The 60948-nt window shown below is 41.5% G+C and overlaps 1 protein-coding gene and 1 pseudogene across 1 annotated transcript in view; both read right to left on the reverse strand.

The window, feature by feature from the left end:
* The window catches only part of LOC110260589 (antigen WC1.1-like), a 13687-nt gene extending 5059 nt beyond the window's left edge, over positions 1–8628 (reverse strand). Inside the window, exons 1-2 of the mRNA XM_021091245.1 lie at positions 8609–8628; positions 8380–8522 (exon numbers count right to left, since the gene is read on the reverse strand). Coding sequence (XP_020946904.1) covers positions 8380–8522; positions 8609–8628 — 163 coding nt within the window. The remainder of the gene's footprint in view (positions 1–8379; positions 8523–8608) is intronic.
* On the reverse strand, positions 20946–60730 carry LOC110255226 (annotated as a pseudogene).

Below are 60948 nucleotides of genomic sequence, written 5' to 3' on the forward strand. Positions count from 1 at the left end.
TTTAGTGTTTCCTTTTCTGTGCAGAAACTTTTAAATTTAATTACGTCCCATTTGTTTATTTTTGTTTTTATTGTCATTACTCTAGAGGTAGATCTGAGAAAATATTGCTGTGTTTATGTGGAGAGCTTTTTGCCTACTTTTCCACTAAGCGTTTTATATTTAGGTCTTGAATCCATTTTGAGTTCATTTTTGTGCATGGTGTTAGGAAGGGTTCTAACTTCATCTTTTTCCATGTGGCTGTCCAGTCTTCCAAGCACCACTTATTGAAGGGACTGTCTTTCTCTCATTGGATGTTCCTGCCTCCTTTTTCATAGATTAGTTGACTGTAGTGCGTGGGTTTAATTCTGGGCTTTCTATCCTGTTCCACTGATCTACATTTCTGTCTTTGTGCCTGTACCACATGGTTTTGATGACTGTAGCTTTGTAGTATAATCTGAAGTCAGGGAGCCTGATTCCTCCAGCTCCAGTTTTCTTTCTCAGGTGGCTTTGGCTGTTCTGGGTCCTTCGTGCTTCCAAACAAACTTTAAGATATGTTGTCCTAGTTCTGTGAAATATGTCCTTGGTACTTTGATAGGGATTGCATTGAATCTGTAGATGGCCTTGGGTAGTAGAGTCATTTTGATAATTTGACTCTTCCAATCCAAGAGCATGGTATAGCTTTCTATCTGTTTGTGTCATCTTTGATTGACTTCATCAGTATCTTACTAACTTCGGCGTACAGGTCTTTTGTCTCTTTAGGTGGGTTTATTCCTAAGCATTTTATTCTTGTTGATGTGATGGTAAATGGGTTGTTTCCCTAATTTCTCATTCTGATCTTTTGTTGTTAGTATGTAGAAATACAGCCGTTTTCTCTGTATTAATTTTGTTTCCTGTGACTTTGCCAGTTCATGGAAGAGCTCTAACAGTTTTCTGGTAGAGTCTTTAGGATTCTTTAGGTATGTATCATGTCATCTGCAAATAGTGATAGTTTTACTTCTTCCTTTCCAATTTGGATTCCTTTTGTCTCTTTTTCTTCTCTGATTGCTGTGGCTGGGGCTGCCAAAACTATGTTGAATAATAGTGGCAAGAGCAGACATCCTTGCCTTGTTCCCATCTCAACAGGAATTCTTTCAGCTTTTCACCATTGAGGAGTTGTTAGCTCTGGGTTTGTCATATATGTTTATTATGTCGAGGTAGCTTCCATCTATGCCCACATGCTGAAGGCGTTCTATCAGAAATGGGTGTTGGATTTTGTCAAAGGCTTTTTCTGCATTATTGAGAGGATCATATGGTTTTTATTCTTCAGTTTGTTATTGTGGGAATCACACTGATTGATTGGCTGATATTGAAGAATCCTTCATCCCTGGGATAAACCCACTTATCATAAGGTACAATCCTTTTAATGTATTGTTGGATTTGGTTTGCTGGATTTTGTTGAGGATTTTTGCATCTATGTTCCTCAGGGACATTGGCCTGTAATTTTCGTTTTTTGTGGTATCTTTGTCTGGTTTTGGTAGCAGGGTGATAGTGACCTCATGGAATGATTTGGGAGTGTTCCTTCCTCAATAGTTCCAAATATTGTTTGAATGTTTCAGAAGGAGAGGTGTTAGGTCTTCTCTAAATGTTTGATAGAATTCGCCTGTGAAGCCATCTGGTCCTGGACTTTTATTTGTTGGTAGTTTTTTCATCACCGTTTCAATTTCAGTACTTGTGATTTGTCCATTCATCTTTTCTATTTCATCTTGGTTTAGTCCTGGAAGATGGTACTTTTCTAGGAATTTGTCCTTTTCTTCTATTTCGTCCATTTTATTGGCATATACTTGCATATAGTAGTCTCTTTTGATCCTTTGCATTTCTGTGGTGTCTGTTGTACCTTCCCTTTTTCATTTCTAATTTTATTGATTTGAGTCCTTCTCTTGTTTTCTTCTTAAGTCTGGCTAAGGTTTTTTTTTTATCAATTTTGTTGATCTTTTCAAGAACCAGCTTTTGTTTCACTGATCCTTTCTACGGTTTTTTTGTTTCTGTTTCATTGATTTCTGCTCTGATCTATATGATTTCTTTCCTTCTGCTAACTTTCAGTCTTCTCTGTTCTTCTCTCTCTAGGTGCTTTAGATGAAAGTTAGGTGGTTTATTTGAGCTTTTTCTTGTTTCCTGAGGAGGTTTGAATTGCTGTACACTTCCCTCTTAGAACTGCTTTTGCCGCATCCCATAGGTGTTGGAGTGTTTTGTCTTTCTTGTCATTTGCTTCTAGGTATTTTTTAATTTCCCCTTTGATTTCTTCAGTGATCATTGGTTGTTTAGTAGCATGTTGTTCAGTCTCCACGTGTTTGTGTTTTTTGCAGTTTTTTTCTTTTTGTTGATTTCCAGTCATATAGCATTGTGGTCAGAAAAGATGCTTGATATGATTTCAATTTTCTTAAAGTTACCGAGGTGGGATCGATGTGATCAATCCTAGAGAATGTTCCGTGTGCATTTGAGAAGACTGTGTATTCTGTTGCTTTTGGATAGACTGTCCTATAAATATCTATTAAGTCCATCTGGTCAATGCTTCATTTAGGGCCCTTTTTCCTTGTTGATTTTCTGTCTGGATGATCTGTCTATTACTGTAAGTGGGGTGTAAAGATCCCCACTATGACTGTGTTATTGTCATTTCTCCTTTTAAGGTTGTTTGCTGTTGCCTATATTATTAAGGTGATCCTATGTTGAGTGCATATAGATTTACAATTGGTGCATATTCTTCCTGGATGATCCTTTGATCATTATGTACTGTTCTTCTTTGTCTCTTATAATATTCTTTATTTTAAGGTCTATTTAGTCTGATATAAATATTGCTACTCCAGCTTTTTTAAAATATATATCTGTTTGCATGGAATATTTTCTCCGGCCTCTCACGTTCCTATTTGTATGTGTCCCTAGAAGTGAAGTGGGTCACCTGAAGACAGCATATACATGGGCCTGTTTTTGTATCCATTCAGCCAGTCTATGTCTTTGGTTAGGGCATTTAGTCTATTTGCATTTAAGGTAATTATTGATATGTATGTTCTTATTGCCTGTTTATTAACTGTTTTGGATTTGTTTTGCTTGCTCTTTTTTCTTCCCTTTCTTTCTGTTCTCTCCTCTTGTGGTTTGATAACTATCTTTAGCGTTGTATTTGAGTTGATTTTTCTCATTTGTGTGTATCAGTTGTAGATTTTTGGTTTGCAGTTCCCTCAAGTTTTGATATAGGAGCTATATGTACATACGAGATTGTTTTAAGTTGTTGGTCTCTTAAGTGCAAGTGCATCCCCAGTGTCCTGCATTGTACCCTCCTTTCCTCATGATTTCTGGTTTTGGTCGCATATTTTTGCTGGGTGATTTCCTACATTTCCTGTGCATATGCCTTTACTGGTGATCCTTGTCATTTGAGGTGTTTTTGTTTCTGGTTGTAGCCTTTTCTTTTCTGCCAGAGACGTTCCTTTAGTATTTGTTGTAAAGCTGGTTTAGGGTTTCTGATTCTCTATCTTTGCTTGTCTGTAAAGCTTTTGACTTCTCCTTCAAATCTGAATGAAAGCCTGGCTGGGAAAGTAATCTGGGTTGGAGGTTTTTTCTTTCATCACTTTAAGTATATCATGCCACTCCCTCTGGCCTACAGAGATTCGGCTGAAAAATCTGCTGAAAACTTATTGGGGTTTCCTTTGTGTTATTTGTTTTCTTTTCCCTAGCTGCTTTTGGTTTTTTCCCTTTGTCTGTAATCTTTTTTTTTTTTTTTTTTCAATTTTTTTTTCCCACTGACAGCAAGGTGGTCAGGTTATCCTTAGATGTATACATTCAATTAGTTTTTCCCCCCTTTCTTCTGTGCAACATGAGTACTAGACATAGTTCTCAATGCTATTCAGCAGGATCTCCTTGTAAATCTATTCTAGGTTGTGTCTGATAGCCAAGCTCCGATCCTCCCACTCCTCCCCTCCTTTGATCTTGGTCAGTTTGATTAAGATCTCTCTCAGGGCGTTCCTCTTGGGTTTATTTTACATGGTACTTGTTGCTTCCTGGATTTCAGCAAGTGCTTCCTTTCCCATGTTAAGGACATTTTTGGCTATTGTCTCTTCAAATATTTTTTCTGTCCTTTTCGCTCTCTCTTCTCCTTCTGGCACCCCTATAGTACAGTTATTGGTGCATTTAACATCGTCCCAGATTTCCCGTAGATGTCTTCAGTTCTTTTCAGTCTTTTTCTCTTTTCTGTTCTGCATCAGTAGTTTCCACTAGGCTGTCCTCCCCCTCACTTATTTGTTCTACTGCCACCTGTAGTCTGCTGTTGCTTGCTTCTAATGAATTTTTCATTTCCGTTATTTTATGTTGCATCTCTGCTTGCTTACGTTTTCAATCTCCTATTTCTCTGCTCACCATTTGCTGTAAATTATCAATCTTCGCCTCCAGTCTATTTCCAATGTCCTGCATCATCTTCACTATTATCGTTCTAAAGGCTTTTCTGGAGGCTGATACTCTCCAGATCACTTAGCTGTCTTTCTGTTTTGTTTTCGTTTTCCTTGCTCCCTTACCTGAGTTATAGCTTTCTGCATTTTCATTTTTTAGGTTTTTGGTGTGATCTCCTTTTTGCAGACAATAGAGTTGTAGCCTCTCTTCCTTTGATGTCTGCCCCGATTGTGGCTAAAGTTGGTAAGGGTGGCTTGCTCTAGTCTTCCTGTGGGAAGGTGGATCTGATTCTTATCCCTCTGGTGGGTGGGCCTTTGGCTCCTGGTGAGATTAGAGGCAGCCTGATTACTGATGGGTGGGGCTGTGATCCCACCTGGATGATCCTTTGGCCTGGGCCTTCTCAGCACGGATGGGTCAAGCCAGATTTTCCCAAAATGTCCACTCTAGAGGAACACACACTGATGAAATATTCCAGAAACATCTCCTCCCATCTTCTTCCCCACAGCAAGCCACAGACACCCCCCATTTTCCCAGGAGATCTCCAAGCACTGCAGTGAGGTCCAACCCAGATTCCTATGGAGTCCCTGGGACCCAGGGCACATGAAAAACCGTGTGCCTCTTTCAAGAATGAGGTCTCTGTTTCCCCCAGTCCCATGGAGCTCCTGCGCACACGCCCCACTGGCCTTCAACGCCAGATTCTCCAGGGGCTCTTGCTCCCAATGCCAGATCCCAGGCATGGGGACCTGATATGGGGCTCAGTACTCTCACTCCTGTAGGTGAGTCTCCGTGATACGGTACTTTCCTGTCCGTGGACTGCCCACCCGGTGGGCATGGGGTTGCTTATGTGATTTCTATTTTTTCCTAGAGTTCATTGGTGTTATCTTTGTCAGACATGATCAAACCCAAGTTTGCCATTTCCAGAATCCCCAACCATGATTTGCAATTGCTGTTCCTTTAGATCAACTTGCTCTCTCAAAGCTACAGCAGTAAACAAGTAAAGGCATTAGCATTCAATAAAGTCTGGAGTTTCCGAGCTTCTTATACCCTGAATTTACATAAATGTGGCAAGATGTGCCTCCTTTAGCTTCACAAAAACTCAATTCATCCTTCTAAATACTTAAGAAAATTCATGCAAAACGGAGATTCTCAAATATGGACACAAAAAGAGAGCAATTAAATCAAAAACCTCTACTGAATAACCATTTATGTTGCTGCAAAGAGAACACTAAGACCCACCAGAATCATTGAAGAGTTGGATAAAGACTATGATTAGAGTTCCCGTCATGGCGCAGTGATTAACGAATCCGACTAGGAACCATGAGGTTGTGGGTTCAATCCCTGGCCTTGCTCAGGGGATAAGGATCCAGCGTTGCCGTGACCTGTGGTATAGGTTGCAGACTCGTGGGTCCCACGTTGCTGTGGCTCTGGTGTAGGCCGGTGGCTACAGCTCCGATTGACCCCTAGCCTGGGAACCTCCATATGCCACTGGAGCGGCCCTATAAATGGCAAAAGACAAAAAAAAAAAAAAGAAAAGAAAACTATGATTAACAGCAACACATCAGCTGTATGAATGTCTATATCAATAGCATGGCTCTTCTTCTAAGACAATTTGAAATACAAGTTTATGTTTTCTGATCAAAGACCATCCTTAGTTAATTCAATAACTTCCATTCTCCATATAAGACAGGGGCCTTATGTACCAGATAGACTATCCTTAGTCCAAATTCAAACACCACTCTCACCTTTCATTAACAACTCAGAAACTACGAGTATTACAGCTATAGATCAGGGATCAAGAATATTTGGTGAACAATCAATAACAAATCCCAGAAGGACAGCTGTGAATGATATTATAGTAGGACCTAGCCAGATTTTTAAAGAAGATCAAATTGTAGAACATACGTGTGAGCAGCATTTTCCTGCCTTCAACTTGCAGTGAAGAGATAGAGGAGCTGATATAATCCACTTGGAAGGCTATATAATTGGACAACAAATAACAGTGTCTCAAAGAACAGGAAGAAGTGATGGAGAAGAAAGACTGTATATAAAGATTTGATAACCAACTAGACATGAGAGAAGAGTGACGAGGAGTCTGTATGGCCACAAGGAATAAACAGAAAAAGTAACCTGAGGACGTAGAGACGGAAAAGGAATAGGCAGGTGTGTAGAATTGATGTTTTATTTGATGTTTTATTTTTAATTTTATTCCATTTTTTATGTATTTCTTAGGCAGGAAAAGGAAAGCCGTATCCATTCTCTCCCATGCGCCAACCTCCAACCTTCAGCTTTGAAAATCACACGCTAGTTTGGTGCCTCTCAAGAAAGAGGCTCAGACTAGTTCAGATGAATCTTCAGGGTTACTTACGTCTTTCTCCATGAGCCCATCTTGTCAGGAATGAGGGTGTGAGTTTGGACCAAGTTTAGAGTCTCTTGTCTAAGTAAGAGTGACCTGGAGCATCTGTGAGCCTGGGCACAGACATGACTTGAACAGCATTTGGGGGAGATGAGAAAACAGGGCAGTTCACTCACCTTGCCTTTCCTTTGAGAGAACATAGTAATTTGGGATCAATTCACTGAATGCATTTGACATGATCATTAAATTACCACAAAGGGAAAAGTACTTTACTCAGAACATTTTACTTTGAGCAGTTTCATTCTAATACAATTATACATCAGCAAAACACTGTTGAAATACAAGCCATTGAGTATCTGAGTCTTCCTCATATCATTACAACATCATGGGAAAGCCACCGTGGAGGGCCAGGGGGACTTAGTTCAACGTCATCATACTCAGGGTCCCCCTTTTCCCTCTGGAGAAGCAAGGGCTATCTTCTCCTTTCCCAGGATCAGCCGTCTCTCTAGGGAAGTTCAGAGAAAAGCCTGAAATAGTCCAGAGAAGTTTGCTTAGAACCGACACTCAGGGACAGGACAGTGTCCTGTGGTGGAAGCAAGTCTAGCAGGTGGTGATGCAAAGCATCCTTGGGGACCCAGTAATGCTAGAGAGGCTCAGACTAATCGTATGAGTTACAGGACGGATGCATCGGGGCTGTCCTATGGGGATCCAACTCATCTGGGTCTCTGGGCCTCAGTTTACTGTGAAACTTGGCACCACAGGACAGGACATCTGTGCCCAGGAGCTCTGTGAAGACCTGTTTCCTGGCTTAGACAATCAGCAAGGAGATGGCCCATGAAGGGAAAAATCTCTAGAAGGACTTGAAAACTTTGCTACAATTGACAGGTCTACCCTGACAAGACAGGAAGACAGGAAACCACATCTAGAGAAATCTCAGCTCCTCACTGACGATCCAACTCTGCCCTTGGTGGTCTTGACTTGTGTTCCCAGCTGCCCACCAAAACAACCACAGGCTGCTTTCATAGCTGCCCCTTCCCCGGGAATTGTATGGACCTCAGAAGGAGAAATACCCTTCTCTAGAGAAGGAGTGGATTCACTTGGACATTACAGTTTCCGGAGCAAAATAGCCTAACCCGCCAACAAATCTGAGTCTAAAATCCACCACCAAGGGCTTTATTTTCTAAGGACACAATACAGCATAGACTTTATACCTACTTGGGCTGACATGTGGTCACAGTGCATCTTAAAGTATAAAAATGCTTCACAAATTTCAATATTAAAAGATCTTCTTAAACCTCTAACTGCATTTCATTCATGAGACAACCCCCCAAAAAAAAATGTTACCTGAACATGTGTTCCATGTTTGGATTTGGTAAACATAGTCAATTAATCTATAAGTCTTAATGCAAGAACATCGAGGATAAAGCTATGAAGACATTGATGCCCAGTATACAAAGTGATTCCTCCCTCCCAACAAGTCTGACAGCATTACACAAAGGAATGTGGTGGAGGTGATGCTTCAAGCAGAGGAGGTCATCCAAATTTTGATTCTCCAGGATGGATTGGTATTGAGGAGCTCACATTCATCCTTACAGACAGAGACCAAAGATGACAGGAGATCAGTCAACCCCACTCACCTGTCTGAGAGGCCCGCATCCCACTCTCCTCTTCTGGAGGCACTTCCCTGGTGCCCTCGGAGAGGCAGCAGGAGCCCAGGCACGGGTACCTCTTCAGCATCATATAACCCTCACTGGGGGCATCAACCCCTGGGCTGAGGGTTCTAAGGGCAGACAGGGGTCAGTGAGAGCACAGTAGTGGGTTTGCCTGGGAAATACTGAAAGTCCATTCTGACCTAGCGTCTCTGACCTGATAAATACAAGCACCATCCACTCATTCACTTCTTCTTTTTATTTCTATTTTTCCTTTTTTTTTCTTTTAGGGCCACACCTGTGGCATATGGAAGTTCCCAGGCTGGGGTTGAATAGGAGTGGCAGCTGCTGGCCTACACCACAGCCAGCAACACCCCTTCCTTAACCCACCAAGTGAGGCCAGGGATCAAACCTGCATCCTCATGATACTAGTAGGGTTCATTATCTGATGTATTCCAATGGAAACACCCACCATTCACTTCTTCTTTCAACAGGTTTCTTTTCAAGGCCATAACTTTTATTGTAATGTGCCCATAAAGCAGAAAATCTGTTGGATTTTTTTCTTGATTAAAACCGCCTGTTTCAAAGTAGCTAGTACATGAATGAGCTCTACTAAAATGTTTTGTCAAATTATGTTTTCCTGATGTTGCTATGTAAGATAATGGCTGCCTGGGAGTTCTCCTGTAGCACAGCAGGTTAAGATCCAGCATCGTTGCTGCAGTGGCTTGGGTCACTCCCGTGGTGCAAGTTTGATCCAGAGACTTCCACAGGTCAAGGACACAGCCAAAGCAAACAATGTGTGCTTGTTGTGACTGAATGAGGACGGTTTTGGACACAGAGAGCTCAGCCCCACAGGAGACTTCACAAAACAGCCAGAGAAGGGGAGGCTGGACCCCATCTGAGACAAGAGGTCCCCTAATCCCAGTCAAAGGAGGACTGTTCCCCTTGGGGCCCATCTTCAGGCGGAATCCCTGCCCCAACACCCAGCCCAGGCACAGCCTCCCTACCATCTGGAGAGATTTGGAGTCTCTGTTCTCTTCACCTTCCCCGTGTAATACGGCAGTTTCGTCACTGAGTCATCTGACAGGAACCCTAAGGTGGAAAAATCATCATAAAGGAACAGAACAGACCTTCCCACTCCATAGGAGCCTCAAGGCTGAGAGGAAATGCTGGGACAGGCTTTGGTTCCTGGAATGTGAAGGGAGCTAAGAACACACAGGTGCTCTGGAGAGCCCCATCTTGCTGCCTTTGAGGCACAGGGCCGCCTCCGTGAGCCTGGGGCAGATGTGGGGTCGCGGTTGATGAGAAGACTAGGCTGACCACCAGAGGTCCCAGGAGGGCAAGGCAGAGACACACACCTGTGCTTCCCAGCAGATCTTCCTTTGGTATTCCAAGGTTATCAATCTCCTCATACACGGCCTCATCGACAGCACCTTTGTAATCAGATAAGACTGAGAACATTACCAGGAGATCAGACATTACTACTCTTGACACCCTCAACCAGCAGGCTACCTCTCCATCTCCCCGATGCTCACACATGGAAACACCTTAGGGCTGTTGTGAATTCTGTATAGTTCACACCTCAGGAAACATGTCGGCACCTCTGCCCTTGCCTGACCCTAAATCCACATCTCAGTCCTGACTCTCTCTTCTCTCACACAAGAGACATGACTTATGTGTGCTCACGCCCCAATCCTAGGAACCTCTGTCTATTCAGCCCTTAGAGTTTAGCATGGAGCAGATGGAGTTTTGCAGACTAATGGGGTAAAAACAGAGAACTCACCGATTTTTCCCCTCTTCACACTCAGCCCCATTTACCGCCTCCACATACTCTCCCTGTTACCCAGTTCTCTCAACAGCCCACCTCTGTGCTTTGCCATGCCTGTAGTTATCCACTACTAGAACTCTTCCTCACAAGGAACCTGAGAAAAGAGAATGTCCCCACCTGGATCTTCTCCAGAGTAAAGATGGGTAACTCATGGAGATTAGATTCAACCAAGGACCAGAAGGGTTTGAAACCCAGGCATCCAGAAATTGGGACTGTGGGATATCCTGTCTCTGAGTGACTGATGTCCAGGCTTCCTCTTCCTACCAGCCCTGTTGACTCCCAAAGCTTCAGAAGGCACAGGGACCCCTCATTCTCTTGGTCCAGATTCATCCTCCCCAGTCACTGATGTACACATAAAATATGTGACAACTCTGTGTCATATGCTTGAAAATAGTACCTGAAACTCATGGCACAATAGCTTTTGTTGATGCTTTACAGTGTGAGATGCCATGTTAGAAAACTGCGATTGGCCATGATATATTGAAATATTTTGAAGATTTAAATGATTTCTGAGAACATGGAGATCAAATACATGCCTTTGGCACAACCCTGGAATATGGTGGCTATATTTATCATCTATTAGAGTCTCTGCATCAGAAGGGGCTTAGGACACCCTTAGTCCAGCCCATACTTTACTCCACCTAAGTCCTTCTCTGTCTTTAGAGCCTCGGGGAGAGCATGTCAATGCCACAGGAAATGGTTACGATGATGTTGAAGAGTTACCTGTTCCTGAAATTCCTTTCTCTCCTGGGAGAATTATTTTTCCACAGGAGGATGGAGGTGGTGACAGGTATTCCCAGACAGGTGAGTGGACAGCTCGGTAGGCTGACTTCCTTATCATGGAGGAGATTACTTTTGGCTCATCAATAGTCTGTTTTTACTTACTGTCAGGTCTCAGTACACACCTATCCCCAGATAAGATCAGCTCTGCCTCACCCTTGACATTTAGCCATCATCTTCTGAGAAGTTTTCTTGTGTCTGTGTCACCATCAGTTGGATGTGGACAGGTCTTATGGTTGCAGAGCTTCCTCTATTTCATACCCAAACTGATGAATGTTCTGACAGCAATTTCGGTTCTTTCGTATTGTGAGAATACTCTGGAAAGTTCTTTTTTTGATGGTAATTTTTTTAATTAAGTATACTTTCTCTGGAAAGTTTTTAAATAAGTGTAAGTAAAATTTAAGATCTGTAAAAATTTGTTTTGGAAACATTAAACCCAATGTTTAATGATGATATTTCTCACTCTTTGAGCAGAATTTGGCAATGAAAGAGACATAAAATCTCAGCCCTCCAGGGAAACCAAGACACAATTTTCTCTCACTCTTTCAATTGACAAATGAAGACCCTCATCCCCCAGGACAAGGCTTTCTGCTTCTGGGTGAAACATGTGTCCTTGGGGAGCAGGGGTTTTGGAATTTGGTTGAGCTGTCCCCCTTTGGCATCTGACACAGGAAGCAAGTTGCTTCTCATCCAATACTTACAGGTCAGGCTTGATCTTTTATCAAGGTGCTGAGCAGGGGGCATCTGAGGCACTCTAGTGGTCATCTCCTGCCTCCATTCCTTATGAAATCAGAGCAGGACTGGTGTGGAAACAGGCATGCCTGTCTCCTTTCCAAACTGGCAAGGTCAAGACAAGACTTTGCATGAGTAGCTGAGAGTGTATGAAGTAGCTTCATCTAGCTTTCAGAAAAGTGCTTGTTTCCACAGATATTCTGTAGTCAGTTTGACTAGTCTCCTTCCACCATAGGACTACATCCAGCTTCTTGTCACCACTCAAACTGGGATTCTCCTTATTGTTTCAGGCATCTCTCTGCAGTCTCCTGGAGAAGCTGTCAACTCTAGCATTGGAAGAGAAAGAATCCTCATTGGTCCTGAGACGAGGAAGATCCTGGGGTTATGACGATGTGATCTTAGCATCATGTGTGCCACTTTTTGAAGCAAGAGACACTTTGAAGAAACGTCCACAATATTGTTTCCCAAATAAATGAGAGTTTTGTTTTCGTCCTGACTCTAGAGTTTTTACATGCGGCACTGATTAAAGAAATATCTGTTCGTTAATGAAACACTTCTTGAGCTTCACAGACAAAAGTTGTTCTCTTAAGAATCTTGGGGTATTCACCACCGCTGACCTTGGAAAATCATCTTCAAATATACCCCTTTCTCCAAGTGAAACCTCACTTGAGAATCAGTGTTATTCACCTCCCCCACAGACTCCAGTCTTGCCTTCCCTTAGGTACAGAGAAATTCGTGCTTTCTGAAGTAACATTAAACTCTGAAATCTGGTCCTGAACTAGGTGTTGACTCTTAGAGCAAGAAACTCAAAAAAACCTAACAATATTTCAAAATATCACACCTATCTCCACTGAAACCTAGGAGTGAGGTTCAAAGTGAATTGGGTTGATCAGATAGAGGGGAAATGGTCATTGCCCTTCTAATTTTATCAAATTTTTGTATAATAATAATAACACCAAAAACCTGCTGCTACCTAACAATACCTTTTACCTTAACTGCCCTCTGTCTTTTCTAGCTTTTTTGACAATATCCTAAATCTCTGCCCTTTCTATCAATTGCACCTTCTATTCTTTTGTAACTTCTGTCATTTCCCATCCTTTTCCATTAGTATGTATTTTCCATTCCCTTCTCTGGCTCTATTTTGTGGAGCTACTCAGCACCTCTAAACCCCCATTCGTGTAAAAATTTTAAGTGGTTGTGTTTACTTTGAACTCTTCCCACCCCAAACTATCCTCACATATTTCCTAGAGTTGTATCAAGACTGAGAGATAGCTGGGGAGCAGGGACGAATAAGCCAAACAATGCTATCTCCTTCCCCAAACCATTCTCAGACTCAAGTTTACCAAAATCAACCATTTATAACAATTATCTGAATCAAGAGACATAACTAGTCAATCACCTGGAAAGAACTCCAAGAGTGTAATGGCCACACTATAAGGTAAGTACGTTTTGTTTTGAAGGAACCGTCTCTTTTCCAGAGTGGCTCTATTCCCACCAGCAATATAGGAGAGATCTAGTTTCTCTGCATCTTCATCAGGATTTGGTATGACCACTACCGTTTAGTAAAGCAGCTCTAATGGGTGCATTGACTCAGTCTATGCCTTTTAATTAGAGGGTTTGGTCCACTTACACCTGATGTAATGATAATATAAGTGGATTGAGTTCTACCATTTTACACTTTCCCTCCTGTTTCTTTTGGTCCTCTTGTTCTACTTTCTTTTAAGTAATTGAATACATGCAACATTCTGCTTTAATTCCTCTGTTAGCCTTTTAGATGCATTCCCTAGCATTTTTTTAGCAGTTATTCTAGGCATTGTAACATGCACCATTATGTCCTGAGTCTCCTCTAGCTTCTACCTAAATTAAGTTCCTGTGAAGTATCTTCAAATTGTTGTGATTTACTTTTTAATTACTCAATGAATTTTATTACATTTATAGTTGTACAATGATCATCACACCCTGATTTTATAGCATTTCCATCCCAAAACCCCCAGCGCATCCCCCCACTCCCCCCAACCGGTCTCCCTTGGAAACCATAAGTTTTTCAGAGTCTGTGAGTCAGCGTCTGTTCTGCAAAGAGGTTCATTGTGTCCTTTTTTGAAGAGTCCACATGTAAGTGATAGCATTTGATGGTGCTGTCTCATTGTCTGACTGACTTCACTTAGCATGATAATTTCTAGGTCCCTCCATGTTGCTGCAAATGCTGTTATTTCTCTCCTTTTACCGGCTGAGTAATATCCCATTGTGTATATGTACCATGTCTTCTTTATCCACTCCTCTGTCAATGGACATTTAGGTTGTTTCCATGTCTTGGCTGTTGTATATAGTGCTGCAATGAACATTGCAGCTCATGTACCTTTTCAAGTCATGGTTTTCTCTGGATCAAAGGGTAATTCTATTTTTAGTTTTCTGAGGAATCTTCTTACTGTTTTCCACAGTGGTTACACCAGTTTACATTCCCACCAACAGTGTAATAGCGTTTCCTTTCCGCCACACCCTCTGCAGCATTTATTGTTTGTAGACTTTTTGATGATGGCCATTCTGGCCGGTGGTACCTCATAGAGGGTTGGATTTGCATTTCTCTAATTATGGGTGATGTTGAACATCTTTTCATGTGTTTTTTGGCCATCTATATGTCTTCTTTGGAAAATTGTCTGTTTAGATCTTCTGCCCATTTTTTGATGGGGTTGCGGTTGTTTTGTTGTTGTTGTTATTGAGCTTCAGAAGGTGTTTCAAATTTTGGAGTTTAATCCCTTGTCAGTTGCTTCATTTGCAAAGATTTTCTCCCATTCTGTGAGTTGTCTTTTTGTTTTGTTTAGTGTTTCCTTTTCTGTGCAGAAACTTTTAAATTTAATTACGTCCCATTTGTTTATTTTGTTTTTATTGTCATTACTCTAGGAGGTAGATCTGAGAAAATATTGCTGTGTTTATGTCAGAGAGCATTTTGCCTACGTTTTCCACTAAGCGTTTTATATTTAGGTCTTGAATCCATTTTGAGTTCATTTTTGTGCATGGTGTTAGGAAGGGTTCTAACTTCATTCTTTTCCATGTGGCTGTCCAGTCTTCCAAGCACCACTTATTGAAGGGACTGTCTTTTCTCCATTGGATGTTCCTGCCTCCTTTTTCATAGATTAGTTGACTGTAGGTGCGTGGGTTTAATTCTGGGCTTTCTATCCTGTTCCACTGATCTACATTTCTGTCTTTGTGCCTGTACCACATGGTTTTGATGACTGTAGCTTTGTAGTATAATCTGAAGTCAGGGAGCCTGATTCCTCCAGCTCCAGTTTTCTTTCTCAGGATGGCTTTGGCTATTCTGGGTCCTTCGTGCTTCCAAACAAACTTTAAGATATGTTGTCCTAGTTCTGTGAAATATGTCCTTGGTACTTTGATAGGGATTGCATTGAATCTGTAGATGGCCTTGGGTAGTAGAGTCATTTTGATAATATTGACTCTTCCAATCCAAGAGCATGGTATAGCTTTCTATCTGTTTGTGTCATCTTTGATTGACTTCATCAGTATCTTACTAACTTCGGCGTACAGGTCTTTTGTCTCTTTAGGTAGGTTTATTCCTAAGCATTTTATTCTTGTTGATGTGATGGTAAATGGGGTTGTTTCCATAATTTCTCATTCTGCTCTTTCGTTGTTAGTATGTAGAAATACAGCCGATTTCTCTGTATTAATTTTGTTTCCTGTGACTTTGCCAAGTTCATGGAGGAGCTCTAACAGTTTTCTGGTAGAGTTTTTAGGATTCTCTAGGTATGCTATCATGTCATCTGCAAATAGTGATAGTTTTACTTCTTCCTTTCCAATTTGGATTCCAATTGTCTCTTTTTCTTCTCTGATTGCTGTGGCTGGGGCTGCCAAAACTATGTTGAATAGTAGCAGCAAGAGCGGACATCCTTGTCTTGTTCCCTATCTCAACAGGAATTCTTTCAGCTTTTCACCATTGAGGATGTTGTTAGCTCTGGGTTTGTCATATATGCCTTTATTATGTCGAGGTAGCTTCCATCTATGCCCACATGCTGAAGGCGTTCTATCAGAAATGGGTGTTGGATTTTGTCAAAGGCTTTTTCTGCATCTATTGAGAGGATCATATGGTTTTTATTCTTCAGTTTGTTAATGTGGGCTATTACACTGATTGATTGGCTGATATTGAAGAATCCTTGCATCCCTGGGATAAACCCCACTTATCATAAGGTACAATCCTTTTAATGTATTGTTGGATTTGGTTTGCTGGTATTTTGTTGAGGATTTTTGCATCTATGTTCCTCAGGGACATTGGCCTATAATTTTCGTTTTTTGTGGTATCTTTGTCTGGTTTTGGTAGCAGGGTGATAGTGACCTCATGGAATGACTTTGGGAGTGTTCCTTCCTCAATAGTTCCAAACCATTGTTTGGAATAGTTTCAGAAGGAGAGGTGTTAGGTCTTCTCTAAATGTTTGATAGAATTCGCCTGTGAAGCCATTTGGCCCTGGACTTTTATTTGTTGGTAGTTTTTTCATCACCATTTCAATTTCAGTACTTGTGACTTGTGATTTGTTCATTCATCTTTTCTATTTCATCTTGGTTTAGTCCTGGAAGATGGTACTTTTCTAGGAATTTGTCCTTTTCTTCTATGTCGTCCATTTTATGGCATATACTTGCATATAGTAGTCTCTTTTGATCCTTTGCATTTCTGTGGTGTCTGTTGTACCTTCTCCTTTTTCATTTCTAATTTTATTGATTTGAGTCCTCTCTCTTGTTTTCTTCTTAAGTCTGGCTAAGATTTTTTATCAATTTTGTTGATCTTTTCAAAGAACCAGCTTTTGTTTCACTGATCCTTTCTACGGTTTTTTTGTTTCTGTTTCATTGATTTCTGCTCTGATCTATATGATTTCTTTCCTTCTGCTAACTTTCAGTCTTCTCTGTTCTTCTCTCTCTAGGTGCTTTAGATGAAAGTTAGGTGGTTTATTTGAGCTTTTTCTTGTTTCCTGAGGTAGGTTTGAATTGCTGTACACTTCCCTCTTAGAACTGCTTTTGCCGCATCCCATAGGTGTTGGAGTGTTTTCTCTTTCTTGTCATTTGCTTCTAGGTATTTTATAATTTCCCCTCTGATTTCTTCAGTGATGCATTGGTTGTTTAGTAGCATGTTGTTCAGTCTCCACGTGTTTGTGTTTTTTGCAGTTTTTTTCTTTTTGTTGATTTCCAGTCATATAGCGTTGTGGTCAGAAAAGATGCTTGATATGATTTCAATTTTCTTAAAGTTACCGAGGTGGGATCGATGTGATCAATCCTAGAGAATGTTCCGTGTGCATTTGAGAAGACTGTGTATTCTGTTGCTTTTGGATAAACTGTCCTATAAATATCTATTAAGTCCATCTGGTCTAATGCTTCATTTAGGGCCCTTTTTCCTTGTTGATTTTCTGTCTGGATGATCTGTCTATTACTGTAAGTGGGGTGTAAAGATCCCCCACTATGACTGTGTTATTGTCAATTTCTCCTTTTAAGGTTGTTTGCTGTTGCCTTATATATTAAGGTGATCCTATGTTGAGTGCATATAGATTTACAATTGGTGCATATTCTTCCTGGATTGATCCTTTCATCATTATGTACTGTTCTTTGTCTCTTATAATATTCTTTATTTTAAGGTCTATTTAGTCTGATATGAATATTGCTACTCCAGCTTTTTTTTAATATATATCTGTTTGCATGGAATATTTTCTTCCGGCCTCTCACGTTCCTATTTGTATGTGTCCCTAGAAGTGAAGTGGGTCACCTGAAGACAGCATATACATGGGCCTGTTTTTGTATCCGTTCAGCCAGTCTATGTCTTTTGGTTAGGGCATTTAGTCTATTTGCATTTAAGGTAATTATTGATATGTATGTTCTTATTGCCTGTTTATTAACTGTTTTGGATTTGTTTTGCTTGCTCTTTTTTCTTCCCTTTCTTTCTGTTCTCTCCTCTTGTGGTTTGATAACTATCTTTAGTGTTGTATTTGAGTTGATTTTTCTCATTTGTGTGTATCAGTTGTAGATTTTTGGTTTGCAGTTCCCTCAAGTTTTGATATAGGAGCTATATGTACATAAGAGATTGTTTTAAGTTGTTGGTCTCTTAAGTGCAAGTGCATCCCCAGTGTCCTGCATTTGTACCCTCCTTTCCTCATGATTTCTGGTTTTGGTCACATATTTGTGCATGGGTGATTTCCTACATTTCCTTTGCATATGCCTTTACTGGTGATCCTTGTCATTTGAGGTGTTTTTGTTTCTGGTTGTAGCCTTTTCTTTTCTGCCTAGAGAAGTTCCTTTAGTATTTGTTGTAAAGCTGGTTTAGGGTTTCTGAATTCTCTTATCTTTCGCTTGTCTGTAAAGCTTTTGACTTCTCCTTCAAATCTGAATGAAAGCCTGGCTGGGGAAAGTAATCTGGGTTGGAGGTTTTTTCCTTTCATCGCTTTAAGTATATCATGCCACTCCCTCTGGCCTACAGAGATTCTGCTGAAAAATCTGCTGACAACCTTATTGGGGTTTCCTTGTGTGCTATTTGTTTCTTTTCCCTAGCTGCTTTTGGTATTTTCTTTTGTCTGTAATCTTGGTCAGTTTGATTAAGATCTCTCTCAGGGCGTTCCTCCTTGGGTTTATTTTACATGGTACTTGTTGCTTCCTGGATTTCAGCAAGTGCTTCCTTTCCCATGTTAAGGACATTTTTGGCTATTGTCTCTTCAAATATTTTTTCTGTCCTTTTCGCTCTCTCTTCTCCTTCTGGCACCCCTATAGTACAGATATTGGTGCATTTAACATCGTCCCAGATTTCCCGTAGACTGTCTTCAGTTCTTTTCAGTCTTTTTTCTCTTTTCTGTTCTGCATCAGTAGTTTCCACTAGGCTGTCCTCCCCCTCACTTATTTGTTCTACTGCCACCTGTAGTCTGCTGTTGCTTGCTTCTAATGAATTTTTCATTTCCATTATTTTATGTTGCATCTCTGCTTGCTTAAGTTTTCAATCTCCTATTTCTCTGCTCACCATTTGCTGTAAATTATCAATCTTTGCCTCCAGTCTGTTTCCAATGTCCTGCATCATCTTCACTATTATCGGTCTAAAGTCTTTTTCCTGGAGGCTGATACTCTCCAGATCACTTAGCTGTCTTTCTGTTTTGTTTTGTTTTTCCTTGCTCCCTTACCTGAGTTATAGCTTTCTGCATTTTCATTTTTTAGGTTTTTGGTGTGATCTCCTTTTTGCAGACAATAGAGTTGTAGCCTCTCTTCCTTCTGATGTCTGCCCTGATTGTGGCTAAAGATGGTAAGGGTGGCTTGCTCTAGTCTTCCTGTTGGGAAGGTGGATCTGATTCTTATCCCTCTGGTGGGTGGGCCTTTGTCTCCTGGTGAGATTAGAGGCAGCCTGATTACTGATGGGTGGGGCTGTGATCCCACCTGGATGATCCTTTGGCCTGGGCCTTCTCAGCACGGATGGGTCAAGCCAGATTTCCCAAAATGTCCACCTCTAGAGGAACACACACTGATGAAATATTCCAGAAACATCTCCTCCCATCTTCTTCCCCCACAGCAAGCCACAGACACCCCCCATTTTCCCAGGAGATCCTCCAAGCACTGCAGTGAGGTCCAACCCAGATTCCTATGGAGTCCCTGGGACCCAGGGCACATGAAAAACCGTGTGCCCCTTTCAAGAATGAGGTCTCTGTTTCCCCCAGTCCCATGGAGCTCCTGCACACATGCCCCACTGGCCTTCAACGCCAGATTCTCCAGGGGCTCTTGCTCCCAATGCCAGACCCCAGGCATGGGGACCTGATATGGGGCTCAGTACTCTCACTCCTGTAGGTGAGTCTCCGTGATACAGGTACTTTCCTGTCCGTGGACTGCCCACCCGGTGGGCATGGGGTTGCTTATGTGATTTCTATTTCTTCCTAGAGTTCATTGGTGTTATCTTTGTCAGACATGATCGAACCCAAGTTTGCCATTTCCAGAATCCCCAACCATGATTTGCAATTGCTGTTCCTTTAGATCCACTTACTCTCTCAAAGCTACAGCAGTAAACAAGTAAAGGCATTAGCATTCAATAAAGTCTGGAGTTTCCGAGCTTCTTATACCCTGAATTTACATAAATGTGGCAAGATGTGCCTCCTTTAGCTTCACAAAAACTCAATTCATCCTTCTAAATACTTAAGAAAATTCATGCAAAACGGAGATTCTCAAATATGGACACAAAAAAGAGAGCAATTAAATCAAAAACCTCTACTGAATAACCATTTATGTTGCTGCAAAGAGAACACTAAGACCCACCGAGAATCGTTGAAGAGTTGGATAAAGACTATGATTAGGAGTTCCCGTCATGGCGCAGTGATTAACAATCCGACTAGGAACCATGAGGTTGTGGGTTCAATCCCTGGCCTTGCTCAGGGGGATAAGGATCCAGCGTTGCCGTGACCTGTGGTATAGGTTGCAGACTCGGCTTGGGTCCCACGTTGCTGTGGCTCTGGTGTAGGCCGGTGGCTACAGCTCCGATTTGACCACTAGCCTGGGCACCTCCGTATGCCACTGGAGTGGCCCTATAAATGGCAAAAAGACAAAAAAAAAGAAAGACTATGATTAACAGCAACACATCAGCTGTATGAATGTCTATATCAATAGCATGACTCTTCTTCTAAAGACAAGTTTGAAATACAAGTTTATGTTTTCTGATCAAAGACCATCCTTAGTTAATTCAATAACTTCCATTCTCCATATAAGACAGGGGCCTTATGTACCAGATAGACTATCCTTAGTCCAAATTCAAACATCACTCTCACTCTTTCATTAACAACTCAGAAACTACGAGTATTACAGCTATAGATCAGGGATCAAGGATATTTGGTGAACAATCATAAACAAATCCCAGAAGAACAGCTGTGAATGATATTATAGTAGGACCTAGCCAGATTTCTTAAAGAAGATCAAATTGGTAGAACATACGTGTGAGCAGCATTTTCCTGCCTTCAACCTGCAGTGAAGAGATAGAGGAGCTGATACAATTCACTTGGAAGGCTATATAATTGGACAACAAATAACAGTGTCTCAAAGAAACAGGAAGAAGTGATGGAGAAGAAAGACTGTATATAAAGATTTGATAACCAACTAGACATGAGAGAAGAGTGACGAGGAGTCTGTATGGCCACAAGGAATAAACAGAAAAAGTAACCTGAGGACGTAGAGATGGAAAAGGAATAGGCAGGTGTGTAGAATTCGATGTTTTATTTGATGTTTTATTTTTAATTTTATTCCATTTTTTATGTATTTCTTAGGCAGGACAAGGAAAGCCGTATCCATTCTCTCCCATGCGCCAACCTCCAACCTTCAGCTTTGAAAATCACACGCTAGTTTGGTGCCTCTCAAGAAAGAGGCTCAGACTAGTTCAGATGAATCTTCAGGGTTACGTCTTTCTCCATGAGCCCATCTTGTCAGGAATGAGGGTGTGAGTTTGGACCAAGTTTAGAGTCTCTTGTCTAAGTAAGAGTGACCTGGAGCATCTGTGAGCCTGGGCACAGACATGACTTGAACAGCATTTGGGGGAGATGAGAAAACAGGGCAGTTCACTCACCTTGCCATTTCCTTTGAGAGAACATAGTAATTTGGGATCAATTCACTGAATGCATTTGACATGATACATTAAATTACCAACAAAGGGAAAAGTACTTTACTCAGAACATTTTACTTTGAGCAGTTTCATTCTAATACAATTATACGTCAGCAAAACACTGTTGAAATACAAGCCATTAGAGTATCTGAGTCTTCGTCTCATATCATTACAACATCATGGGAAAGCCACCGTGGAGGTGCCAGGGGGACTTAGTTCAACGTCATCATACTCAGGGTCCCCCTTTTCCCTCTGGAGAAGCAAGGGGCTATCTTCTCCTTTCCCAGGATCAGCCGTCTCTCTAGGGAAGTTCAGAGAAGAGCCTGAAATAGTCCAGAGAAGTTTGCTTAGAACCGACACTCAGGGACAGGACAGTGTCCTGTGGTGGAAGCAAATCTAGCAGGTGGTGATGGCAAAGCATCCTTGGGGACCCAGTAATGCTCAGAGAGGCTCAGACTAATTCGTATGAGTTACAGGACGGATGCATCGGGGCTGTCCTATGGGGATCCAACTCATCTGGGTCTCTGGGGCCTCAGTTTACTGTGAAACTTGGCACCACAGGACAGGACATCTGTGCCCAGGAGCTCTGTGAAGACCTGTTTCCTGGCTTAGACAATCAGCAAGGAGATGGCCCATGAAGGGAAAAATCTCTAGAAGGACTTGAAAACTTTGCTCACAATTGACAGGTCTACCCTGACAAGGACAGGAAGACAGGAAACCACATCTGAGAAATCTCAGCTCCTCACTGACGATCCAACTCTGCCCTTGGTGGTCTTGACTTGTGTTCCCAGCTGCCCACCAAAACAACCACAGGCTGCTTTCATAGCTGCCCCTTCCCCGGGAATTGTATGGACCTCAGAAGGAGAAATACCCTTCTCTAGAGAAGAAGTGGATTCACTTGGACATTACAGTCTCCGGAGCAAAATAGCCCTAACCCGCCCACAAATCTGAGTCTAATATTCACCACCATGGGCTTTATTTTTTTTGATTGTTTGTTTTTTGGTTTTTTGCTCTTTTTTGTCTTTTCTAGGGCTGCTCTCGCAGCATATGAACATTCCCAGGCTAGGGGTCTAATCAGAGCCGTGGCCTCTGGCCTACACCAGAGCCACAGCAACGCAGGTTCCGAGTTGTGTCTGAAACCGACACCACAGCTCACGGGAATGTGGGATCCACATTCCACTGAGCAAGGCCAGAGATCGAACCCGCAAACTCATGGTTCCTAGTCGGCTTCGTTAACCACTGCGCCACGACAGGAACTCCCATGGGCTTTATTTTATAAGGACACAATACAGTGTAGTCTTTATACATACTTGTGCTGACATGTGGTCACAGTGCATCTTAAAGTATAAAAATGCTTCACAAATTTCAATATTAAAAGATCTTCTTAAACCTCTAACTGCATTTCATTCATGATACAACCCCCCAAAAAAAAATGTTACCTGAGCATGTGTTCCATGTTTGGATTTCGTAAACATAGTCAATTACTCTATAAGTCTTAATGCAAGAACATCGAGGATAAAGCTATGAAGACATTGATGCCCAGTATACAAAGTGATTCCTCCCTCCCAACAAGTCTGACAGCATTACACAAAGGAATGTGGTGGAGGTGATGCTGTCAAGCAGAGGAGGTCATCCAAATTTTGATTCTCCAGGATGGATTGGTATTGAGGAGCTCACATTCATCCTTACAAGACAGAGACCAAAGATGACAGGAGATCAGTCAACCCCACTCACCTGTCTGAGAGGCCCGCATCCCACTCTCCTCTTCTGGAGGCACCTCCCTGGTGCCCATCGGAGAGGCAGCAGGAGCCCCAGGCACGGGTACCTCTTCAGCATCATCATAACCCTCACTGGGGGCATCAACCCCCTGGGCTGAGGGTTCTAAGGGCAGACAGGGGGGTCAGGTGAGAGCACAGTAAGTGGGTTTGCCTGGGAAATACTGAAAGCCCATTCTGACCTAGCGTCTCTGACCTGATAAATACAAGCACCATCCACTCATTCACTTCTTCTTTTTATTTCTATTTTTCCTTTTTTTTTAGGGCCACACTTGTGGCATATGGAAGTTCCCAGGCTGGGGTTGAATAGGAGTGGCAGCTGCTGGCCTACACCACAGCCATAGCAACACCCCTTCCTTAACCCACCAAGTGAGGCCAGGGATCAAACCTGCATCCTCTTGAATACTAGTAGGGTTCATTATCTGTTGTATTCCAATGGAAACACCCACCATTCACTTCTTCTTTCAACAGGTTTCTCTTCAAGGCCATGACTTTTATTGTAATGTGCCCATGAAGCAGAAACATCTGTTGGTTTTTTTTCTTGATTAAAACCGCCTGTTTCAAAGTAGCTAGTACATGAATGAGCTTTACTAAAATGTTTTGCCCTATTATGTTCCCCTGATGTTGTTATGTAAGATAATGGCTGCCTGGGAGTTCTCCTGTAGCACAGCAGGTTAAGGATCCAGCATCGCTTCTGCAGTGGCTTGGGTCACTCCCACAGTACAAGTTTGATCCCAGGAACTTCCACGTGTCAAGGGCACAGCCAAAAGCAATGTGTGCTTGTTGTGACTGTATGAGGAGGGTTTCTGGACACAGAGAGCCCAGCCACATGTGAGACATCACAGAACAGTGAGGGAACGGGAGTCTGGACCCCATCTGGAGACAAGAGATCCCACAATCCCAGTCAAAGGAGAGCCGCTCCCCTTGGGTCCCATCCATAAAGGGGAACTTCCCTGCCCCCAACACCCAGCCCAGGCACAGCCTCCTCTACCATCTGGAGCAGATTTGGAGTCTCTGTTCTCTTCACCTTCCCCGGTGTAATATGGCAGTTTCGTCACTGAGTCATCTGACAGGAACCCTAAGGTGAAGAAAATCATCACAAAGGAACAGAACAGACCTTCCCACTCCCATAGGAGCCACGAGGCTGAGAGGACGTGCTGGGACAGCCTTGGCTCCTGGAGTGTAAAGGGAGTTAGGAGTTCACAGGGGCTCTGGAGAGGCCCATCATGCCACCTTTGCTTCAGGGGCTGCCTCTGTGAGCCTGGGGCAGATGTAGGGTCTGTGGATGCTGAGAAGCATAGGCTGACCACCAGGGGTCCCAGGAGGGCAAGACAGAGACACACACCTGGGCTGCCCAGCAGATCCTCCTTCGGTGTTACAAGGTAATCGATCTCTTCATACACGGCCTCAGCGAGAGCACCTTCCAAGCCGGATAAGGCTGAGAAAACCACCAGCAGCTCAAACATTGCCACCCTAGACACCCTGAACCAGCAGGCGAGTTCTTCAACTCCCCCATCCTCATACACACAAAACCCTCAAGACTGCTGGGAACTCGTATAGTCCATGCCCCATGTGCTATGTCTGCACCTTCTGCCCTTGCCTGACCCTAAATCCACATCTCAGCCCTGACTCTCTCTTCTCGCACACAAGAGGCCATCATGGTCACACCCCATGATGTGTAGAAGAACCTCTGTCTAGTCAGCCCTTAGAGTTCAGTATGGAGCTGACGGAGTTTCACAGACTAACGGGGGTAAGAACAGAGACCTCACCCACTTTTCCCCTCCTCACACTCAGCCCCATTTCCCACGTCCACACACTCTCCCTGTTACCCAGTGCCCCCAACAGCCCACCTTTGCGCTCTGCTCTCCATCTGAGCAGCTGAGTCACCAGGGTGATGACAACCAGGAGGAGAAGAGCCCCCAGGATGAGGCAGAGGATCTCAGGAAGGGAAAAAATGCCAGGGATAGGATTGGAGCCTGGTCTGGCCCCTACGGAGAACAAGACAAGAGGGGTTGGACAAGGCGTGGGCACAGGGAAACTCCCTGCCAGCATTTCCACAGAGCTCTGGACAATGCAGTCCCAGCCTCTGACACAACTGGACTGACTGTGATTGGGATCCTCCAGGTCCTGCCCTTTGAAAATTCAACTCCAGGGCAGAGCTGGTGATCATCAAGGAGCTTCGCTGCTGAGACAGCCTCTGAGGACCAGTCTCACACTGCATCCCTTCCCCAGGGATTCTCAACACCAGGGCATCAAACAAGTCCTGAGACTGGTACCTTGCTATTGAGGATGGACATTCATGGGCAAGTAGGAAAGCCTTAGAGCCTACAGCACAGGAACTGACCTCCCATGACCAGGTGCATGAGAAATTTCTGGCACCATGAAACAAGGCAGGGAAGTTTCCAAGGAATATGCCCTGCTTCCTCCCCACCAGCCAGTGACTCCTGAGGACCTTTCCTCTCCTGAGTTGGCTAATTCTGCCAGAGAGTCCACAGAACAGGTCCCAAGAATCTGAATACCCTCCCCTGTCCATGGGTGTGGCTGTGTACCTACTTTAGTCAGGGCTATATAATTCTTCCACCTAGTGAAAAATAAATAGGAGTTTGGAGCACAGGAATTGAGTAGAATGCAGGGAAGCTCATCTCCCCATTGTGAGCCCTGAAATCACTCCTCAGTTACTACAACCTCAGTGTTGAGTCTTCACCAATCCCCCTTCTCCCTTGTCCAGAGCTCCAGCACCAAGATGCTTTCTTAACAAATTCTCCATCTCACCCCTGTACATCCCATGGCTCCATCATTGCCCCAGCTCACCCAAAGCAGATCCAAAGCCCCCCTCCACTCACCAGAGCACCTCACTCCAGCGTCCTCCTCGTGCTTGCAGTCGCTCTGCCCCCAGGGCCCCGCAGCACAGTCCCACAGGGAGGACTCCCTGCCCCTGCACTGCACCTCGTCCAGCCAGATGCTCCCACTTCCAGGGCCAAATGCCGCATCCCTCAGGGCTTCCAGGGCATGGCCACAGCCCAGCTGCTGACACACCACCTCGGCCTCTGCCAGGCTCCAGGAGTCATCACACACTGTGCCCCAGGAGCCGCTGTGCCACACCTCCACTCGCCCTGAGCACACGCTGTCTCCTCCCCTGAGTCGCAGCTTCTCTTTGTCTGAAAAGGCAGCAGCCCCTCCTGTCACTGCCCCTGGTGGGAAGGAGGGAGCCCCTGGGAGCCACGGGAGAGGTTGGATGTGCTGACATACCTGTGCAGGGGGCAGTAGTTTGGGCAGCTCTTGGGTCTCCTTCCTGCAGAAGCAAACAATGGGGAGGTGCTGGGTCAGGGACAGCTGGGGTGTCTGCGTCTCCAAAACAAAGTTATCTATGGTCCTTGGCTCAGTCCAAATGACAAGCATAGACACAGGCTTCACTATCTGATGGGGTGAGACATTCATTGCATCCTATCACCAGCTGTAATAACTTTCTATTTTTACTTGTTTATCACTCTCTATACCCCACAGACATCTACAAATACACACACACACACACACACACACACACACACACACACACACATACACCCCTCCTGAATTAAAACTCCAGTAGAGGAAGGACCTTACATATATTATATATTTTTCAGCTATTAGGACAGTGCCTGGCACATTGTATGCATTTATTCAGCAAGTATATATGGAGGACCTTCTCTAAATACTGTGATAGTGGTTTGATATTTATTAAATAAATGAATAGATGAATAAAATCCAATGAAATATAATTCCTTTAAATTCTTGCTAACTAGTAAGGCAATAAAGAAAATACACATGTATACTGTGGTAACAGAGAAGAGATATTTTAAAAATAAAAAATCCAGAATCACAAAGGTAATTTGTATTCAATATTACACTTATACTTTTTAAAGAAAAATTATATAACAGATTCTAAACTTTTCAATCTATTTTCAGTATGATATATGAAAAAAGAGATTACATAAGAAGATGATACTTTTGGAGTTCCCTTGTGGCTCAGCAGGTTAAGGATCTGGCATAGTCATTACAGCAGCTTGGGACACTGTTGTGGCACAGATTTCTTCCCTGGCCCTGGGATTTTCCACATGTCATAGGCATGGCAAAAAAAAAAAAGCAGAAGAAGAAGAGAGGACACTTTTTTAAAAGGAATGAAACAATTGGAACTTAGAGAAAGTTAGATAAGAAGACAAATAGCTAGGTAGTAAGTGTCCATGAGGTTCAAACAAATATATTTTTAAAACTATATTAAGAGGACACAGAGATTTTTTACAAGGTACAACCAAAAAAACCATATAAAAGTATTGAAGACAAAGAAAACATATAAATTCAAAACAGATGAGGAAACAGACATATATACACTATTTGTCATAAAATATCAGAAATGACATATCCTTTCCATATTACCCTATCACAGTCCTACCCTAAGCAGTAAGACCATTTCTAAAAATGATGTAAGGACCTCTTTCGGATGGTTGCTCACATTCAGTGACAGCTACATGTAAAAGAATGAAATTAGAACACTCTAGAATACCATACACAAAAATAAACTCAAAATGGATTAAAGACCAAAATAAAAGGCCACACACATACTATAAAACTCCTAGAGAAAAATGTAGGCGGAACACTCTTTGACATGAATCACAGCAACATCTTGTTTGATCCACCTCCTAGAATAAGGTCAATGAAAACAAAAATAAACCAATGGGACCTAATTAAACTCAAAAGCTTTTTCACATCAAAGGAAACCATAATAAAAACAAAAAGACAACACACAGAAAATCTTTGCAAATGATGCAACAGACAAGGCCCTAATCTCCAAAATATATAAATAACTCATACAACTCAGCAACAAAAAAACAAACGACCCAATCGAAAAAATGGGCAGAAGACTTAAACAGACACTTCTCCAAAGAAGATATACAGTTAGCCAGTAGGAACATGAAAAAATGCTCAATATCACTATATTAGAGAAATGCCAATCAAAACTACAACGAAGTCCCACCTCATACCAGTTAGAATGGCCATCATTAACAAGTCTACAGATGACAACTGATGGAGAGAGTGTGGAGAAAAGGGAACCCTCCTACGCTCCTGGTGGAAACTTAAATTGGTACAACCACTATAGAAAACAGTATGCATGTACCACAAAAAACTAAATATAGAACTACCATATGATCCAGCCACCCCACTCCCAAGTATATACCCAGACAAGTCATTCATTCAAAAAGATATATGCACCTCTTTGTTCACCACAGCACTATGCAAAATAGCCAAGACATGGAAACAACCTAAATGTCCACGGAAACAGATAAATGGATTAAGAAGATGTGGTACATATATACAATGGAATACTACTCAGCCATAAGAAAGACAAAATAATGCCATTTGCAGCAACGTGAATGCAACTAGAGATTCTCATACTAAGTGAAGTCAGTCAAAAAGAGAAGGAAAAATACCCTATGATATAACTTATATGTGGAATCTAAAATAGCACAAATGAACCTATATACAAAGCAGAAACAGATCACAGACATGGAGAGCAGAATGTTGGTTGCTATGGGGAAGGAGGAGAGAGTGAGATGGATGGACATTTGGGGGTTAATAGATGCAAGCAGTTATTTTGAAATGGATAAGCAATGGGGTCCTACTGCACAGCACAGGGAACCATTTCAAATCTTTGGATTAGAACGTGATAGAAGATAGCATGAAAAAAAAAGAATGTATATATGCATGACTGGGTTACTGTGCTATACAGCAGAAATTGTAGCAACATTGTAAAACAACCATAGTTTAGTATGAAAACACAATTGAACTACCAATAAATAGGCAAATGGTAATATGAGCTGCAGTACCAACCTCCCGTGAATAAAATATTATGCCATTGTTTTACAAATGCATTAAATCTACCTGGAGGAATATCCATGATATATTGTTCAGTGATAAAAAGTGGATTTGACAATAATGTGTAAAACATAATCCCAATCTTATAAATATGAGTTACAAGACACCATCAACATTAACTCTTTTATGGGTATATGTGTTTGGATATGTTTATGTGAAAAATGTAGGGAATTTGAAAAATAGCATATATTAGTCCATTAATCTTGTTTACATCAGGAGGATATGAACGGACAAGAGGTCATGGGATGGGATTAGTTTATCTTATTACATTTTATATGTCCTCTCTGTTTATAATAATTAAGTAAAGCCTTTGTCATTTAGATGAAGGAGAAAGGAACCGGTCTTTTTAAGCATAAAACAGGGCAGTGGAAAGGACACATTTACCCTATGCCAAGCATGGTACAAACCAGTAGGAGGAAGTCTGGCAGATTCAGGGAAAAGACAGAGAGATAGGTGGGGACTTAAAGGAAGGAGGGCTGGCCATCCTTTCATGGCTTCGGTGTTCCTTTACTTGGTAGTATTGTTCTTTCCCTGGGAGATCACCACAGGGGTAAAGTTCCCTTACACTACTGTAGTGAGGGTGAACCTGAACCTGTCTCCTTGTAACCTCCATCCATTACCAGAGTCCTGTCCCCAGAGCAGCTCTGCTGAGTCTCCTCTCTCTTCATTGGGAAAGTCCTTCAAAGTCTAAGGTCAACAATTAGGCTACATTGACTCTGGCATTTCTGCTAATTAGCCTGATTATAGACTCCCTGTGACATGGTTTCTGGTTGTTTTTGCACTGTGGACACAGGCACCCCCTCTCCCTAGTGTTTTTCACATAAACTGCTCTCAGCCCATGTTTCTTTACTTTTTCATTTGAAACAATATTGCACAAGTAGATTAAATAATCTTGATGTAAAATTCATTTTATAGACTTGACTTAAGCTCATCATTTAGATTTGAATATATAAAATCTCACTAACAACATAGTACAGGGTTGGGACAGACACACAGAAAGACAGTAAGTCACCTGCACAGGAGACATAGGCTTCCTCCTTTGAAGAACATGAACTATATTTCCAAGGGTCAGAAGGACACTCCCAGAGAGAGCTATCAGTTTTCCGACACTGGATTCTATCCACCCACCAGGGTCTAGAACCTTCCCTAAGAGAAACAGAAGAGTTGAGGGTTCCACTGTCCCCACAGCCAAGCTGCCTGCAGATGATGGACAAGGTGATGTCTTCCATGGGGCTGCGGCAGACACCGCCCCAGGTCCCGTTGTAGAAAACTTCCAGCCACCCGGCACACTCCTGGTCCTTGCTCACCATCCTGAGGGCCAGGGACTCTGCAATGAAAAGGGGGGACCACGACACAGTGAGCCCTCCACTCAAAGCTCTGGGTTTCCTTCTCTCCCAGAAATTGTGGACACTCATCCCCAACAAGCTGTTACTGGGTGAATTTGTCCATATCTGTCTGCCTTTCTACTTCTACCACAGTGATGTAGTGAAATATGAACTGAGAAGGAACACCAACCTGGGCACCTGCAGGAGGGGGAGCTAAATCCTGCTTCCTGACTAAACCTCCAAAAACTATGTGAAAGGGGTAGAGACAGTGGAGTGGCAGATAGAATGATGGACCCCCAGAGATGCCCACATTCCCAATCCCTGGAACCTGTGAATATGTTCCCTTACTTTTCAAAAGGGACTTTATAGACATCATTAGGAGTAGGACCTTGGAGTGGTGAGATTAACCTGAAATATCATGAATTAACCAAGTAAACCCAATCTAATCACATCCTTAGACCCACTAGTCTTTAAATGGGAACACTTTTCCTGACTGTGGTTAGAGGAGATGAGACTTGGAAGAATGGTCAGAGAAGAGAATGTTCTCTGTCTGAAGAAAAAGAGAGGGAGCTCCTGCAGGAGCAAATGAAAGCATCCACTTCACATCTGCTACAAAGTCAGGCTCCCTGTGAGGAGGCATCCTCCTCTGGCCATTTCAGCAACTCTCCCTCAGGGCTCAGATCCCACCTCCAGGGGCCCCGCCCCTCCCCCAACCTGTGGACAATGTGTTGAGCGGACCTGAGCAGATGACCCCTGCGTCCTCTTGTGTCTGCAGTTGTGCTGCCCCCAGCCCCGGGAAGGGCACTGCCATAGGTGGGACTCCTTTCCTGTACAGTTCACGTCATCCAGCCAGATGCGTCCTGAGCCCGCCCCAAAGTGAGCAGACCCCAGTGCACTGAGGGCTTCTCCACAGCCTAGCTGCCTGCACACCACATGCGCATCGTCCAGGTCCCAGCTGTCATCACAGACGGTGCCCCAGGAGCCCTGGTGAAGGATCTCCACGCTCCCTGAGCAGTAACTCCCTCCATCCACCAGGCGCAGCTGTCTGCTGTCTGAATAGAGAGAGTCAGAAAAAGAGGTGAGGCATTTACACAGGGAAGGAGGAGGGTTTTCTGGTCCTGTGCGACCCCTACCTGAGCAGTTGGCGGTGCCCTCCTCTGAGGCTGCAGAGCCTGCTGGTTCAGACAGGGAGTCATTGCACTGAGGCAGCACCTGAGTCTGGTTTCCTATAGAAACAGCAATGAACAGAGGTTGGTGGGGCTGAAGCACAGGACCTTGAATTAAGCTAGTGACCTACTGCTGCGGTCTGAGATGAAAACTGTAACTGCAGTAAAGTTATCAAAACTAAGATTTCACCTTCTCCATGGAGAGTTCTGCTTCTGACAATGTCAAAATTTCTGTTTTAAGTCAAGAATTTCACTAAGAATGAATTTACGAAAGGGAGAAAATATCAATACTGTTGATAGTGTTGCGGGGATTGGGATGCGGGTGTCTCTGGGGGGTCTATCATTCTGTCTGCCACTCCTCTGTCTCTACCCCTTTCGCATATGATTTTAGAGGTTTAGTCAGGAAGCAGGATTCAGCTCCCCCTCCTGCAGGTGCCCAGGTCCTTCCATCTTGGTTCAAATGGAAGAATTTTACTCTTTTCATGGCTAAGTAATATTCCTTTGAATATAAATACAACACCTTCTTTAACCATTCCACTCTCTTTTGGCCTGTAGAGTTTTGGCTAAGAAATCCACCAATAGCCTAATGTGGGTTCCTTGTAGGTGACACTTTTTTTCCTGCTACTTTTATGATTCTTTTATCTTTTTTTTTTTACAGTTTAATTATAGTGTTTCTGGGAGAAAGCCTTTTTGCAATCAGGTAATAGGTGGTCTATTAACTTCATCAATTGAATTTTCAAGCCTCTCGTCAAGTCTGAAAAGTTCACAGCTATTATTCACTTAAATCAACTTTCTAACACCTTCTCCCTCTCTTCTTTCTAGAACCACAATTACTCTAATATTTATATGTTTGATAGAGACCCATAGGTCACATAAGGTATCTTCAGTCTTTTGGTTCTCAACAGACTGATTATTTCAAAGGTTGTACATATCTTGTAGTGGCTGATTCTATCTTGAATTTTGTCTGCTCTTCAATAGATGCTCTCTTGCATTTTTTTTATTTCATTTATTAAATTATTCAACAACAGGATTTCTGTTTGGTCCTTTTTATAACTCTCATCTCTTTGCTAAATTTCTCATTTTATCCATCTATTGTTCTCCTGAGTTTGTTGAATTGTCTTTCCATGTTTTCTTGTAGCTCATTCGGTTTCATCGAAACAGCTGTGTTGGATTCTTTATAAGTTAGATCACAAAATTCCATGTCATTGACATGTGTCTTGGTCAGTTTTGGAAGATTATTATTACCCTTTTGTGATGACATCTTTCCTTGATTCTACATTTTTCTTTTAATTTTGCATTTTTGCTTTTGTCTTAGAAATAGAAGACACCCCGCCAAAACTTTACTAATTACCTTCAGTGGTATATATTCTTCTCTGACCTTGTATAACTCTCTTGCTCCCTCTTATAGCAGAAATCTTAAGCTTTCGTGTTTTCTCCGATTCTTACAACTCACCAGGTAGGCTACTAGAAATTTCTCTTCTGTTTTGCAGAATGTTGTGCTGCACCTCAATTCTATGGTTTCCTCCTTTCCGCAGACCCTAGTCTGGTTTTTTGAGATCATTCCATTTACTGGAGTTTGCTCTCAACGCCACTCTTGAGAATACACACAAAAATAGCTGTAAGGAGAGCAGGAGTATGTGTGGGTTTAGAACTCAGGGCACTAGAGGTATCCACAGGCCCAGGGAGGGAGATCTTTGGTGACATTCTCCCAGAGGCTTGTGGGTGTGTTTCCTGCTGAAGCCCTGAGAACGATCAGCAGGTACCACATCACTTTTACGTACTTTGACTTTCTTATTGATCTTTGACATCTCCTCTGTTCCTCCAGTCATGGAGACCCAGCCCCATAATTCTGGGTGCTACTGGAGAGAAATTGGTTTCTCCAGCAGTATCCCACGCAGCTGGTTGAGTGGGGACTAACTCATAGCTCTCCTTTTCTCCATGCAAGAGACCCCACTAGCTAATTCAAACGTCTGCTGTGTCACCTTAGTGTGAGGGGCAGCTCTGGCAAAATCCTTTAATCCTTTCCAATCATTCAAATATGTTTTCTTTTTTTGTAGGTATTTGTTTTGTTTTTTGCTCCAATGGAGTACCAAAATATCCCCTCAGGAATCCTGGACTTTTACCAATTTTTATCCATGGGTGTCTGACCAGTCAGCATTCTCAAGGTTTCACCAGGTTGTCCCTGACCATGGTCCAGGGATTGGGACAAGTTCACTAGCTCTTACTAGTTCACAGCTCTTACATTACTAGATACCAATGTTTATCTGCCTATTACTGGATGCCCAGGTGGGTGACCATCCTTCTGGTCCCTTGGTAAAAGATATTGCATCCCACAACTTTCCCAGAGGCACTTTTGATCATGAATGTATGGTTAATTAGTTTTTAAAAATGGAGGCAGAAAGGAGAGACATCTTACACCACCACAATGTTGATGTCACTCCTCCTTTGTCAAGACTTAAATATTTAGACGGGCGCTCCCGAAAGGGAACTGTGGAGGAGAAAGGGATCCTGGGAGAGAGGACAAGATGGCGGAGGAGTAGGGGGACACGCTCACCCTCTCCCACAAACACAACAAAAAAAGCACATCTACAGAATAAATGACTCGCACAGAACAGCAACCAATCGCTGGCAGAGGAACCTAAACTCCAATAACGGCAAGAAGTTCGTGACATTATTGGGCAGAACGGGAGAAAAGAGGAGAGTGAGAGAAGGTGAATCCGAGCGGATGGGTGCTCCCGAAAGGGAACTGCGGAGGAGAAAGGGATCCCGCACCCTGGAAAGTCACCTACCGGGCGAAAGATCAAACGAACCGGAGGAATCTCCAGATGCAGAGAAGAGTGTAGCAGTAAGTTGGAGTACGGAAAAGCCAATCAAGAACCCAACGGACCATCTGAACTACAGGCACAGTCACCAAAAATTGAGACGCCTGGGTGGGGGCTGGGCACCGAGACCTCGGCTCCAGAGATTAGTCCCCAGGCTAGGGGGGCGGGGCAGAGCGGAAACTGCTTGGGAGGTCTAGAAACCATTTGACAGGGCAGAGACTGCCTGGGAGACTAGAAAACAAAGCTGTTGCAGAGGAAGGGAGCAATACTCTAGGAGCGGGGAAGTGGAAAGCCGCTTCAGAGGGAACCTGGGAGAAGAGCCTGGTCTGCGCCTGTGCTGGGGAGGGGAGAGAAGAAGGGGTGGGTCCCCATAGAATACCCCCCATGCCACAGCAAGCTTACAGGCCCGCTAGCTAGCTGAAAGCTGTGCTTCCCAGTGCATCCCCTCCCCCCACCCCCCCACGCCCTATGCTCTCACGGACCTGGGACTGCCTGCCATCCAGGAGGGCTGGCCTCAACAATTGCCTGAAGCCTACCACCGCAGGGGCTGACCCTGCACAGGCCTGCTTGCCCTTTGGAGGGGCTACACTTCCGCAGAGCAGCACCAAACACCACCAGCCCCCGAGAAAAGGCCTGCAGCCCAGAAAAGCTAGAGCAAGTTTAGCCAGGCTGTGAATAGATCGGCCTAATTCGCGGACGGTTTTTCTGAGTTGGGTTGCCCCGGGGAGGAGCCTCTTGGGTTTCCAACGGCCCTGCTACCCACCCAAGCCCCCAGGGGATGCTCTAGTGGACCAGCTGCATAGGACTGCCAGCTCCAGGCAGGACCCCCTGCAGCCCAGAAAAGCTGCAACAAGCCTGGCCGAGTCGGGAAAAGATCTCAGACGGTTTTTCTGAGTTGGGCTGCCCTGGGGAGGAGCCTCTTGGGTCTCCAAGGGCCCTGCTACCCGCCCAAGCTCCCAGGGGGTGCCCCACTCCCGTGAAATAACTGCTCAGCACCACCAGCCCCCTGGAAGAGCCCCTGCAGCCCAGAAAAGCTGCAACAAGCTCGGCCAGACTGTGAAAAGATCCGCCTACATTCTCAGGCTGTCCTTCTGAGTTGGGCTGCCCTAGGGAAGAGCCTCTTAGGTTCTCAGTGACCCAGATAGCTGCTCCAGCCCCCAGGGGGTGATGCACCCCTGAAGAGCAGCTGCCCAACACCGCCAACCCCCTGCAAGAACCCCACAGCATAAAAACACCAGAGCAAGCTCTGCATGACCAAGTGAAATCTGCTACATCGTGGTGTGGACCTCCCAGTCCTGTCTTCCCTCAGGAAGTCCTTCTTTGCTTCAAAGAAACACTGTTAGCCCCATCAACACTCCAGAAAAGCCACACTGCCTCAAAAAAGATTGACCAACAACGCCAGCCCTCAGGAAATATTCCACGGCAGTGACAAGGCAAACACTGCCCGATAATGGAGAATACAACTCCCTCAGGAGAAAGAAAACAAGCAAGATGAAGAAGCTGAGAAACCACCCCCAGTTAAACCAACAGGAGAACTCACCTAAAACAGTCAACAATGAAACAGATCTCTGCAGTCAGACAGACCTGGAGTTCAAAAGAGAAATAGTGAAAATACTGAAGGAATTAAGAGAAGATATGAACAGTAATGCAGATACCCTCAGAAAGGAACTAGAAAATATAAGGAGGAGCCAAGAAAAACTAGAACATTCATTTGCAGAGATGCAAACTGAACTAGGGACAGTAAAAACCAGAATGAATAATGCAGAACAAATCAGTGATATGGAAGATAAAATAATGGAAATCACTCAATCTGGTCAACAGACAGAAAACCGAATCAAAAAACTGGAAAGCAATATAAGAGGCCTATGGGATAATATAAAGCGGGCCAATCTACGCATAATAGGAATTCCAGAAGGAGTAGAAAAAAATAAGGGAATGGAAAATATATTTGAAGAAATTATCAATGGAAACTTCCCAAATCTAAAGGATACTGGATTCAAGATACAAGAAGCACAGAGGGCCCCAAACAAACTGAACCCAAACAGACCCACACCAAGACACATCATAATAAAAATGGCAAAAATTAGTGATAAAGAGAGGATCCTAAAGGCAGCAAGAGAAAAACAGAATGTTACCTACAAGGGAACCCCCATAAGAATATCAGCTGATTTCTCTACAGAAACACTACAGGCCAGGAGGGAATGGCAAGAGATATTTAAAGTGCTCAAAGGAAAAAATATGCAACCTAGAATACTCTATCCAGCAAGAATATCATTTAAAATAGAAAGGGAAATAAAAATTTTTCCCAACAAACAAAAACCTAAAGAATACAGCAACACAAAACCCAGGTTAAAGGAAATATTGAAAGGGCTTCTCTAAACCAAAAAGAAAGGAAGGAAAGGGAAGAAAAAAGAAAAGAAAAAAAAAAAAGAAGAAGAAGAGGAAGAACTAGGACTGAGGAAACCGCAATCAGAGAGCAGTCACTCAAATAAGCCAGCATACAGATTTAATCATGAACATGCTTCAAACAAAATAAAATTAAAAAGAAAAAAATAAAAAAGAGTCATCAAAACCATAAAATGAGGGCAAGGGATGTTAGGAGGTAAATAACCCTTTTTGTTTGTATGTATGTCTCTCTCCTTAATTTTAATATAGTAATGAAGTGTTTGAACTTACAGGACCATCAGGCTAAAACACACAATTATGGGAAGGGGTTAGCATACTTAAAAAACAGGGCAACCACAAGCCAAAACCAAATATTGCATTTGCAAAAAATGAAAAAAAATACACTCAAGCAGATAATAACAGACCATCTAACCAAAAAAAAAAAAAAAAAAAAAAAAAAAAAAAAAAGAAAGAAAGAAAGGAAGAATGGAGAACCATAGAATCAACTGGAACACGAGGTTCAAATGGCAATAAATAATCATCTATCAATTATCACCTTAAATGTCAATGGACTGAATGCCCCAATCAAAAGACACAGAGCGGCTGAGTGGATAAAAAGGCAAAAACCTTCAATATGCTGCCTACAAGAAACTCACCTTAGGACAAAAGATACATATAGATTGAAAGTGAAAGGGTGGGGAAAAATATTTCACGCCAATAGACATGACAGAAAAGCAGGAGTCGCAACGCTCATATCAGACAAAATAGACTTTAAAACAAAAGGCATAAAGAAAGACAAAGAAGGACACTATTTAATGATTAAGGGATCCATCCAAGGAGAGGATGTTACTATCATCAACACATATGCCCCAAATATAGGAGCACCCAGATACATACAACAAATATTAACAGACATAAAGGGAGATATTGATGAGAATACAATCATAGTAGGAGACCTAAATACCCCCCTCACATCAATGGACAGATCCTCTAGACAGAAAACCAATAAAGCAACAGAGATCCTAAAGGAAACAATAGAAAAGTTAGACTTAATTGATATCTTCAGGACACTACATCCAAAAAAACCAGAATACACATTCTTCTCAAATGCTCATGGAACATTCTCAAGAATCGACCACATATTGGGACACAAAGCGAATCTCAATAAATTTAGGAGCGTAGAAATTATCTCAAGTATCTTCTCTGACCACAATGCCATGAAATTAGAAATCAACCATGGGAAAAGCAAAGAGAAAAAACCTACTCCATGGAGACTAAACAACATGCTACTAAAAAACCAATGGGTCAATGAGGAAATCAAGAAGGAAATTAAAAACTACCTTGAAACAAATGATAATGAAGACACAACCTCTCAAAACCTATGGGATGCTGCGAAAGCAGTGCTCAGAGGGCAATTTATAGCAATCCAGGCCTTTCTCAAAAAAGAAGAAAGATCCCAAATTGACAACTTAACCCTCCACCTAAACGAATTAGAAAAAGAACAAAAAAGGCCTAAAGTCAGCATAAGGAAGGAAATTATAAAGATCAAAGAAGAAATCAATAAAATAGAGACTCAAAAAACAATAGAGAAAATTAATAAAACCAAGAGCTGGTTCTTTGAAAAGGTGAACAAAATTGACAAACCCCTGGCCAGACTCACTAAAAAGAGGAGAGAAAGAACCCAAATAACCAAAATTATAAATGAAAAAAGGAGAAATCACAACGGATACAGCAGAAATACAAAAAAAAAAAAAACATAAGAGAATACTATGAACAACTATATGGCAACAAGTTTGACAATCTGGAAGAAATGGACAATTTTCTAGAATCTTACAGCCTGCCAAAACTGAATCAAGCAGAAACAGACCAACTGAACAGACCGATCACTAGAAATGAAATTGAAGAGGTCATAAAATCACTCCCTACAAATAAAAGTCCAGGACCAGATGGCTTCACAGGTGAATTTTATCAAACATATAAAGAGGAATTGGTGCCCATCCTCCTTAAACTCTTTCAAAAGGTTGAAGAAGAAGGAATACTCCCAAAGACATTCTATGAGGCCACCATCACCCTCATTCCAAAACCAGACAGAGATACCACCAAAAAAGAAAACTATCGCCCAATATCATTGATGAATATAGATGCAAAAATTCTCAACAAAATCTTAGCCAACCGAATCCAACAACATACCAAAAAAATTATACACCATGACCAGGTTGGGTTCATCCCAGGTTCACAAGGATGGTTCAACATACGCAAATCAATCAGCATCATACACCACATTAACAAAAAAAAAGTCAAAAATCATATGATCATCTCAATAGACGCAGAAAAAGCATTTGACAAAGTTCAACAACCATTCATGATCAAGACCCTCGCCAAAGTGGGTATAGAGGGAACATTCCTGAATATAATCAAAGCCATTTATGATAAACCCACAGCAAATATAATACTCAATGGGGAAAAACTGAAAGCCTTCTCACTCAAATCTGGAACAAGACAGGGATGCCCACTCTCACCACTGCTCTTCAACATCGTTTTGGAAGTCCTAGCCACAGCAATTAGACAAACAAAAGAAATAAAAGGCATCCATATAGGAAGAGAAGAGATAAAACTGTCACTGTATGCAGATGATATGATACTATACCTAGAAAACCCTAAGGACTCAACCCCAAAACTCCTTGAACTGATTAATAAATTCAGCAAAGTGGCAGGATATAAGATTAACATTCAGAAGTCAGTTGCATTTCTGTATACCAGCAATGAAACATTAGAAAAGGAATACAAAAATACGATACCTTTTAAAATTGCACCTCACAAAATCAAATACCTCGGAATACACCTGACCAAAGAGGTAAAGGACCTATATGCCGAGAACTATAAAACTTTAATCAAAGAAATCAAAGAAGATGTAAAGAAATGGAAAGATATTCCATGTTCCTGGATTGGAAAAATCAATATTGTGAAAATTGACAATCTGGAAGAAATGGACATACTACCCAAAGCAATCTACAGATTCAATGCAATCCCTATCAAATTACCCATGACATTGTTCACAGAACTAGAACAAACAATCCAAACATTTATATGGAACAACAAAAGACCCAGAATCGCCAAAGCAATCCTGAGAAACAAAAACCAAGCAGGAGGCATAACTCTCCCAGACTTCAAGAAATACTACAAAGCCACAGTCATCAAAACAGTGTGGTATTGGTACCAAAACAGACAGACAGACCAATGGAACAGAATAGAGAATCTGGAAATAAACCCTGACACCTATGGTCAATTAATCTTTGACAAGGGAGGCAAGAACATAAAATGGGAAAAAGAAAGTCTATTCAGCAAGCATTGCTGGGAAACCTGGACAGCTGCATGCAAAGCAATGAAACCAGAACACACCCTCACACCATGCACAAAAATAAACTCCAAATGGCTGAAAGACTTAAATATATGACAGGACACCATCAAACTCCTAGAAGAAAACATAGGCAAAACACTCTCTGACATCAACATTATGAATATTTTCTCAGGTCAGTCTCCCAAAGCAGTAGAAATTAGAGCAAAAATAAACCCATGGGACCTCATCAAACTGAAAAGCTTTTGCACAGCAAAGGAAACCAAAAAGAAAACAAAGAGACAACTTTCAGAATGGGAGAAAATAGTTTCAAATGATGCAACTGACAAGGGCTTAATCTCTAGAATATATAAGCAACTTATATAACTCAACAGCAAAAAAAACCAATCAATCAATGGAAAAATGGGCAAAAGACCTGAATAGACATTTCTCCAAAGAAGATACACAGATGGCCAACAAACACATGAAAAAATGCTCAACATCGCTGATTATAAGAGAAATGCAAATCAAAACTACCATGAGATACCACCTCACCCCAGTCAGAATGGCCTCATTAATAAATCCACAAATAACAAGTGCTGGAGGGGCTGTGGAGAAAAGGGAACCCTCCTGCACTGCTGGTGGGAATGTAAACTGGTACAGCCACTATGGAGAACAGTTTGGAGATACCTTAGAAATCTATACATAGAACTTCCATATGACCCCGCAATCCCACTCTTGGGCATCTATCTGGACAAAACTCTACTTAAAAGATACACATGTACCCGCATGTTCATTGCAGCACATTCACAATAGCCAGACATGGAAACAATCCAAATGTCCATCGACAGAGGATTGGATTCGGAAGAGGTGGTATATATACACAATGGAATACTACTCAGCCATAAAAAAGAATGACATAATGCCATTTGCAGCAACATGGATGGAACTAGAGATCTCATCTGAGTGAAATGAGCCAGAAAGACAAAGACAAATACCATATGATATCACTTATACTGGAATCTAATATCCAGCACAAATGAACATCTCCTCAGAAAAGAAAATCATGGACTTGGAGAAGAGATTTGGTGCCTGATGGGAGGGGGAGGGAGTGGAGGGATCGGGAGCTTGGGCTTATCAGACACAACTTAGAATAGATTTACAAGGAGAGCCTGCTGAATAGCATTGAGAACTATGTCTAGATACTCATGTTGCAACAGAACAAACGGTGGGGGAAAAACTGTAATTGTAATGTATACATGTAAGGATAACCTGACCCCCTTGCTGTACAGTGGGAAAATTTTTTAAAAATTTAAAATTTAAAAAAAGACTTAAATATTTAGCTAAATTAGAGAAATTCCTTGAAAAGCACCACTTGAAATGACACAAGAAGCAATAGAATATGCAAATAATGCTGATTTATTAAAAATATTGAATTTGTAATTAAATCTTTCTGCCAGAACAACAAAAAAGATATAAAGCTAACAACTTCATGTTCAGATGTATTTTTTAAAGTTAATAACATGTGAAATTAAAATTTCCTGAATTTTAATGAATAACTTTGTGCTTAAGAAATACATGCTGAGAAAACTACTAATGTAATCTGATGTATATAATAATTTTAAATAGTACAGAAAGGTAAAAAAAAAAAAAAAAAAACCCTGACATGTATGTTTATTGCTTCTACATTGTTCTCTATTTAGGTTTACTTAAAAAAAATTTCCCCTTGATGCCTGTTGCCCTGATCTGAGAAATGAATAAGCAATGAGAAAAACCAATTTACCATAAAATATATTTCTTTTGAAGCTAGTTTTCCCTCACTCTTTACCTTTAGGGACATTCCCCTCCAGGAGCATCCTGAGTACCAGTTAGCCCTTCCCTCTCTTACCTGAGCAGATCACAGAGGCTGTGTTTCCATGGGCACAGTCAGGAACACCCAGGGCAGTCACAGGGCAATGCCACAAGAAGGACTCAGCCCCAGAGCAGTGAAATCGGGCTTTCCACATCTGATCACCTCCCTCTGCTCCCTTCAGGGTGGAGAGGGCGACCCCACAGCCGAGCTGACGACACACAACATTGGCATTGGCCATGGTCCAGTGGGAGGCACAGAGTGTTCTCCATCCTCCAGAAATATTCATCTCCACTCGCCCCGCACACTGAGAGGTGCCATTTCTCATGAGCCGGACTTCTGAGTACACTGGTGGGAGAAGACGGGATTTCAGCAACATCTCAGTTTTCTTACCTGAACTGGATAGACAGGGAGGTTGGGTCCTGATACACGTCTCACCTGAACAGACAACTTGAACAGCTCCACTGTGGTGACAAGTGCCTCCTGGACAGGGCACTCTGGGGCAGGACCTGAGCACGGACTCCTCCCCCTTACACCTGAACTCTTCAGGCCAGACCTGGTCATCTGACCCTCTGAGGGGCCTCTGACCCAGGACAGACACAGCCTTGCCGCATCCCAGCTCTGCACAGATGACCTGGGCAGTGGGGAATGTAAAGTTCCCATCAGACACTGGCGTCCAGTCTTCTCCAGAATGCACTTCTACTCGCCCTGAACAGGGTCCATTCCCTTGAGCTAGACGCACGAATCCTAAGAGAAACAAACAAACAAAAAACCAAGTAGTGTTCATGATCCTGGCTTGACAGCTGGAAAAAACATGTCACAGGCAATGGTGTGAAAGCTTCTCTCTTCCAGGTGTGGGGCATGGAGAGAGAATTTGACAGTGTCAGAGTTGCATTTTCACGAACAAGTTTCTGAAGAGAAATGCAGGAAGATTTGAGGGGTCAGTTTGGAATGGCTGAATCCCAAGAATATATACTTTGAAGTTGGTTAGAAATGAGAATTCCTTATCAAGGGGCCTGGAAATTACAGGGCTCAAGACTGGTCATTTGGAATGATCGAATATTAGGAACACGTACTTTAGCATTGGTTGGAAAAGTGACTTTCAAATTTAGGGGCATGGGACCTAAAGAGCCCAAGGAAATAATGCACAATGTGTGGGCACTTCAGCTTGAGTATAGAGATGTGAAGAACAGAACCAACCCAGAGTGACGTGATTATGAGAGGGCAGAGACCTGGCACGTAGACAAAAGTTAGAAAGCCATCCTGAGCATTGTGGGGCTAAGCATCTGATAAATTTTCTCCCCAGGACCCAATCCTCAAGGGACTTGGAGTAGAGAAAATCATGAGGGCTGGATCCATGAGGGTATGCTGCCCTGTATACAGATGAGGGCTCAAGAAAAGTAATATAGACATAATAAATAATCTACTTTTATGGTACCAAATTTTGTTTTTCTAATAATTTTTTATTGCAAAATTTCCAAGAATTTCTCAGGCGGCCTAATGTGTGAAAAGTTGAGTCTAAGTTATGTTAGGAAAGCTCAGAGAGTCTTAGGAGAGAGATCAGTTGGTCCCAGCCATTTCTCTTGAAAACCTAGGATTTGCCAATGAACCTGGGAAAGAGTGAGCTCCAAGCAGAAATTCATTAGACGGTGAATTTGCCAAATGATTCTTACCATAGGTTTCTCTCCTGAGATAGAAATATAGAAAATGCTAAAGGGTGATGTTAATTGACTTTCATTTTATCATTGCGCTAATTCTGTATTCATATCCAACATCAACAAGATGACAGAAAGGGAGGTCCTCAACCATCATTCTCTGCAGAACAATGTATACCCAGCAGCATACCTGCCAACTTCAGACACACCTGTATACCCAGAAGCAGCTCCATGATGCGGCTCCAAACCTGCACCACCATGGTTCTAGAGGCAGTCCTGTCTGCCCAGGGATCCAAATGGAGACACACCATTTAGCATCAACAGTAACAGGATTGCCAAGTGTGAACACGAGTGCAGAATTATAATACAGCCCTGTGATCTGCTTCCAGCCTCACTCTACCACAGCAGGGAGACAATCCTACGCACCCAGGCACCCAGAGGAAGCCAAACCCACCCACGCTCCTGCCACAGGCTCGCTGATTGAAGACATAATAGTAGCCCCAGCAGCCGCCCATAACCTGTTTCCAGCTTTGCTCAACATGATCCCAGTTCTGTCAGTTCAAGGACCTGGCAGAATAAGATCTTTATTTGTCGAAGCAGTCTATAAATTCTGGAAGAGAGTCTGCCCCTTCAAATGCACAGTCACCAATGAAGGCTATACAAATCGTGAAGAATCTGGCAAATATGATGCCATTTAAAGAAACTAATAAATCTCCATTAGCCTACCCTAAAGAAATGAAGATCTATAACATCCCTGACAAAAAATTTAAAAGCTCAGTGAGGAGATCCCATCATGGCTCAGTGTTAACAAACCTGACTAGGATCCACGAGTATGTGGGTTCAATCCCTAGCCTCATTCAGTGGGTTAAGGATCTGGTATTTCTGTGAGCTGTGTAGGTTGCAGGTGCGGCTCAGATCCTGCATTGCTGTGGCTGTGGTGTAGGCTAGCAGCTACAGCTCCAATTCAACCCCTAGTCTGAGAACCTCCATATGCACTGAGTTTGGCCCTAAAAAGACAAAAAAAAGTTTAATTTAAAAATAGAAAACATAAAAAAGACAAGTTCTGGAATACAAGAAAACAACTGAATTGAAAAATTGAATAGAGCACTTCAAGCAAAGTGTATCATGCAAAACAGATTATCGGCAAACTTGGGAACTATTTCAAATCATCTGATTAAAGGAACAAAAAGGAAAAAAATGAGTAAATTATACATATGTGATATAAGGGAAACTTTGCAGCAAAATTATGCATGCAATATGAGTCCCAATAAGAAAACTGAAAGATAAAGAGGCAAAAAATTGAATTTAAAAAATAACAACTGAGGAGTTAGCTGTCGTGGCTCAGGGGCAATGAACCTGACTAGTGTTCATGAGGATGTAGGTTCAATCCCTGGCCTTGCTCAGGGGGTTAAGGATCTGGCATGTAGGTTGCAGGTGCAGCTTGGATCCCTAGTGTAGGCCAGCATCTATAGCTCTGGTTAGACCACTATCCTGGGAACTTCAATGTGCCATGGCTGTGGCCCTAAAAAGTAAAAAAAAATGTGAACCTCTGAAATCTAGGGAGAGAAAAGACATCTTGATTCATGAAGTCCAAAAGTTTTAAATAGGTAGAACCCAAAGAGGTCTATACCAAGACACATTATAATTTAATTATCAAAATTCAAAAACAAAGATAATTTTTTTTCTTTCCAGGGCTGCACCCATGGCACATGGAAGTTCCCAGGCTAGGGGTATAATTGGAGCTGAAGCCACTGGCTTGCTCCCAGCCACAGCAATGCCATACTGGAGCCACATCTTTGACCTACACCACAGCTCAGAGCAACACCAGATCCTTAACCCACTGAGCCAGGTCAGGGATAAAACCTGTGTCCTTATGGATATCAGTCAGATTTGTTTTTGCTGAGCCACAACCAGAACTCCAAGAGAAAGCTAATTTTGAAAGAATCAAGAGAAAAGTGATTTGTTCCATACAACGGAGCCCCTATTAAGACTAATAGTAGATTTCTCAGCAGAAAACTTGCAGGCCAGAAGAAAGCAGGGTAATTAATATATCCAAAGTATTTAGAGGAAAAAAACTTGCCAACCACCAAAACTTTACATAGCAAACTGCCTTTTAAAAATGAAGGAGAGGGTTTTTTTAGTTAAAAAAAAGATAAGCAAGCACTGAGGATGTTTATCACCACTAGACCCACCTCTCATGGGTAAAGTTAAATATGAAGAGAAATACAGAATATTGAAATACTGTTATCATGGCACATAACTTGCTTTTAATCTTAGTTTATGAATCAAAAGACAAAAATAGTAAGAATAATTATAACCACAAGAATGTGTTGATGAGAACACATTTATTATAAAGAAATGAAATCTGACATCAATTACATAAAGTGTAGGGAAGAAGTAAAATGTAGAGTTTCTGATTACTGTTGAAATTGTTACCTTAACTGTATGCAACTTCTTTTACAGACTGCTATAAGGATAAAATGTTTGATGCAAGTTCACAGGTAACCATAATTAAAAGTTTAGCTTATACCCAAATTAAAGAGAAAGCAGCAAAGTATACCATAAAAAACATCCTTCGCAAAGACAGCAACAGAAGAAGAGAGGAATAAGAGAAGTACACAACAGACAGAAAACAGTGAACAAAATGGCAGCAGTTAAGTCCTATACCTTTCAATGATTATTTCAAATGTAAATATACTAAACTTCCCAATCAAAAGAAGTAGAGTGTGTGAACAGATTTTAAAAAATAAGACCCAACTACATATTCTCTACAAGAGACTCACTTTAGTTATCATAAAACACATAGGCTAAAAGTGAAGAGGTGGATAAAAAAATTCCATGCAAATAGCAACAAAAAGAGAACAAAATCAGGCAAGAGTCTAATTCCAAAACTTTCACAAGAGACATAATGATAAAATAATTAGTTCGACGGGAAGTTATGACCAATTACATACATACATGCACCAAACATTAAAGCACCTAAATATACAAAGAAAACACTGGCAAATCTTAAGGTAGAAATAGAAACAGTACAATAATAGAAGACTTCAATATCATGCTATCTATAATGGATGGATCATTCAGACAGAAAATCAATAGGAAACAGCAGAACTGAACATTATAGATCAAATTAAACTAAGAAACATATAGAGAACACTCATCCAACAATAGAAGAATATAAATCCTTCTCAAGAAAACAGAGAATATTCTCCAGAACTGATGGAATGCTAAGTTACAAATAAGTCTTAACAAATTTAAGAATTTTGGAGATTCCATCGTGACTCAGTGGAAACAAATCTGATTAGCATCCATGAGGATGCAGTTTCAAACCCTGGCCTAGCTCAGTGGGTTAAGGATCCAGTGTTGCTGTGAGCTGTGGTGTAGGTCACAGACTCAGCTCGGATTTGGCATTGTTGTGGCTGTGGCATAGGCCAGTGGCTATGGCTCCTACTCGACCCCTAGCCTGGGAATTTTTTAATTTAAGAATATCAGGGAGTTCCCGTCGTGGCGCAGTGGTTAACGAATCCGACTAGGAACCATGAGGTTGCGGGTTCGGTCCTGCCCTTGCTCAGTGGGTTAACGATCCGGCGTTGCCGTGAGCTGTGGTGTAGGTTGCAGACGCGGCTCGGATCCCGCGTTGCTGTGGCTCTGGCGTAGGCCGGTGGCTACAGCTCCGATTCAACCCCTAGCCTGGGAACCTCCATATGCCGCGGGAGCGGCCCAAGAAATAGCAACAACAACAACAAAAAGACAAAAGACAAAAAAAAAAAAAGAATATCGGAATAATTCCAAACATCTTTTCTGACCACAATGGAATGAAACTAGAATCAAGAATGGAAAAAAAGGAAAAATTCATAAATCTAAAGATAGACTAATATTTTAAGATTTTTTTTCTATTTATATAAAGAATGTCATTGGGATTTTGATAGAGATTGCATCAAATCAGTAGATTGCTTTGACTGACATAGACATTTTTAGAAATATTAATTATTCTAATCTGTGAACACAGAATGCCTTTCATTTATCTGTATATCTCTAATTTCCTTCATGAAAGTTTTCTATATCAAATATTTTATAATTTTAAAGGAATCTTACATGCTTTAAAAAAAAAAAAAAGAGCGAGAAGAAATCAGCAATCGAGCCATAATCTGGAGAATTTCAAGCTGCATAAGCCTCCATATTAGTCAAAAGTTTTTAGGATATTTCATCACCCTTTGCTCCTCCTATCTACCTCTTAACCCTGGATTTTCTCATTTCTCCCACTTCAGACGAGTAAATCCAATCTTAAAAGATACAAATGGATGGAAAAAAAAAGTAAAAAGGGAAGCAACTGCTATAGAATGAGGGTGGGGTATGTGGCAGGGAAAGATAGCATACTATGAAGTTTTGAAGCTAAAGGAGGGAAACCAAAAGAAAAATGCAACATTGGTAGTGTAAGAATTATATTTTAAAGAGAATGAAAAGTAATCAATTAAAGAAGATTTTAAATTCATCAAGTACAATCCCCCAGTTTCTGAGAGTATTCTGATTATATATTGCTAGACTTCTTTCTGGTAAAAGACTGCATAGAAATGCCCAGCATCCATTCAAAAAATTACTAGACTTCCAAAAAAAGAAAGAAAAGGAAAAATATAGCCCATAACAAATTTTTTTCTTTTTTGGCGGGGTAATTATTTATATAATGATTTTTATTTTTTTCTATTATAGCTGGAACAGTGTTCTGTCAATTTTATACTGTACAGCATGGTGACCCAGCAAAAAGCCATAACAAATTTTTAATGAATAATCATTAAAAACAAACTTGGAAATTACAGAGATCATTGACTTGGCTGAAAAGGGCCTTAAGCCACTAATATAAATATGCCTAATTAAGCATAAAAACAGAGGAAAAAAACTAGAAAAAATAAGCCAGTGGAACTTCCAGAACTTAAAATCACTATATATCTGGAATGAAAAATTATCTGGAACTAGAGATTGCAGAGTAAAAGCAGTGGAAAGTTTAAAACCTAGCAATTGATTATCCAAATTAAAGGACAGAGAGGAAAAAAAGGACAGAAAATATGAATATAAACTCAGTGGCTTGCAGGATAATATCAAACCATGTAAAAATATGTTTACTTGGAAATTCCGAGTAAAAGATGAGTAGAAAAAAAAATCTTTTAAAATGACAGATGGAATTTTTCCAAATTTAATAAATACTATAAACCCACTGATGCAAGAGACTAACAAACCCCAAACAAGATAAACATAAACAAAACCACCTAGGACATTTGACTATATAATTGCTGAAATTGATTAATAAACAAAAAATAGGAAATATTGACACACTACCTGCAGGGTAACAATGATAAGTATTATTGGCTTCCTGTTTGAGGCAATGCAAGCCAGATGGTAATACAAAAATATCTTTGAAATAGTGGAGGAAAGTTATTAACCTAGAATTCAATCATTTGGGAAAATAACTTTCAACTCTGAGAGAAAATTAAAATGTTTTCAAATGAATAAAAGATGATAGAATTTGAGAACACCAAACGTACACTACACAAAAATGTTACCAAAGGTTCCAAAAGCTAAAGGAAAATGATAACAGATGAAACATGGATCTATTCAAAGCTATAGGGACTGCACTAAATGATACTTCTGCAAATAAATTTTTTTTTTTGTCTTTTTGCTATTTCTTTGGGCCGCTCCCGCGGCATATGGAGGTTCCCAGGCTAGGGGTCCAATCGGAGCTGTAGCCACTGGCCTACGCCAGAGCCACAGCAATGCAGGATCCGAGCCGCGTCTGCAACCTACACCACAGCTCACGGCAACGCCGGATCGTTAACCCACTGAGCAAGGGCAGGGACCGAACCCACAACCTCATGGTCCCTAGTCGGATTCGTTAACCACTGCGCCACGATGGGAACTCCCAGATAAATATTTTTAAAAACACTTTTCTTCATTGTTAAAATACTAGAATATTTAAGGCAAAGAAACAGCATTGTGTTACCTAATTTACAATATATTTATAAGTATAATGTGTGGCAACAATAGCACAAATGACAAGAAAGGGAAGAATGTATAGTTAGATGTTACATTATACAGTCAATGACTTAATATCATTTGAAGGTAAAATGTCACTAAAGAGTAATAATTTTAACATTATGGTAAGCTCTTTAAAAGGGAAGATATAGCTCATAAACCAATGAGCACAAAATATAGACCCTTGAAAATATTCAATTAAAGACTAAAATGGAACAAAGAAAACAAAATAAATAGCAAGCTAGAAAACTTAAGCCTAACCATAATGATAATTACACTAAATTTAAATAATTTAAACACCCCAAATGAAATCAAGATGATCACACTGGATAAAAGTAAGACAAAATCATATTCTGTATACAAAATCTTTGACAAAGAAGGCAAGAATATAAAATGGGGAAAAGACAGTCTTTTCAGTAAGTATTGCTGAGAAACCTGGACAGCTACATGCAAATCAATGAAGCTGGAACACACCCTCACACCATGCACAAAAATAAACTCAAAATGGCTTAAAGACTTAAATATAAGACAAGACAACATCAAACTCCCAGAAGAGAACATAGGCAAAACATTCTCTGACATCAACCTTACAAATGTTTTCTCAGATCAGTCTCCCAAAGTGACAGAAATAAAAGCAAAAATAAACCAATGGGACTTAATCAAACTGACAAGCTTTTGCACAGCAAAAGAAACCAAAAAGAAAACAAAAAACAAGTTACAGAATGGGAGAAAATAGTTTCAAATGATGCAACTGACAAGGGTCTAATCTCTAAAATATACACACAACTTAACAACTCAACAGCAAAAAGCCAACAGCCCAATTGGGAAATGGGCAAAAGACCTGAATAGACATTTCTCCAAAAACATGCATAATTAAATGTAAATACAGATAGGGGTCAAAAAGATATACCATGCAAACACTAATCAGAGAAAGCTGTATGTACTATCTATGTTAATATCATACAATGTAAGACAACAGGACAAAGAATGTATTTAGAAAGAAAAAAACATTTCACAGTAACACACACAAAAAAGTGTGCAGTTTCAAAATCAGTGTGATACAACTAAAACAGTGCTTAGAAGAAAAATTTAGAGCATTGTTGCTTCCTGGATGCTTACACTAGGATAGAAAATAAAGCTAAGTGTAAAAGATCCAAAATTCCATCTCAAGAATCTACAAAAATAACAGCAAATAATAACCAAACAAGATGAAAAAATAACAGAAGTCAATGAATTAAGAAACAAATGCACAATAAAGAAAATCAATACAGTCAATTGGTAATTATTTTCCTTATTTTATTTATTTATTTTTTTTGGCTGTGCCCACAACATGTGGAAGTTCCCAAGCCAGGGAGCAAACCCCAGCCATAGCAGTGACCTAGCCACAGCAGTGACAACAAATCTTTAATCCACTAGGCCATCAGGGAACTCCAGGTAATTCTTTTTAAAGGGGTAATAAAACTGATAACCCTCTACCAAAAATAATCGAGAAAAAAATAAAATGGAAGTTCCCTTTTGGATATGTATCATACCAGGAACCACGAGGTTGCAGGTTCGATCCCTGGCCTTGCTCAGTGGGTTAAGGATGGGGCGTTCCCACGATCTGTGGTGTAGGTCACAGACACGGCTTGGATCTGGCATTGCTGTGGCTGTGGCGTAGGCTGGCAGCTGTAGCTCCAATTAAACCCCTAGCCTGGGAACTTCATATGCTGAGGGTGCAGCCCTAAAAAGGACAAAAGACAAAAAAAAGAAAAAAGAAAGAAAGAAAAAATAAGAGAATACATAAATTTAATCATACCAGGAATGAAGGGGGGTTATTGCTATAGATCCTACCAATATTTAGGTGCAATATAAGAACAAATTTTATCCTATTTGAAAAATGGGCTGAATCCATAAAAACTACTTGAACAATACAACTCATCAAAATCTGATACTACAAAAAATGGAAGATCTGAGTAGTGCCAAATTTGTTAAAGTAATAGAATCCATATTGTAAAAACTTCCCACTAAAAAAAAAAAAAAAAAAAAAAAAAACGGCAACCTTCAAAGACTAGCTCTTCCACAGAGCTCAGAAACTACTGTTACATCAAGATAAAGGAGAAGGGAGGGAAGAAATGAGAGCAGGAAGGAAATAAAAAACAGAAGCTTTGGTCAATAAACCAGTTAACAAGAATCTTAATCCCCAATCACCCTTCCTGCAATCAGTTTCATCTTCCCACAACCATTTTTTATTTCTGTACCCAGACCTTCTCAAGTTGAAAAGCTATTCCCAAAACTTTCGCCCAAACCCCCTGAAGTCCCCTCTTATTTCATACAAGCTCCTCTACATTCTTCTCAGGTCATTGTTTCTACCTCTGGATTTCTCCTAAACACAGCTCATTACATCCAACAATCAACTAAATAGACCGAAATTTTTCTTCCACATCCCATTCCTAAAATTAAGATGAAGAAACTCCAAGAGTTCAATATTAATTAAAAAATTTGAAAGGCATGCTCTTCTACTCCCATCTCTTCTCTATCATCATCACTTTGACTTACCTTTACATCACTAAACATGTTTTGAAAATATAAATTAGTAGAAGAAATGGTAACTGTCGATAAAAAATATGGGTGCCTACATTAGAGCAATAGTAGTCATGGAGTACAATGTTTAAATGCCATCGCACCTTCAAACTCTTCTTATTTTTAAGGGTATCTTAATTGGATTTAATATCAAGACATTGATTTTCTCAAAATGATAACATTAAAAGCTCCGATATCACACAAATTTCCAGCTCACGCACTCTATTTTTATCAAAATAAGTCAGGGTCTCCTGTAGGGTTTCCACAAGCTTATCTTGAAACCATAATTAGGATATTGTGACAATTGAGAATGTTGCTCAAATGCCAGAAAACAGGTTTTTCTTAAAACAAAAATTCCTAACTGAAATTAAAAATTCCTAACTGAAAATAATGATATAATAATAATAATGGAATAACTTTTACAGTGATGAACAGGTTTGTAGCATATATTGTGGTAGTGATTTCAGAGGTATATACTTGCCTCCCAAAGCAGTCAGGTTGTATGCATTACATATGTACAGTTTTTTGTATGTCATACCTCAATAAAGTAGCATAAAATAATTATTTTCTGGGAGTTCCCATTGTGGCTCAGTGATAGTGAACCCAACTAGTCATAAGGACTTGAGTTTGATCCCTGGCCCCACTCAGTGGGTTAAGGATCCCACACTGCCATGAACTGCAGTGTAGTTTACAGATGTGACCCAGATCTGGCGTTGTTGTGGCTGTGGCATAGCTGGCAGCTACAACTCTGTTTAGACCCCTAGCCTGGAAACTTGCATATGCTGTGGGTGTGGCCCTAAAAAAAATAAAAATAGTAATTATTACTTTCTTAGGGACCTCAACTAGTATCATCAAAGATCTGCTGAAGGTGAGATTGGAAAAATTCTTCCCCAAAATAACACCAAAGATATGATTGGCTACGGCTGCTAAGGACCTGCTACAAATGGTCTCAGGTCTCCCCCATCCCACCTATGAGATAGTTAACCCTTTCCTAAGACCCAACCACTTATATTAGGAATTCACTGTGATATCTCATAATATCTAACTCCAGTGCAGCTGTTCTGATGGGATTAATATCTTGGACATTTCATCCACTATTGTGATAACAATTGGAAATATCTCTGGCAGATACTGCAACCACTCTCACACTCTAGTTTCACTGCAACCACCTTGACACAGGTCAATACACTTAGTACTGAGCACAGCGTATAAGTCTCTCAGACTCATTGTTCTTTGTACTTACTTTGCTCCAGCTACTGTATTGTTAATTTTAAAACTTCGCATTTTCCTGCTGCCACAACATCCCCACAAACAGGATGTAAGCACCACCCCCAGGTGACCAGGTGCACCAATGTGATAAGACTAGCCCCTGCCAAAATATCTCTTCTTGCCTTGACTGCAACCTAGTAACATTCAAATGCACTAATGCTGTGAATATTGGTATACAAATATCTGTTCGAATCCCTGTTTTCATTCTTTTGCACACATAACCAAAAGTGGAATTGCTGGATCATATGCTAATTCTATGTTTATCTTTTTTTTTTTTTTTTTTTTGGCCATGCCCAAGTATGCAGGAATTCCTGGCCCAGGGATCAAACCCAAGCCATGCAGGACAATGCCAAATCTCACTACTAGGCCACAAGAGAACTCCTCAATAAAATCCTCTTGTGCCTTTTCCTTATATAAGTCCACCCTGACCCAGTATTGTCCACTCACTCTTTTGACTCCTCATGCTTCATTGAGCTAGCCCCCTTAGAGACTGCCCCCCTCCCATATAGACCCCTTATGTTTGTGGTGACTCTATCTCCCTTGGACCAGTAAGTATAATAAACTATGTTTGACTGACCCTCTTCTATGTCTTCTTTTGTAGCCTAACCTGACTGACCATTCCATGAAAGGATAGAAATCAGCTAAGTAATGAAACTAATTCATAAAAGTACAGCCCAGCAGTGGTACCTGTCGGAAATATTTGACCTCACCTCCCTTCTTCTTAGGACACACCACAGAGATCTGAAGGTCCAGTGGTCCACAGGTCTGGAGCATTTACTATCCAGGGACAGGCAAGCCCTTATGCTCCCTTGAGCACCTAATGCTCTAGGATCACTGTGTGACCAGAGTCTTCACGTAAGTATGTTCTAAAGGCTATGATCTCGTTTACCTAGACTTATTCTGGGAATGAGACTGTGGCTTTTCCTGCTGGGGATCCCCTCCCAGACCAGACAGGCCTTACCTGAGCAGACTGCTCCAATACTCTGGTCATGAGAGTAGGTATGATTATAGTTTTTGAAATCAGAATGAACACAATTATGGATAGTGAAAGGTGATTCTGGCTCTGTATTGCTGCAGTTAACAAATAAAACCCAAATAGGACCAAGCCTTGGTCCAAAATAAGACCCTCTGGGAGCATCAATAGCAGGTCCACATCCCAGTTCTTCGCACACCACCTCTGCATCTCGATGAACCAGTACTGCATATATGCTGAGGCCCATATTCCTGGTGCTTCACTTCCACTCTCCCCTCACATCGGTGGCGTCCATCCTTCAGCCTCAGCTCCAGAGCTGTAAGAGAGACACAGACACAGAACACGGGACACAGAAGAGATTTTAAAAACATGCAGTGGTGTGCTGGTAAGTGTTAAGAAAATGTGCACTGTGAGGGGAAAAACTCCCCGTACTGCATTTGTTAATTTCTGTCATATAAATATTCCCACGGTGGCCAATTCTAAGCTACCAGTGTGGCATCACTGAATGGGAGCAGGGAAGGGATATTCCCAATTATCTCTCACAAGCCTGTAGAACCAGCTCCAGGGTCACCCTTGAGGGCAGGTCTTCAGAGACTCTGGAGGCTGCCTTCCCACCAGATGTGCCCAAGGCCAGTAGGGCTCCAGCTTCCCTGTCTCAGTTACAGTCATGACCATGATCGCAGGGAGAATTTTTCCCTTCCTTCTCTGACCCATAGGGGGCATTCTCATCTAGCTTGGGAACAGAGGACTATGGTGAGCAGCCTCTCCAATGTCTTAACGATTCCTGCCACCTGGTACTAATGTCCTTACGTAAACCCCATACTTTACTGTACTTAACAACATGCATCTAACAAATGGGATTTGCCAAAAGTGATGTCCCTTGAGAGATAAGGTTTCAAGCCAACTCTGATTGCTCCCTTATTGGCCTCTCTTGCTCTCTCTTGCTATGCTGAAGCCACTGCCATGTCTGAACTGCAAATGGAGAGACCCCCATGACAATGGAGGCCTCCAGCCAACAGCCAACAAGGAACTGGGACTCTTATTTAACAGTCCACCAAGGCTGAAGGCTGCCACAACCAGGTGAGTCGTGTGAGTGGTGCCCACTCCTAGCTGAACATTCACATGACTGCAGCCTTGTGAGAGATCCTGAGTCAGAGGACCCAGGTAAGCCATTCAGGTTCCTGACCCACAGAAATTATGAGATGCTAGGTGTTTATTGATTTAAGTTGCCAATTGTGGTAGTAATTTTTTTCATAGCAATATATAACTAATGTAGGTGTTCCCTCCAGAGTCAGAAAACAGCAGGTTGAACCAGCTAGAGATTTCTATGAACACCTAAATTCATACATCCATATAAGACTCCTTCCTGTGTGAGCAGTTCTGCTGCCTGGTCTTACCTGGGATCTGGGACCCAAATCACCTCTCTCTGTCATGTCAGTTTCCTATCCAGTTCCTAGGCTCCTTCTGGCATGTCAGGAACTGAGAAGTTAGTTTCTGAGACCTTGAATCATCTCCATTAACTTTGAATTCAGGCCAACAAGATGAAAATTTTTTCCCTATAACCTAACAAGTGGTCCCTGGAGTATTATTCACACAGCTCAGTCAAATCCCAAACCCTCACCAAGATGACACATCCAACAGATGACATTTTCCACAATAAATAGTCATGCTCTTGCATAGAAACAGATTCAGAGCTTGAATCTCTAGGTTATCCAGATAATATCAATATTTGCACTTGTGTTAAGATGGTCTGCTATTAACATAATAATGTGACATCATGAAAAAGTAATAAAACCCTCTATAAAGGAAGTTATCTTCATCCTCCAACTCAAATTATTTCTATGAATAACTTTTATAAACAAAGTGGTGTGTTGTCAAAAAAATCAGGCACACAAAGAAACAAACATCCATTAACCAGAACCAAGAGAAACTACAAAAGCAGACACAGAGACTTCTCATACTAGATACATTAGATACTAGATTCTATTAGTACACATACTGTATTTAAAGAAATAAAATACACTGTTAAAGAATCTTCAAGGAAGTAAAAAATGCATAGAAAATTTATTAAGCCTAAAATTACTACTATGAATAAAAAATACACTTGCTGAAATTTAAAATTTTGCATGAGATTAAATTCAAGCAAGAGAGAGTTAGTGAAATAAATAAGGCAGAATAAATTATTTGAAATGCCCTCACAGACTAACAAAAGAAGGAAAAATACAGAAGAGAAAATTTTAAATTTAAACAAGATTTAAAATAAGTTAAATTGAAATATGGGAAGGAAGAGAGGGAGTCAGAGCCAGACAGACACAAAAAGGGAGAGAATTAGAGCAGAGGAAATATTTGAAAGATATTGACTGAGAATTTTCTAGAATTGATGAATGATACTAATCTTTAGAGTGAGTAAGCTCAACAAAAACTCAGACATATAAAAAGGAATTCATTTGGAGGAACATCATAGATGGAAACATTACTGGTGTTCAGCTATGTTTAAAATCCTTTTTCTGAGCACATGGAAGTATTAATACTTCCTTGCCTGCTTGAAGCTAAGCATAAACATGTATTCTGACTTACCCAATGAAGTGTGAGAACAAATGATGTGTGTCACTTCCACACAAAAACATTTAAGAGACAATATATGCTTTTACATAGGAAATACCACAGCCTCATGTTGCCACTACTCATAATAGCCAAGACATGGAAACAACCGAAATGCCCATCGAAACAGATGAATGGATTAAGATGTGGTACAATGGAATACAATGGAATACTACTCAGCCATAGAAAAGAACAAACTAATGCCATTTGCAACAACATGGATACAACTAGAGATTCTCATACTGAGTGAAGTAAGTCAGAAAGAGAAAGACAAATATGACATCACTTATGTGTGGAATCTAAAACATGGCACAGATGAACCCATTGCAAAACAGAAACATACTCAAAGACACAGAGAACAGACTTGTGGTTGCCAATGGGGGAGGGGGGAGGAAGTGGGATGGACTGGAAGTTTGAGGTTAGCAGATGCAAACTATTACATTTAGAATGGATAAGCAATGAGGTCCTACCGTACAGCACAGGGAACTATTTCTAATCTCTTGGGATAGACCATGATGGAAGATAATATAAGAAAAAGAATGAAAGAATGTATGTGTATATATATATGTATGTATGTATGTGTGTGTGACTGGGTCTCTATGCTATACAAAAGAAATTGGCACAACACTATAAATCAACTATTCTTTAGTAAAAGTAATATTAAATTAAAAAGTAAATAGGGAAGTTCAGGGCAACTTTTTTCATAATAGCATAAACATTAAAAACTACTAAATGTCTGGCGAAATACAATTTATATTTTAAGGTAGACGAGAAACATTAAACATAAAATTCTCTCTGTGTGTTTATTTGGTCCTCCCCCCTCCCTAATGTGCAGTGTGCACCTGCATTACATATTAATCAGAACTTTTCAAAAATGGGAATGCCTGCTCAGCTGGGAAGTTCATTTTTTCCCTTTCCTCTGATGTCAGAAATGTAACTTGCTAAAAGAACAGCATTCTTTCCTAGCTCTCTAGGGGGTCATGGTGACTTGCTGCTAAACTGGACAATGTACCCTTATTGAACTTCATATACAATACCAGTATATCTTTTGTCTCAAAAACGTATATGACTGTGCCTTCAGTTTCTAACGGGCAGAACAGTTCCCAAAGCTCTCAGAGAATCAGCTCCTGGGTTATAATTCTCAGTTTGGCTAAAATGAAATTCCCTTTTTTTTTTTCATCTTCCCTTCACCGTAATTAAAATTTCATTGACATGCCCAAGCGATTAGGTGAGTATATTGTGTTTCAATTATATAATGAAATAATTGGAGGCAATTAAAATTTTCCATATTAACCCTGTAATAGCCTATATTTTTATAACTCTACAATGAGATATTTTTAGGGTGTAAAAGAACAGTTAATGGTGAAGATATCCAAAATATATTGTCTTTTAAAAACAAGTTACAAAATAATATATATTGTATTATCTAAACTTGAGGATCTATGCTTTTGAGTATAATGAGTATAACTGTATGTGAAGGGACAACTTTTTTTCCAATGCCCATAGTGGAGACTCCTGTAATGTGTGCCCAGCTCAGAAATCATCAAATACTCAGAAAGTAAAGGAATGTAGGTTTAAAAGGAGCAAGTCCATTGTATAAAGTACAAGAAAAAATTTTAGTAGGATAACACTGAATGGCTTTGTTTCAGGGAAAATGAAAGGAGTACTTGCTTTGGTGAATGTTCTTTCTTCTTAAGTAACTACTGAGGAAACGTCCTACAGTTTTCCTCATAAGGGAGTGGGCCTCGTGTCAGAACATCTATTATTTGCTCCCCTTCATGGGACCAAAACCAACCTCTGCACTTCAGAACCATCAGAAGGAGAATCTTCACTAGCATGTTGTCAGCAATCCAGGAGTAGAGACTTGTGGGGAGGGGGTTTCCCAAGGAAAGTTATGGGACTAGAGACTGAGGTCTAAGGGGATGACAGTGAGATCTGAGAGAGGACAGGACTGTACTGAGGACCAGGACCCAGATCTGAAAGAGCCACCAGCTCCAGACTTAAGACTAGGTTCAGGAATTCCTGTCGTGGCTCAGTGGTTAACGAATCCGACTAGGAACCATGAGGTTGCAGGTTCGGTCCCTGGCCTTGCTCAGTGGATTAAGGATCCGGCATTGCTGTGAGCTACGGTGCGAGTTGCAGACGTGGCTCGGATCCTGTGTTGCTGTGGCTCTGGCATAGGCCGGAGGCTGCAGCTCCGATTAGACCCCTAGCCTGGGAACCTCCATATGCTGCGGGAGCGGCCCAAGAAATGGCAAAAAGACAATAAATAAATAAATAAATAAATAAATAAATAAATAAATAAATAAATAAAAGACTAGGTTCAGCAGCACTAGCTCTGATGCCTGCAGTCCTCTCACTCAGTGAAAATCTAATCCAAGGCAAGAAGAGGGCATGAGAGAGAAAATGCACCTATGAAGTTCACAACAGATCCTAGGGAACTAAAAGGACCATTGTAGGAGTTGCCACTGTGGCACAGTGGGTTATGAATACAACTGTAGTGGATTAGGGCAATACGGACACTTGGGTTAGATCCCCAGCCCAGTGCAATGGGTTAAAGGATCTGGCACTGCTGCAGCTGTGGTATAGGTCACAGCTGCGGCTTGGACGCAGTCCCTGGCCAGGGAACTTCCATATGCCATGGGTGCAGCAAGAAAAGAAAAGAAAAGAAAAGAAAAGAAAAGAAAAGAAAAGAAAAGAGAAGAGAAGAGAAGAGAAGAGAAGAGAAGAGAAGAGAAGAGAAGAGAAGAGAAGAGAAGAAAAGAAAAGAAAAGAAAAAAAGGACCATTCCAGGACATCAGAAGACAACTCATGGAGACTGGGGCGGGGATTCAGGAAATGTTCTATATCTATTGCTGTACATCAATTAATCTCTATAAACAAAGGACCCCTCTCCTGGCTGCAATTCCACTGCTCTACAATGGACACCTGGAAGGAACAGGTGAGGCCAGGAGGCAGAGCCTCTCACAGAGCCCAAAACTTCACAACAGACAGAAAGGAGGCTGGGGGATTGAAGGAAAGGTGCCAAGGAGAAGCAGGCAGGTGCAAGATTATCTATGATCTGGTTACATGCAACTGACATGACCCCCCAACCCTGTGGGCACCCACTGTGTTTCACAAACCAACTGATTCAATCCCTTCTCGGCAGCCCTGTTCCTCTCACACAGACAGGCTTACAAACTCCTCACATATACTTTACACTTTACACACACACAAGCACAGAGCCAAAAGGAGCTTAAATGCGTAAAACATGGGAATCCAGTGGAGAGTCCTCTACAAAGCAGGCAAATGGCGTGTGTGGGGAACAGCCCGGACACCCAGCTGAGGTCAGTCTCTGGACCTGCCACACACTGGGAGCCACTGGGACTCAACAGAACCTCCCTGAGAGCAAGAGAGACAGTGGACAAGACTGAAACACACTCACCTCAGTCCACACCAAATAGCATTCCTCTGTAAAACCTGCTGCTACAACCGGTCCACCCTCAGCAGGAGAGGACAGAATACACATGGGTCACTGAGGTTTCTTTTTGGTCAAAAATATACGGTCTAAATTAAGACTTACTCTTCATAAATCCAGGGACATTTCCCTTTAACACGGTGTCCAACCCCTGGCTGTTGATCCCAAGAAAGAGACGAAACTCTTACCTTGAGCCCCCACCATGATGAGCAGGAGGAAGCAGAGTCCCTGAAGAGAGAGGTGTCTGTCCAGAGCCATCCTGACTCCCAAGTCATCAAGGTCAAAGTCCCAGCTGCAAAATAACCTGGGAGGAGGCATCAGGGGACCAACAAAGGTCTATATAGACCCATCCCCTGACACCCTCCCTACCGACAGCCAATAGAGATGTCTTTTACCATTTCAGATGCTATCAGAGGCTTCATCTCCATTTTTTGAAGCTCAGACACCAATTAGCTTCTGAGCCTTCAACATCTCCTTATATGAGCAACACCGTCCTTTGACCTCATGCTTCC

This window comes from Sus scrofa, chromosome 5 (genome assembly GCF_000003025.6).
Source record: "Sus scrofa isolate TJ Tabasco breed Duroc chromosome 5, Sscrofa11.1, whole genome shotgun sequence".
Taxonomy (NCBI): Eukaryota; Metazoa; Chordata; class Mammalia; order Artiodactyla; family Suidae; genus Sus; species Sus scrofa.